We start from the raw sequence: 60,948 nt of genomic DNA, 5'->3' as shown, positions 1-60,948 counted from the left end.
CATGCACATTTATTGAGATTTTTTAATTGGTTTTGTATTATTCTCATGCGTGTGGCTGATACGTATGATGTGTTTTTTTTTTTTTTTTTTTTTTTTAAATAAATCACTTTGATTGAAGCAAAAGGGAACATTTATTTGACTTGAAATTTGAAAACATATTAGAGTAATATATTTAATAGATTTTAGTAGCTTGATACAAGAATATTATTAAACATACGAACTTTCTGTATATAAAAGAAAGAACAGCGAAACTCTTGAAAAGTTTTTTTGATATCCTAATATATTATCTTTTTAATAATGTTGTTGTGTTATCTTGTTTTAATCAGAAAGATTAAGTGAAGATTAGTTAAATATTATGTGAGCTCTTAAACTGTTAAGCGTGTTTTGGATGAAAAAAGAATATATCATAATTATGATATACTTTAACGGTGGATTGATATTTATTTACTAGCTGATAGTATGAAAATAATTCCTCAACAAGAGGGCTAAAATGACATAATATTATGATGAGTGACATTTTGAGAGCTTACAAAAAGAATCAATACATGAAACCTAAAGTAATTAGGTCACTCAACATTTCTTTGTTTTCCTTGCAATAAAATCCTTAACAAAGATGGGCATATGATACAAGATTGCCATGATGGATGAATATTGACCAGATGAGAACCAAGCCGGCGGGTTTTTCTTCATCACAGCCGCCACAGTATCCTTCGCAAACACTTCTGTAGGGGTCGTTTTCGACGTTTTCCATAAATTTGTTCTCTCTTTGATAGCTTCTTCAAATGGCTTGTAGAGCTTCAATTCAGGCATTTGGTTGTAGTTGGAAATGGCAGAATTTCCTATGTTGGATGTTATATCCCCAGGGACAATGTTAATTACATCAATTCCAAAATGACGGAGTTCCAATCTGCATTAGATATCAGTATTTTGAGAATAGAAGAAAAATGAATAACTCAATAAAAAATCACTTTAATCTCAAAGTAGTGGTAACTTGTTGCGCAGTTTTGGATTGCTGTAGCTTTCATACTAATGATTTATGAACGTTTCTACGACAGAAATGATCAACTATATAATAAAAAGCTATAGCTTGTTTAGTGAAGTTTATTATTCAAATTGTTTGTGACATATCTACAAACCTCAAGGTATCGGTGAGTGAATGAATAGCACATTTAGATGCAGCATAAACACCAGCCCATGGTGCAGGGAGATTTGTGATAACACTTCCAACATTTGCAATCTTTCCCTTTTTCCTAGCTGCCATGTGGGGAACAACAGCTTGAACCATCCTCATGGGACCTAATTGTGAGGGAACATGGAATTGCATAATTGGAATACGAAATCGAAGTATCAATCTTTCTTGCAAACAATCTGATTTTCTTAAAATTTGGACGTAGACTCTTTGCTAGCAAGAGTTCAAGTCCATATTTCAGGATGCGCTCAAGAATTGTTTGTGTCATCATCATATTAAACAAAAAGAGAAAGTTAACTATACTTACCATAAGTATTGGTGTTGAAAGTTTTCTCCATAGCTGATAATGGAAGTCAGCAAGAGGTCCAACACAGTGGACTCCAGCATTGTTGACCAAGACATCAATTCTTCCGAACTTCAATAACATTTTCAACACAATTCTTCACACTTTCATCTGAAAAAACACAAGTTCATGCAGAAAGAACCTTGGATCATTTTCCAGATCTTTTATGGTTTTCTTTGACCTACTTGTGGCCAAACATGGCACCCTTTGAAGCAAACTCAAGTGCCAATGCATGGCCTATTCCTCCCTGAGAGCAGCTCGTGATTAGTACAACTGTTTTGATCTTGAAGCTCCATTGAAATAGGTTTGTTTGAGAGAGAGATGAGTGATGAGATTTTGTGTTGAAAGGAGAATGAAGGTCGAATTTATAGAAAGAACTAGAATCTTCTTTGATTTGAGCTCTTTCACAATAATGCTTTAAATTATAATTATCAAGTTACACATTTCACATCTTAAAAATCTGTATTAAAATTGAAGGTATTTTTGATATTCGAAAATGGAACTGACACTTATTTCAAAAAAATTTGTACTTTCACGCGTATTGGTCGATACGATGTTTATAAATAACAAAAATACTTTAGTTTGACTTGAAGAAAATTTATGAACATTTTTATTGATTTTTTTCATGGCGATCATATTAATCATATATGTGGATGAAACCAGATAGGTGGTATATGGTGCCAGATAAGGTGTGGTGTGATTGTTACCTAGTCTCCCCCAAAAATTAGTGAGGTACAGTAAACTAGCACGGCCACCTTGGTAAAGAAAAAAAAAAAAATAATAATATAATAATAAATGAGTTTACAAAATAATATCATAGAATTAGGTGGAATTAGTAGGTTGTAAAAATGGATCAGATTGATGAAGCCCAATATGCCAGACGAAAGGCCAATACAAGCCCAATCAAGGTTGATCAAATTCTCAATTCTGTATGTAGCACAGACTTTTTTTTTTTTCTAAAAGCAAAATTAAGGTCTTTGGTCTAAGTGGTAATTTGATCTTTTAAGGGGAAAAAAAAAAGTGTATGCGTATTTGTTGTATATACAACTAATTAATGAGATAGAGAATGCAGATAAACATGTCATATGTACCATCAACCAATATCGAAACTTCAAATTTATAATATTTTAGATCATTTTAAATTCATAAACGAACTACGGCTTAATCATTTCAAGATTCATAAAATACTAAAAATAAAAATGGATTGGTGGGTCATGTGGTCATATTAGTAGCTATATAATTTTTTTTTTTATTAACTTGAAGGTACATAGTAATTATTTATTTAATAAATAGATGAAAATTTACTTATTTTGGTGTTCTGTAACTTTAAGAATTAGGCAAGCTTCAATGTGGATGTGGATAATTCAAATCAGTGTTTTGAAAATTAGATCGGACCAGAACCAGCGTCCTCTCTGGTCCGTTTGTTCCCTAAAACCAGAAATTGCAGTCAAGCCAGATTGACCCGCGGTTGAACCGTAGAATAGTGTCAAACCGTGATCCAACTGTGAGTCAATCCTGCCGAATTTTGGCATCATTTGATAGGGGTGGGCAAAATTTTAGGGTAGAACCGGAACTGACGGGCCCGGGTGTTGGTTCCGGTTCCTACCCGGAACCGGCCGTAACAGAGTAGGTTCCAGTTCCAAAAAATTGGAATCGATACTGTGCGGTTCGGTTTCAGTTCCAAAGCAAAAGAATTAGAACCAGAACTGAGAATAAGGACTAAATTGATATAATATTAAAGAATATGGGTTTTTTTATAGTTTGCATATGGGGTTTTTTGATATTTTACATATCATATAAATATATAAGAAAATTTTGATTTTTTTATCTTACTATCAAAAATCTTATTAATTTTCATTAAAATATCAGTTTTTTAAGCTATTCTTATTAATATTTAAGTTTCACTTATTACTTGATTAAGAAATTAATATACATTAATACATTTATGTTAAATAATAGCGTTTAAATGTTTATTATCGGTGAAAACAAACAATTAAATATTATAATCAAGCATCAAACATCATGTAAATATAAACAAATATATTATTTAATGTTTTGCACTTAACTGTTAGGGAATAATTGTAATTTTATAAGGGTTTATTTGTCATTTTAAAAAAATAGGGGGTAATTGATATTTTTCAGGGTACTCGGAACCGGAACCTGTGTTACAGCTTTCGGTTCCAAGTTTTTAGGAATCGGAACCGACGGCTCCGATTCTGATTCCGGTTTCGATTCCTTTGATTTTAGGTGGGTACCCGGACTCGCCCATCCCTATCTTTCGAGGGAGATAGTACCACCATAAGACTTGTCGGCATCTCCATAGCAAAATATCCATTTTCAGTGGTCACAATCCTATCGTTAGTTGCTCATCGTCCACCTATTGTTCGCACAATCGACGACCTTCCTTCTTGATTTCGACAGATTCGGACGCCGTTCGAACTCCCTGACACTACCATAACAGTCGCCAAAATCTCTACATCAAAAGCCCAAGCATTTTGAACTCCAATTGGTCATCGATAGTTGTTGTCGCCACCAGTCTCTTCGCGTGACTGCCCAGATCATAGGGTTGTTTTTGCTATATTTCAAACTTACAAGGATGCATAAAAATTTTGTAGGGGTGTTTTTGTTGGATTTCAAATCTATAAGGATTAATGCAAGATTAATGATGTCAAGATCTGACCGGTCGGTTGGACCGGGCATCCCAAGAATCGGGCCCTTGACTAGGTCAATGCCTGGTCCGGCTTTTAGAACATTGCCTCAGATACCTTAAAAAAAAATTTTACTTATTTTGTAACACATCATATATACCTATTATTACTTACATAAGAACATATAAAAGCTTAAGAGCTGCCATTGAATAAAATATGTCTCTCGCACTATCACTCTAGACAACCTAGAAGTACTCAACACTTGGTCATTTTTTTCGCAACAAAATCTTTAACAAAAAGGGGCATATGGTACATGATGGCCACGAAGGTGGAGTAAGGACCGGAGGAGAACCAAGCCGGAGGGTTGTTCTTCATCACCACTACCACGGTATCCTTCGTAAACACCTCTGCAAGGATCGATTTTAGGGTATTCATAGAGTCTGTTCTCTCTTTGATAAGTTCTTCAAATGGCTTGTATAGCTTCCATTCAGGCATCTAGTTGTAGTTGGACCCTATGTTGGAAGTTATGGCCTCAGGGACAACGTTGATGACATCAATTCTGAAATGCCTCAATTCCAATCTATACACTAGAGATAAAAAATATGACAATAATTTCATGAGAAAAGTGATCAGGCTCTATGGGAAGACCGAGTAGAATCGTTTCTTGGTGATCTATCTAAAGGTATCTTTTTGACGGTTAAGAAGACCGGAAAAGTTTTGGTCAAATCTTTTCTACTGTGAAAAGTGTTAGGGCCAAAAATCGTCTTGGGCTTGACGAGGCCCAATAACGAAATAAACATGTCACGGCCCAAGGCCTCAACCCAATCTCGATTGGGCATACGCTTAAAATCACCTTGCGACTTACCCACTCTATGAGTTGGGCTATCCTAGAAGTTAAACTAAACTGGGTTTCAGCCCATTAGCCTGCAACAGTCTATAAATAGGAAATCGGAATCCCATTCTATTTCCTCTTCTACTAAGATTTCAAATCTTACTCAAACTATTAAACTTAATCTGATAAGGTCAAGAAATCATATCTCTTTCATGATAGGGATTATCTCCCAAAATAGGACTTAGTGTCCTACTAAGATTCCAAATCTTATTTAAACTATTAAACTTAATCTGATAAGGTCAAGAAATCATATCTCTTTCATGATAGGGATTATCTCCCAAAATAGGACTTAGTGTCCTACTAAGATTCCAACTCTTATTTAAACTATTAAACTTAATCTGATAAGGTGAAGAAATCATATCTCTTTTATGATAGGGATTATCTCCCAAAAGAGCACTCAATGTCCTACTAGGATTCCAACCCCTTGGGTTCATTATAAAAACAGAGGCTCGCCCTCTCATTAAAAAAAATCTCACATAGTCAATCTACACTACTCAAAACCATCTATTTGCTCCTAAGTTCCTGCTCCCAAGAACCCGATGCCTCCGCCGTAGTCCTAGCCTCCGACAAGACTCCTGGTAATTCTTCTTCTCCTTAATTCTTATTACATCTCTTTCAGCCTTGTTGACTTGAGCGTCGGAGTGCCTACGACAAATACCACCTCGGTGTTTTCCGGAAGCTTCACGCTTGCCCTTTCATGTGTGCAGGTCTAATGGATTGTCAGTGACCTCAACCTCACGGGATCACACCCTATTTTCATGATGGTAGATTTTTTGCATCTACAAAAAGATAGTGTGATTGATTTAAATAAGAATGAAGTGATTATTTCTTAAGCTTTGCGATTACTTCAAATATACAAACCTTAAGGTATCAGAGAGTGAATAAAGAGCACATTTAGTTGCGGCATAAACACCAGCCCAAGGTGCAGGGAGGAATGCGTTAATACTTCTGTTGAGTGAAGCTTCAAACGGTATCGTGTTGGAGTAAGCAATACGCTGTCCTTTTTTGAAGTTTTTTTTTTTTTTTTTTTTAGTTAACTTTTCAAATAAATAATTAACGATTTATAAATGAATAAATATAATTTTTTTTAATTAAGTGACAGATCTTAGCCTTTGGTTTCAGTCTAATCCAACAGTGCAAATGAAGCCTTGAGGTCAACCTATTTAAAGCCGAAGTTACACAAAAACGAACAGTAGCTTTCATCCACTCTATCGTGTTTTTCCATCTCTATTAGGGTTTCATTCTTAGTTTGGTTAATCTTCAATTTGTGTAATTTGTTGCAATTTATCAGGTAAATTGTGGGTAGAAGAAGTGTTAGGTTCTTCTGGTTGAGACGCTTGTAATAGTTGTCTTTGAGAGTAGATTACGGGTGATTGAAGGTTGGGTAATTGTGAGATTTGAGTGGCTGTTCTTGATTGAGTTGTAATCTGTAATTGGATTGATCCTTATAGTGCAGTAGCCTCCATTTTACTTGGAGCTCAACGTGGATATAGTTTATTTTTTAGGATAAACGAACCACGGTAAAAATTGGCTATGTTCTTATTTCTTGATTCATTATTGTTTGTGTTGTTTCTTGAGTGTTTGCTGGTTGCGTTTGTTAGAGGAACATGTTAGGTTGAGTTTGATTGATTCTTAATAACTTCCAATATTTACAATCTTCCCCATTTTCATAGATGCCGTATGAGGAACGACAGCTTAAGCCAACCTCATGGGACCTATTAATAAAATTGAATTGTATGATCAAACAAAATTAAGTATCATTGTATGAAAATACAACAAAAACCCCAAACTTGTTAAAAAAATAGAACTAAATATAATAAACCATTCTCGATTACTCTCTCGATTGATTATCTGAATTTTACATCAACATCTGAGAATTTTCGTGAAATTAATTATCAAAAACATATTACCAAGCATCAGATCCAAAGAAACAAAATAATAAAATTATACGTACCATAAACATTGGTATTGAAAGTTCGCTCCATAGTTGATAATGGAAGCTCAGCAAGAGGGCTAACACATGGAACTCCAGCATTGTTAATCAAAATATCGATTCTTCCTAACTTTTCGATAACATTCGCTACACAATTTTTCACGTTTTCATCTGAAACAACATCAAGTTCTTGCATAAAGAACCTGGAATCATTTTCCAGATCTCTCATGGTTCTTTTTGACCTTCTTGTGGCCACAACATGACACCCTTTTGAAGCAAACTCACATGCCAATGCGTGCCCTATTCCTCCCTGAGAATACCCTGTGATTAACACAACTGGCTTCTGATCTTGAACCTCCATTACAATGGGTTATGAGTTTTGTGTTGAAATTATAAAGTTGAAGTTTGGATATAAAGAAAGTGCATGGACTAGTAGTTTCAAGTGTCAGCTTTGAACTGTCAAATTATATATATAGTAAAACCTCTCTGTAGTCATAATAGTGAATCAAATAATTTTATTACTATGAGGAGGTTATAACTTAATAAATGTATAGTTACAAAAATTATTATTTTGATTTCTTATTTTATAATTTATGTTTTAGTAGTACAATATTAGGATTTTAATTCAATACTTCAATTGTCTACTTTTCAAACAAATAGAAAATCATGTCTTGGAACAGGCAAAGATAAATGTACTTGATGAAATTGTAAATATAGTTGTTACATGACCAATTGATATGAAGCCATACAATTGCCAATGTTTTAAGCACGGCAAAATTATGATCCCTGATGTCGATGAATTGCAAGTTATAAATGAAGTGGATGAGGGGAATCAAAGAGTCATTACAAAATTGAGTGATGAGATTGGACAACTTCACTATATTAATTGAATGTATATTAATGTCTTCCTCAATCATTTAAATGAGTAATAAATCATGTATGCTTTAACTTAAAAAGAAATCATTGCTACAATTAGATAAGAAGAGAAATAAAATAGTCTTAAGGATGATAGTATGAAAATACAAAAAGTTTTGCACCAAAAAGCTCTAAACATGCTTGAAAAGTTAGCAATATTTTGGCTGCAACAAGAAAGTTTTCATGTTAGCGAGTTATTATGTACTTACAAGTTAAAAGATGTCACAAACAACTTTAAAGTATAAATCATTGTCCCAAACAACTTTAGATAAATATTTTATTTTATTTGAAACCTTTAATGTAATATATATAGCATATATTTTTTTGTTTTTTACAATATACAAATAATTATTATTATGTAGAGACAACTTTCCTTAAAACGGGAATTAGAAACATTATAACTTATTACAATAGAGAGTTTATTCTTATTTATAACTAATTAACTATCCCAAATTGGGACTATAATTTTTTATGACTATGTAGAATTTATTCCTATATAGAATATCACTATAGAGAGGTTTTACTATATATATATAAGCACAGCTCGAAAAAATCAGAGAAATTATCAGTTTTGATTGGTAACGTGTATTTGAATGTTATTCTATTGATTTATCTTCCAATTTTCAATATACAAATCCCTCACATTTAGGTTAGATTGGATCTTGTTTTCAGATCATTTCTAAATAAATTATACTGGATATCTAAATTGTGTATACCAAAGTGATGTATCCTTGAATGATACAATATATTATATTCATATTAAGAGGCACTCATTGATGTCAATAAATATTACTTAATAATTCTTTAAAAATATAATTATCAAGTTACACGTTAAACATTTAAAAAATCTATCTTGAATCTTGAAGAATTTTTATATATTAGATTATGGAGCATGCACAGTTATTGAGTTTTTGTATTATTCTCATGCATGTGGCTGATACGTACGATGTGTTTTTTTTTTTTACATAAATAGCTAAATAAATCACTTTGATTGAAGCAAAAGACAACATTTATTTGACTTGAAAACATATTAGAGTAATATATGTAATAGATTTTAGTAGCTCCTTACAAGAATATTATTAAACATTCGAACTTTCTGTATATAAAAGCAAGAACAGCGAGACTCTTGAAAAGTTTTTCTGAGATCCTAATATAGTATCATCTTAATAATGTTGTTGTGACATATCGTATTAATTAGAAAGATTAAGTGAAGGTTAGTTAAATATTATGTAAGCTTTTAAGCTGTGAAGACGTGTTTTGGATAAAAAAAAATTATATCATAATTACGATATACTTTAATGGTGGATCAATATTTATTTATTAGTTAATAGCATGATAATAATTCCTCAACAAGAGGACCAAAGTGACATAATATTATGATGAGTGACATTTTGAGAGCTTACAAAAAGAATCAATACATGAAACCTAAAGTAATTAGGTCACTCAACATTTCTTTGTTTTCCTTGCAATAAAATCCTTAACAAAGATGGGCATATGATACAAGATTGCCATGATGGATGAATATCGACCAGATGAGAACCAAGCCGGGGGGTTTTTCTTCATCACAGCCGCCACAGTATCCTTCGCAAACACTTCTGTAGGGGTCGTTTTCGATGTTTTCCATAAATTTGTTCTCTCTTTGATAGCTTCTTCAAATGGCTTGTAGAGCTTCAATTCAGGCATTTGGTTGTAGTTGGAAATGGCAGAATTTCCTATGTTGGATGTTATATCCCCAGGGACAATGTTAATTACATCAATTCCAAAATGACGGAGTTCCAATCTGCATTAGATATCAGTATTTTGAGAATAGAAGAAAAATGAATAACTCAATAAAAAATCACTTTAATCTCAAAGTAGTGGTAACTTGTTGCGCAGTTTTGGATTGCTGTAGCTTTCATACTAATGATTTATGAACGTCTCTACGACAAAAATGATCAACCATATAATAAAAAGCTATAGCTTGTTTAGTAAAGTTTATTATTCAAACTGTTTGTGACATATATACAAACCTCAAGGTATCGGTGAGTGAATGAATAGCACATTTAGATGCAGCATAAACACCAGCCCATGGTGCAGGGAGATTTGTGATTACACTTCCAACATTTGCAATCTTTCCCTTTTTCCTAGCTGCCATGTGGGGAACAACAGCTTGAACCATCCTCATGGGACCTGTAATTGTGAAGCGACATGGAATTGCATAATTGGAATACGAAATCGAAGTATCAATCTTTTTGCAAACAATCAGTATCAATCTTTCTTGCAAACATCTGATTTTCTAAAATTTGGACGTAGACTCTTGCTAGCAAGAGTTTAAGTCCAGATTCAGGTCCGCCTTAGAATTTTTTGTGTAATCATCACATTAAAGTATTAAACAAAGAAGAAATAACTATACTTACCATAAATATTGGTGTTGAAAGTTTTCTCCATAGCGTGTATGGAAGGCTCGGCAAGAGGTCCAACACAGTGGACTCCAGCATTGTTAACCAAGACATCAATTCTTCCACTTTTCAATAACATTTTCCACACAATTCTTCACACTTTCATCTGAAACACATCAAGTTCTTGTAGAAAGAACCTTGAATCATTTCCAGATCTTTCATGGTTTCTTTGACTACTTGTGGCTACAACATGGCACCCTTTTGAAGCAAACTCCAAGTGCCATGCATGTCCTATTCCTCCTGAGAGCAGCCAGTGATTAGCACAACTGGTTTTTGATCTTGAAGCTCATTGAAATGGGTTTTTTTTTAGAGAGGAGAGTGATGAGTTTTGTGGTTGAAGGAAAGGTTAAAGGTTGACTTAAAGAAAGTGCATGAAGAGTTGCTAAGGTGTCAAACTGTGAATTGTCCAAAATATTTTCTAAGCAACCTTTATTTGAATATCAATTATTTTTAATGATTCATCTTCAGTTTTCAATGCAAATCCCTCACCTTTAGGTCTGTTTTATAGATTTTCTTCATGTGATTGGAGCTTTCATTTGGTCCTGTTATATCTAGCTTCTGTGCTTATCAGCCTGATCACTTTTCAGCCTATCAATTTTTGGCTGATTTTTGTCTTTTATCGGTAACACCACTGTCATGATCGATAGATTATGCCAATTAGTTTATAATTATACATAAACATCATTGATGTTCAGTGTTTTCTAATATGGTGATACACAGGATATTTCAGTAACTGTGTAATGTTTTAAGTAACATTTTGTGATGGATGAAACAGACAATCCAGACAATGTAGAACTCAGCCTTTCATTGGCTTTCTGACAATAAAATCTTTAACAAAAGTGGCAATATGGTTACAATTGCCAGTGGTGGAGTATCGACCGAGGAGAACCCAAGCCTGGGGGGTTGTTCTTCATCACTGCCGCTACAGTATCCTTTGCAAACACTTCTGCAGGGTCGACTTTGATGTCTGCGAAAAGTATGCTCTCTCTCTGATATTCTTACAATGGCTTGTATAGTTCCATTCAGGATCCGGTTGTAGTTGGAACGGCAGTCTTTCCTATGTTGGATGTTATAGCCCAGGGCGACATTGATGACGTCAATCCCAAAATGTCTTAGTTCCAGTCTGCATTAGACATCAGAATTGTGAAGATATAATTTCAAGAGAGTTTATGAAGAACACAAAGTGATCAGCATCCTATTGAAATCAATCTTTTCGTGGAATATATCTACACCAAAAATCAATTTAATCTAAGGTATATTCATTCGGCAACAGATTGAACATGGAAAGTAACAGATTCACATACTAAAAAAACAAAAAAGGTCATGTTGTAATCTTACAGATAATTTTCATGACGTTTGGGTTATTAGAGCACAAGATTGGCGAAAATCAGAATGGTATCTGTGATATACAACCGTCAAAGTATCAGTCAGTGAATGAAGAGCACTTTAGTTGCTGTGTAAACACCAGCCCACGGTGCAGGAAGGTATGCACTAACACTTCCGACATTTACAATCTTTCCCTTTTTCCTTGATGCCATGTGGGGAACAACCTGCTTGAACCTCCTCAGAGACCTAACAGAATAGTAATCAGTCATGAGGGGAGATGATCTTGGAGCACTAAATGTATTGCACAGACAAATAAGGAGTGATTCCATCAGACAGAGAACATACAAACCCAGTCATAGCAAATGCTACTAGGACTAAGCGCATGAGATGAGCTGCTTTCAGAATGCAATATACCACACATGAAACTTTAAATCTACCAAGTTCTAAGTACACAGATAACACGCTCTCAGACATCAGCAGTATTTTCTACAATCCAGTAAAACCATTCTCAATTGATTAACTTACCTAGTTCAGTTAGAATAGTACGATTGACCTCAAAACCATCGCAAGGATCTTGTTTTCTCCATAAAAATCTCAATGATTATCTTACCTAGTTCAGATTAAATGCAGTGAGTTCCATATATTATACAGCAAAGTGCAGAAGCATTTTTCTTTACCGTCATGCAAATCTCAGTGAGAACTACTTTATACAAAGTTCAAATGACAAAGTTGGTAGAAAGGTGGACAAAATCAGCTCAAACTATCTTTTTTTCTCCCCTACTCTTACGGTAATAGTTCATTAAAATGTTATCAACAAAATGATAAAACTATGACCTCATCGGAAATACATTGAAAATCCATTACTTATGCATATCAAGTGAAAACATAGATTTATTTAAGATACTAGTTTCCCTGAAGGCAAATCGACCACATAATAAAATTTTCACTTGGCATGAAAGAAAGAGGACATTCAATAAGCAGCTGGCGAGAAGGCTCTACAAAGCTCAAGAGTAAGAATAATCACTATTAGTAAATCAGGCAAAAATATATATTAGTTCAAGTACGACCAAATGAAATTTGTAAAAGAAAAAGTTGTAAGTTCTGTTTTCCTTGACAGAGTTTCCTGGTACAACATGTTACTTTCCCTTTTCACTACTGATATATTTTTTCTCGTTGTAGTTGCATGTATCGTGCAGAACCATTGACTTCTTTATTCTTCATAATCACTCACAATATATATGCAATGATTCTCCATTGTCAGTTCCAGACCTTACACCACACATATATCACAAATTCAGTAAACACTCCAATTACGTAATTTTTTTTTTTTGGTACCCAAAAACCGTCCATCTATCTCACGAGATCAACAAGTTCTAACCTGATGCACTGCTAGAACCTATGACCTGGTGCTGATCATAATAACTAATTGGATAGCCATCGGATATAATATCTCAAGTACATCAACTCAGGGATACACAATCTGACAAAATCACTGCTTAAGTTTCAAATTACACATCACAGCCGTTCAATATCTATCAGTATAATCTAAACACCCAAACACAAAACCTAAACACAAAACTCATCTGGGCAGCCATCATTTTCAACATCCAAGCTATTGATCAGAATAATACAATTATATTTAATAGCACCAAATTTAAAATCACAGCTTAATCTTTTAATTACCCTTAATAGTTTTTCAAGTTAAAATCTTTAAGTAGCAATCTAAACCTATAAAACAAACATAAAGATTAAAAAAAAAAAAAAAAAAACCCACAGATCATATGACCACCCAATCCAAGAAACAACCACAAATATAATCAAACAAATTATAATGAGCACCAAATTCAAACTTCGCATAATAGCTATTCTAAATTTAATCCATTTAATAGCAATCTAAACATATAAATTCCAAAAAAAGAAACACTTAAAGGCAATGAAAAATCTCAAAGTTCAATTTTACAGCCAATTCCAAATCAATTAAAATAATTAAAATTTACATTACAGCATAAACATTGGTGTTGAAAGTTTGCTCCATGGCTGACAATGGAAGCTCAGCAAGCGGGCCAACACATTGAACTCCAGCATTATTAACCAAAACATCAATTTTTCCGAACTTTTCAACAACATTTGACACAACACTATTCACACTTTCATCCGAAACAACATCAAGTTCTTTGAGGAAGAACCTGGGGTCTTGTTCGAGGTCAGACATGGCTGTCGTGGACCTGCTGGTAGCCACCACCCGGCACCCTTTTGCAGCGAACTCACGTGCCAGCGCGTGGCCTATTCCCCCCTGAGAACAGCCCGTGATTAGCACCACCGGATGCTGCTGATCTTGAGGCTCCATTAAAATGGTGTGAAAAGTGGGGGAAGTTTCAAAGTTTCAGGCTTTGTCGTTGAATTCGAGGAGAGGAGAGATGAAGTTTCCGCGTACAAAGGAGGAAGATTCAGATTCAGTTGAAGATGACCATTTCAGACTTTCAATTACGGGGACGATTGTGGGCCGAATTGGGCCGGGTTATTATGTGTCATTGTTATATTTTACTCGGATCCGGATCTTTGTAACTTGTTTATTTTAGGGGATAATATCTAGCCCCCACATATTTTATTAAGTAATACTACAGTCATCGAAGTAGCGCACCGAATTCATACACTAAATGACGTAATAAAATCCTGACCATTGATTAATTTTAACTTAATATTAATCGACCGTCAGAATTTTATCATGTCATTTGGTGCATGAATTCAGTGTATAACCTTCAGTGGTTGTATCTTCTCCGTATTTTATTTTTAAACCTCACCTACAAGTTAGATAAGGGTAAAATTACTGTTTTTGTTTTTTATCTATATTTTACCGATTTTTGTAATTTTTTTTTGTGGGGATGGGTCCTCGCTTGTCCCCACCGTATTCGGGGAGGAATTCAAGCTAAATTTTCGAGGACGGAGGGAGTGGGGATGGGGATGAAAACTCATTCCCGAATTGATTTTGGGAAGGGGTGGTGATTGCCATCTCTGCCCCACCCCATCCCATCCCCAAACACTAAAATTTATTAATAATTATTAAATATTTAAAAAAGAATATTAGTATTTATAACAAATAATATATATATATATATAACCTCTCTATAGTCATATCGGTGAGACAAACTAATTTTATTAACAATTGAACATTTTAAATTTGATTGTGTTTAGAAATTTGAGTTTAGTGAAACTTTAATTTTAATAGAAGTACATTAATGGGTATTTAATTTTTCATTAATCTTTAATGTAATTATTAATTTTTTTTTTTTTTGTACAATTAAAAGATAAAGCTTTTAAATATGTATGTTAATATAATTAGTAACGGTTGAATGTAAATCAATTTTTAAATGACTTGGATAGAACAATATACTTATATATATACCTAAAATTTAACATTTTGCAAAAAGGTCATTAAAAATTATAAAAATAAAAAATAATTTATTTTTAANATAACACTTCCAACATTTGCAATCTTTCCCTTTTTCCTAGCTGCCATGTGGGGAACAACAGCTTGAACCATCCTCATGGGACCTAATTGTGAGCGAACATGGAATTGCATAATTGGAATACGAAATCGAAGTATCAATCTTTCTTGCAAACAATCAGTATCAATCTTTCTTGCAAACAATCTGATTTTCTTAAAATTTGGACGTAGACTCTTTGCTAGCAAGAGTTTAAGTCCAGATTTCAGGTCCGCACTTAAGAATTTTTTGTGTAATCATCACATTAAAGTATTAAACAAAAGAAGAAATTTAACTATACTTACCATAAATATTGGTGTTGAAAGTTTTCTCCATAGCTGATAATGGAAGCTCGGCAAGAGGTCCAACACAGTGGACTCCAGCATTGTTAACCAAGACATCAATTCTTCCAAACTTTTCAATAACATTTTCCACACAATTCTTCACACTTTCATCTGAAACAACATCAAGTTCTTGTAGAAAGAACCTTGAATCATTTTCCAGATCTTTCATGGTTTTCTTTGACCTACTTGTGGCCACAACATGGCACCCTTTTGAAGCAAACTCAAGTGCCAATGCATGGCCTATTCCTCCCTGAGAGCAGCCTGTGATTAGCACAACTGGTTTTTGATCTTGAAGCTCCATTGAAATGGGTTTTTTTTAGAGAGGAGAGTGATGAGTTTTTTGTGTTGAAGGAAGAGGTTAAAGGTTGGACTTAAAGAAAGTGCATGAAGAGTTGCTTAAGGTGTCAAACTGTGAATTGTCAAAATATTTATCTAAGCAACCTTTATTTGAATATCAATTATTTTTAATGATTCAATCTTCATGTTTTCAATGCAAATCCCTCACATTTAGGCTGTTTTATAGATTTTCTTCATGTGATTGAGCTTTCATTTGGTCCTGTTATATCTAGCATTCTGTGCTTATCAGCCTGATCAACTTTTCAGCCTATCAATTTTTTGGCTGATTTTTGTCTTTTATCGGTAACCACCACTGTCATGATCGATAGATTATCAGCAATTAGTTTATAATTATCATAAACATCATTGATGTTCAGTGTTTTCTCAATATGGTGATACACAAGGATATTTCAGTAACTGTATAATGTTTAAGTGACATTTTGAGATGGATAAAACAGACAAGTCCAGACAATGCAGAACTCAGCCTTTCATTGCTTTTCTGACAATAAAATCTTTAACAAAAGTGGGCATATGGTATACAATTGCCATGATGGTGGAGTATCGACCGGAGGAGAACCAAGCTGGGGGGTTGTTCTTCATCACTGCCGCTACAGTATCCTTTGCAAACACTTCTGCAGGGGTCGACTTTGATGTCTGTGAAAAGTATGCTCTCTCTCTGATAATTTCTTCAAATGGCTTGTATAGCTTCCATTCAGGCATCCGGTTGTAGTTGGAAACGGCAGTCTTTCCTATGTTGGATGTTATAGCCCCAGGGACGATGTTGATGACATCAATCCCGAAATGTCTTAGTTCCAGTCTGCATTAGACATCAGAATTGTGAAGATATAATTTCAAGAGAGTTTATGAAGAACACAAAAGTGATCAGCCCTATTGAAATCACATCTTTTCGTGGAATATATCTACACCAAAAAATCAATTTAATCTAAGGGTACATTCATTCGGCAACGGATGAAACATGGAAAGTAACAGATTCACATTCTAAAACAAAAGAAAGGTTATGCTATAGTCTTACAGATAATTTTCATGGCATTTGTGATTATTAGAGCTACAAGATTGGCGAAAATCAGAATCGGTATCTGTCATATACAAACCTCAAAGTGTCAGTCAGTGAATGAAGAGCACATTTAGTTGCTGTATAAACACCAGCCCACGGTGCAGGAAGGTATGCACTAACACTTCCGACATTTACAATCTTTCCCTTTTTCCTTGATGCCATGTGGGGAACAACTGCTTGAACCATCCTCATAGAACCTAACAGAATAGTAATCAGTCATGAGGGGGAAGATGATCATGGAGCACAAAATGTATTACACAGACAAATAAGGAGAATAATTCCATCAGACAGAGAACATAAAGAACACCATTCAATAGCAAATGCTACTAGGACTAAGCGCATGAGATGAGCGGCTTTCAGAATGCAATATATTACCAACACATGAAACTTTAAATCTACCAAGTTCTAAGTACACAGATAACACGGCTCTCAGACATCAGCAGTATTTTCTACGATCCAGTAAAACCTTTCTCAATTGATTAACTTACCTAGTTTAATCACGACCGCAAATAAAATTTTCACTTGGCATGAAAGAAGAGGACATTCAATAAGCAGCTGGGAGAAGAGGCTCTACAAAGCTCAAGAGAAGGAATAATCACCAGTTGTAGTAAAATCAAGGCAAAAAATATATATTAGTTCAAGTACGACCAAAATAAAATTTGTAAAAGAAAAGTTGAAAGTTCTGTTTTTCCTGACAGAGTTTGGTAAACAATGTTACTTTCCTTTTCAACTATGATACATTTTTTGTCATATGCATGTCTCATACAGACCATTGACTTCTTATTTCTTCTAATCACACAATATATAGCAATGATTCTCTGTCAGTTCCAGACCTTAAAAACACACATATATCACCATTTACAGAAACACTCCAATTACGTAATTTTTCTTCTTTTGGTACCACGAAAAACCATCCAATCTATCCCACGAGATCACACGAGTTCAAACTGATGCACTGCTAAACCTATGACCTTGGTAGCTAGATAACTGATTGGATAGCTAATCGATATAATATCTCAAGTACATCAACTCGAGGGATACACAATCTGCCAAAATCACTGCTTAAGTTTCAAATTAATCATCACAGCCGTCAATATCTACTCAGTAGTAATCTAAACACACAAAGAACAAAACTAAACACAAACTCATCCGGGCACGCCATCTTTTTCAAATCCAAACTATAATCAGAAAAAAAATCATCATATTATAATTAGCACCAAATTTAAAAACAGCTAATCTTTTAATTACCCTTATATGCCATTCAAGTTAAAATCTTTTAAGTAGCAATCTCTTACTATAAACACAAATAAAAACATTAAAAAATTAAGAAAAAAAACCCACATGATAATGAACACCAAATCCAAAGAAACAACCACAAATATAATCAAACAAATTATAATGAGCACCAAATTCAAACTTCGCATAATAGCTATTCTAAATTTAATCCATTTAATAGCAATCTAAACATATAAATTCCAAAAAAAGAAACACTTGCAAAGGCAATGAAAAATCTCAAAGTTCAATTTTTACAGCCAAATCCAAATCCAATTAAATAATAAACTTAAAATTACCATAAACATTGGTGTTGAAAGTTTGCTCCATGGCTGACAATGGAAGCTCAGCAAGCGGGCCAACACATTGAACTCCAGCATTATTAACCAAAACATCAATTTTTCCGAACTTTTCAACAACATTTGACACAACACTATTCACACTTTCATCCGAAACAACATCAAGTTCTTTGAGGAAGAACCTGGGGTCTTGTTCGAGGTCAGACATGGCTGTCGTGGACCTGCTGGTGGCCACCACCCGGCACCCTTTTGCAGCAAACTCACGTGCCAGCGCGTGGCCTATTCCCCCCTGAGAACAGCCGGTGATTAGCACCACCGGATGCTGCTGATCTTGAGGCTCCATTAAAATGGTGTGAAAAGTGAGGGGGAAGTTTCAAAGTTTCAGGCTTTGTCGTTGAATTCGAGGAGAGGAGAGTTGAAGTTTCCGCTTACAAAGGAGGAAAATTCAGATTTCAGTTGAAAAGGACCATTTCAGACTTTCAGTTACGGGGACGATTGGGCCGGGTTATTCTGCGTCATTATTATATTTAATTCGGATCCGGATTTTAGGGGACAATATCTAGCCCCCAAATATTTTAATTTTAAACCTCACCTACAAGTTAGATGAGGGTAAAATTTAGGGGTGTTCAAAAGAACCGGTTGGAATCGGAACCGGCAAGTACTCGGGGTTTGGTTCCGGTTCCTATCCAGAACCGACCATCAACGGGTGGGTTCCGGTTCCAAATTTTTAGAACCGTTACTGTGCGGTTCCAGTTCCGATTCCTATAGTTAGGAACCGGAACCAGGAGTCAAGAACCAAAAACCGAGACTAATATAAAATAAAATTAAAGATTAGGGGGGTTAATAAAAACTTTTGTAGAAAAAGTAAAGTAAATACATTTATATTTATATTTATATTTCATAACATTTAAAGTAAGTTAGTTTGACTTTTGAGAATCTACCTTTATAAAGTAATGGAGTTTGTAATTTTGAATTTATAATTTGTAATTTTATTTTTGTTAACAAGTGCCAGTAGGGGGGTATTTGTAAGTTTTTAAGGATTTTTTTGCCATCTTAAAAACTTTTGGGGGGTCATGAATTTTACAGGGTACCCAGAACCAGAACCGGAACTGTTGTTACGGGCTCTGGTTCTGGGTACCTAGGAACGGGAACTGTTGTTACGGGTTCTGGTTCTGGATACCTAGGAACCGGAACCGTCGGTTCCGATTATGGTTTCAAATTTCAAGGAACTGTTGTTACAGGTTCTAGTTCTAGGTACCTAGAAACCGTTGGTTCCTATTCTGGTTCTAAATTTCAAGGAACCGTTAGTTCCGATTCCTTAAAAAAATACAGGGTACCCGGAACCGAACACCCCTTGTAAAATTACTATTTTTGTTTTTTATCTATATTTTACCGATTTTTAATTTTATTTTTTTTGTGGGGATGGGTCCCCGCTTGTCCCCACCCTATTCGGGGAGGAATTTAAGCTAAATTTTCGAGGACGGAGGGAGTGGGGATGGGGATGAAAACTCATTCCCGAATTGATTTTGGGGAGGGGTGGTGATTGCCATTCTGCCCCACCCCATCCCATCCCCAAACACTAAAATTTATTAATAATTATTAAATATTTAAAAAAGAATATTAGTATCTATAACAAAGTAACATATATATATATATAGTTTGTCTATAGTCATATCGGTGAGACAAACTAATTTTATTAACAATGGAACATTTTAAATTTGATTGTGTTTATAAATTTGAGTTTAGTGAAACTTTAATTTTAATAGAAGTATATTAATGGGTATTTAATTTTTCATTAATCTTTAATGTAATTATTAATTTTTTTTTTTTTTTTGTACAATTAAAAGATAAAGCTTTTAAATATGTATGTTAATATAATTAATAACGATTGAATGTAAATCAATTTTTAGTTCTCATATATGACTTGGATAGAACAATATATATAATTTAACATTTTGTAAAAAGGTCATTAAAAATTATAAAAATAAAAAATAATTTATTTTTAAATTTGGCGATTGAGTCCACGTGGAGATACTCGATCCCCATTTGGGGATCCCGCCTCATTGCCTCATTGTCCAATCCGAGGATGGGGACACGGATGGAGATACTATTTTATTTTTGGGATAGGATGGGGATGACGATCCACAGCCCAACCCGTCCCATTTACCATTCCTAATTGTAAACTACCGTAACTATAGTACTTTTGAAATCCTCGGCAAGAAACACTATCTTGAGGGTGAAGATCCCATTAAAGATGAAATCTCTCTCTTTTTTTTTTTGTTGTTTTTTTTTATCTATAATATATAATAGTTTCTTAAGACTCAATTAACTAACAAATTTCAAAAAAAAAAAAAAAAAATTATAGATTTGAACAATAATTTCTTTCATTAATCTTCAATTTCAGAACCAAGAATCTCTTGGATAATATATTGAACTTAAATATTTCTTCTGAATTTCATTATATCAGAATTTTAAAAAGTAACATTATATATATATATATATTATATGAGCAATAATGATTCACAACAAATTACATGAGTCATCTACAAAGGATAGATTTGGGTGGCATTGGCAATGTTTTCCGCTAGTATAAAGCTCAACTGTTATTCAAATGTTGAGTAAAACACAGTTTTGTGTCCATGAATTTCCTGGTCTAGGCAAGGACGTAACTAGGATTTTTAGTGGTGGGTTTAAAATAATTAAATTTATAAATTATAATAAAATTTTATGGGGTCAATATGAATTTAAATGATGTCAAATTGTAATATATAAAAATAAAACTTTTTTTTTTTATTTTTTCAAGTTTGGTGGTTCAATAGAATTAAGTGATATCAAATTGTAAATATATAAAATATAAGCCTTTTTATTTTTTTCAAAGTTTAAGTGGTTCAATTGAACATATGTTATAGTGTGGCTAGTCCCACACTAGGGAAACCGATGGTCATGAAAAAGAGATCTAGGTTAATGGTTTTTTGTGCAACTCTTGATTTTTTTTTTTTTTTTTTTCAATTCATGTTTTAAAGGGGGCTAATAGTCATAAGTCGGGTGTAAAGATCACTACTCTTTAGTGGCTACATCCTACTGACTAGGGGAAACATGGTCATGAAAAAGAGATCTGCTAATGGTTTCTGGCAACTCTTTATTTTGTTATTTTTTTTTTTCAATTTTATGTTTAAACGGGGACTAATAGTCAATAAGTGGGGTGTAAAGATCCACCTTTTAGTGTGGCTACGTCCTTGCTACTAGGGGAACCAATAATGGTCATGAAAAAGAGATCTGGGTAAATGGTTTTGTGCAACTCTTTTATTTTTGTTATTTTTTTCAATTATGTTTTAAATGGGGACTAATAGTCAATAAGTGGGTGTAAATCACTACTCTTTAGTGTGGTACTCCCTACTACTAGGGGAAACGATGGTCATGAAAAGAGTCTGGGTAAATGGTTTTTGTGCAACTCTTTTATTTGTTATTTTTTCAATTTTTGTTTTAAATGGGACTAATAGTAATAAGTGGGGTGTAAAGATCACTACCTTTAGCGTGGTTACGTCCTACTACAAGGGAAACATGATGGTCATGAAAAAGAGATTGGGTAAATGGTTTTTTGTGTACTCTTTATTTTTGTTATTTTTTTAATTTTATATTTTAAATGTGACTAATAGTCAATAAGTGGGTGTTAAGATACACCCTTTAGTGTCGCTCCGTCCCTACTACTAGGAGAAACGATGGTCATGAAAAAGAGATTGGGTGGTAAGGGTTTTTTGTGCAACTCTTTTATTTTTTTTCAATTATGTTTTAAATGGGACTAATAGTCAATAAATGAGGTGTAAAGATCATTACCTTTTAGTGTGGCTACGTCCTACACTAGGGAAACCGATGGTCATGAAAAGAGATCTGGGTAAACGGTTTTTTGTCAACTCTTTTACTTTTGTTTTATTTATTATTTTTTTTTCAATTTCATGTTTTAAATGGGGATAATAGTCAATGAGTGGGGTGTAAAGATCACTACCCTTTAGTTAGGCAGTAGTTTAGCCCACGCGAACCCCCATCTCCCCATCCCTCCTCCCACCCCACGCACCGCGCCCACACCACCCCCCCCCCCCCCCCCCCCCCCCCCCCCCCCACCCCCCCACCCCTAAGCCCCTGTCTTCTATCTTAGATAGGGTACGTATATATTATTAACCATGGTTTTTAAACATTTAAAAGTTTTAGGAAGAATTTATAAACATATTCATTATTTTACTCAAGATTTTTAATCTTTTAATGTCTCCTATTTTTATAAAGTTATCAATTGTAAAAGCACTTAAAAAAACGTCTTGTTTGATTTAAGTTTTAGTAATTTCCTAGTTACATAATTGTTTTTATATTTAAAATGTGATTCATAAAAGTTTTCCAAATACAAAACTTGAAAAGAAAACAAAAAAAGAAGATTAATAAGAAGAAGAAAAGGAAGAAAGAAACTAACAAAGAACTCTCCAAAAGAAGATCAAATGGTAATTGTATTTGCTTTAGGTTGAGATATCAAGTAATTTTGATAGCTACCATGGGCTTTAATCTACTTTTGAGATTATGCATTTTGATTTACCTAAATTTCTTTAAATTTTTTGGTAATTGCATCTCTTTGAAATAAAAGTATAGACGAAGGATATTTTTTCTTTCTTTGACAACTATATCCTTAGTTAAAGTAGAAGATGAGGGTTAAAGAAAAAAAATGGTGAGGGCAAAAAATCATTTCCCTTTATTTATGAGCCGAACTATTGAACCCGCTAGTGGACTAAAGAAGTCTCAATTCTTAAAATACCCTTCATTCCATTTTTATTAATTAATCATTCCATTTTTTTCTTCATAGAGACCTACTTGAATTGATATTAATTCAGTAATAGAGTTTGGTGGAAAATCAATTGAATTCTTTCTTACCACCCAAGAAATTATTAATTAACTTAACTACCTTTGGGTGGTCGAACGGTTCGATAAAGATTCTTGAGTATATTATATAAGAGATCATGAGTTTGAATCTCTCATTGGGTGCTAATAGGGGTAGCCATTTAAACTCTTATCTGGTCGGTAATTTCAAGGTCCCAAAAGATTAGTTTAGGTGCGTATAAACTAGCTCGGACACCCCAAGTCATTAAAAAAAAATATATTAACTAACTTTAATTAGAGTTTGGTAGGAAATTTGTATCTTAGTTAAAAAGTTATAGAACATTATTAAAATATCATTTTTTTTCTTTGAATTTTCGGGTCAATTTTTTAGCTGACCACTGAATAAGATCGAAAACTGAGCAAATTGCATTGACTCTAACCTCCTCAAAACTTGATTAATTTTCTCAAGAAAATTCAATTTTTCCGGTAAAAAAAAACAATAAAAGACATGTCACCTTCTAGACTGTAATTGGAGATTGGAGATGTTCAGTTGTTGCTGGATAAAATTGGAATCCATACAGTTGAACTTTAAGCTACTTGATGGAACTGAAATTGGACCCTTTAGTTACTTTCTTGAAGACACTGTGGCTCATCTCAAATCTTCTCTAGTTTCTCATTAGCTAAAGGCTGCTCTGAATAGTTGTTAATGCTATGTAATTTTGTTGTCTGTGCATTGTTTAATTTCCTATTTCTGCATACTTTTTCAGTGTATTATTTATGGGTAATGAAGACTATGGTTAACTGTGAATTCTGCAGCTTTGACATACTAAAAGATTAATAGACATCCCTCATAAAGTATTGATTTATTGATATTTCACATATGTAAAACATACAGGTTTCATATGCGAATTCATAGAAAAAAAAAAAAAAATCGTTTAAACTTGTACAAATTTCAGATAAAAAAAGATGAACTCGATAATGTCATTTATCCTTTCATCATTCTCCTTGCAAGAAAGTCTTTAACAAAATTTGGCATATAGGAATATATTTCCACGAGAGTAGAGTACTTACCGAAAGAAAACCAAGCTGGGGGCTTGTCCTTGAACAAAACAGCCACAGTCTTCCTTGCAAATATTTCTGTAGGGGTTGCATTTGATGGTTCTTTGAAATATGCTCTCTCCTTGATAATATTTTCAAATGGCTTGTATAGCTTCAATTCAGGCATCCGACTATAGTTGCCGGCCGCGACATTTGCTATGTTAGACTTAATAGCTCCTGGGGCGACGAGGGTGACATGAATCCCAAGAGGATGGAGTTCCAATCTGCATTATTAGACATCAATATGATTAACTCATGAGAAAGACTCCGTGACAACAGATTCTATCCTGAAACCTTTTGTATAACGCTAAGAGATATTCGACGTGTTGAATTGACTAATAACTGTAATTAAGAATAGTAAACAGATTACTTTTTTATCGATTTCGAGACAATAGAGGAGATATATATACATACCTCAAGGTATCAGTGAGTGAATGAAGAGAAGATTTAGATGCACAGTAAACAGAGGTCCACGGTGCAGGGCTAACAGCACCAATACTTCCAATGTTTACAATCTTCCCCTTTTTCCTAGCCGCCATGTGGGGAACAACAGCTTGAATCATTCTCATGGCACCTATATATTTCATCAGTGAACTTCAAATTAATATCAGATGGGGAACACCAAATGCTAAACAAAGCAACAGTAAAAAAAAAATAATTAAAATTTGGTTGAAGCCACTACTAAAACAAACGTATTAATGCAACTATGGGTTCCTCATTTTTACCATAAATTAACCATAGAGAATATATATCCATTCATATGGTTTATAATATTATAAACCATATGAATGGTTTAGGGGATGACCTGAATCCTGATCATGGTGTCAATTATAAACCTAGACACATTTTCCTGTGGGTTTGATTCTCTATCATATGATGAATCCTCGTTATAATAAATATAATTATAGTGATTGATTTTCAACATATGAACTCTAGAAACACATTAAATAAATAAAAACCAATTTTAGAGATGAGTTCTATGGAACGTGATCTTAACAATAATAACAAAAAAATTTAGATAATGAACACAAAATTCAGAGAAATCATATTTTAGGCACCGAAAACATTGACGTCGAATGCATTCTGGATAGCTGATAACGGAAGCTCGGCAAGAGGGCCAATGCAAAGGACTCCAGCGTTGTTTACCAAAATATCAATTCTTCCGAACTTTTCAATAACATTTGCCACAACATTCTCCACACTTTCATCTGAAACAACATCAAGTTCTTGCACGAAGAACCTGGAATCATTTTCAAGATCAGCCATGGTTCTTTTGGACCTACTTGAGGCCACAACAATGCAGCCTTTAGAAGCAAACTCATGAGCCAATGCATGGCCGATTCCTCCCTGAGAACAGCCTGTGATCAACACAATTTGCTTCTGATCTTCCATTAAAATGAGATTTCTCTTTATATTTAAAAAATGATTGATGAGATTTGAGTTTCGAGTTGTTGAAGATAACAGCAGCTTACGCTGTAAAAAAAGAAAGAAGAAGAAAATGAGTTAACGTGTTCCAAGTTCCAAGTCCTTTAGTTCTCAGAAGAAGGAACGGCAGCGTGTTTCAGCAAAATATTATCTGCAAATTGAGAAATAAATGAATTGCCAACTCAAAGTTCCCAATACCTTGTAAGTAATCATTCGAGAATTCTTATCAACCACCCAAACGTAGTTTATTATCTTTTATCTTAAATCTTTGTTATTTTTAATTTAATTATCTGTATAAAAATGATTTCACAACTAAACTATCAAAACCTACCAAACATAATTTTGTGTTTTTTGGAAAAGTTTTTTAAAAAAAGTTAAAAAAAAGTTGAATTGGGCTGGTATTACGATATAGGATTTACAAATTCATAAAATATCCCTTATGTTTATTTTTTTACAAAATACCCCCTATAATAAAACATTAAAAGTTAACAAAACACCCCCAATCCACCCTTAAATACGGACAGCCGGTCACCACCGCCGGAGGATGGCCGGAGTCGCCGTATCGGCGCATGACTGGCTGGATCTTGCCGGTCGTGCGCCGATATGTCCTTTTTCGGCCAGATCCACGGTGGATCTGGCCGGCAAAGGCCAAATCTATGGCTGCCGTAATTGCTATTCAATGACGGCCAACAAACGGTCATCATTGATGGTCAACGACGATCGTTTGTTGGCCGTTGTTACCGACTGGTTACGGCTAAAGATCTGGCCTTTTCTGGTCAGATCCACTGTGAATCTGGCCGAAAAAGGCTAGATCGACGCACTACCGACCAGATTCATCCCGTAGTGTGCCATCCTACCAGATTCTGGCCATTTTTCGGCAGTGGTGGCCAGAATATGGTAAATGTGGATTGTTGAGGTGTTTTTACAATTTTTTAAAAAATATTTAGGGGTATTTAATTAAATTAACAAATTTAAAAGGTTTAAAAAAAGTTGAATAATATTGTGAGTTTTTGGGTATTTTACTGTTTAACTTTTTTGGAAATACTAAAAGTAGTATTCTCAAAATGCAACCAAACGAAGCCAATGACTTCAATTTTTATGATAATGAATTGGGTCACCAAAAATATCTCCCAAATAATTGAAGACAACGAAAATAGATGATAAATCTGTGCATCCTTTGACATTTTGAGAGGAGTTAGGTACATATGTTGGAAAGATCTTTTAGTACTATATATCAAAAGTAATTTTTATAACCTCCCTACTATTTAAAAAAATGACAAACTTACCTATAAAAATTACAAGGCACCCCCAAAATTAAAATTACTTATATGTTTTTCTCTTCCCGCACCACTCGCAAGTTTGATTTTGGTAGCTTGGTAGGATGCAATCTGAAGCTGCAAATTAATGGAGCTCTCAAGTGGAGTGTGGAGAGAATGGAACAATAGAAAGAGTAAAGACCTCAAAAGTAGACAGAAGGAAAAAAGCGAAACACATTCCTCCTCAAGTCAATACTCAATGTAACTGCGAGTAAAAGCAAAATTACAACATGTGATTATTGTGGAGGTGAAGCTATAAGCCCAATATCTTTTAACTACTCTCTTTACGTGTAAGTAATCATTGGTCTCTAAAAATTTACTATTTACTCACATGTTGCAGACGCGGAGGTATAGTCAAATCAGTTGTTGAAATTGAAGAAAATTGTTTGTTTTTCAAAATTTACCAAAATTTTATTTTTTCTTTTATTTCTTGACTATTAATTAGCATTCATATTTATAGTCGAGCAGGTAGCGGGTAGAACCGAAACCGGAATCGAAACCCACCCGGAATCGGCACTGTCGAGTAGTTCCGGTTCTATTTTATTGGAACCGACACTGTGCTATTCCGATTCGGTTCTTGTGTAAGAACCAGAACCAAAACCTAGAAAAAAAACCTAAAACTGGTACCCGGTTTGGAACCTGCTTGGAACTTGTGGTTCTATGGAGTAGGAACCAGAACCGAAACCTAGAAAAAAAACTTGAAACTGGTACCTGGTTTGGAACCTGCTTGAACCTGTAGCGGGTATCTAGTTTAGAACCTATTTGGAATGATTTTTTGGAACCTGTTTTGGAACCTAGGCTACAATGAAAATTTGTGAATAATGGGGGGTTTCATTATTTTACATATAAAAAAAATTAAAATAGAAAAAGTTAAGTTTTTAGTAACCTAATCAAATAAATATACAATTATACTTATTACATTAAACTACACCATATTAAAAACTTTAATATATATATTAAAGTTTTGATTAATTAAGTGTATAATTGAAATTAGGATCCAATTAAAAGTGTTTTAATGTTATTAAAAGAATTATTTTTGAATAAATAGTATATTTGATTGAATAATAATTATTTAGTTTATTTACTTCAATTATCGAGTTCTAAATATTCTATGTAAATTAGCAATTAATTAATTATTATGATAAGTGATAAACATTAATAAATTTAATTACTAGTTAAATATCATACTTAATCAATTATAACATTATATATAGTTAAATGATTACTTAATTAATTTATTTTATAACGTTACTTAATTGATTTATACTATAATTAATTATAGCTTTACATTTGATTACTACTTAATTAATTGACTTATAATTTAGTATATTACTTAATTAAATAATAGAAATTTAATTAATTATAACATACATTAATAATTTAGTATAATTACTTAATCAATTATAACATTTCATTATAAACATTAGTATAATACTTAATTAATGATTAAAAATTAATTAATTATAATATTACATAAAGATTTATAGTATGTTACTTATTCACTATAACATTACATTATATCACATAATTAATTATAACATTACATATTAATGATTACTTTTAATTATGACATTATATTATAAATATAGTAATATTATTTACTTAAACATTAGCACAATACTTAATTAAATAATTAGAAATTTAATTAATTATAACTTACATTATAAATTTATAGTACGATTACTTAATTAATTGTAACATTACATTATATTAATGATTACTTATTAATTATATATTATTTAAAGATTTTATATATGTTACTTAATTCATTATAATATTTCATTATAGTTTGATATCATAATTATTAACATTATATAATGAGATGTATGACATTATATTATAAATTATTATACATTACATTATAACAATGATTACTTAATTAATGATTAAAATTTAATTAATTAAGTATTACTTTGTATTTAAATATTACTTAATTAAATTATACCATTATTGCATTACATTATAATATATTATAATCACTTAATTTTATAGCATTACATAGTTAAATGATTATTTAATTAGTTTAAATTTAAACATTACATTATAAACATAGTAATTTACTACATTATTATATTACTTAATTAAATGATTAAATTTTATTAATTAAAACATCTCATTATAGATTTATAGTATGATTACTTAATCAATTATAACATTCTATTATAAACTTAGTATATTAATTAAATGATTATAAATTTAATTATACAATATTAATTATGATTTATTGTATAATTACTTAATCAATTATAACATTACATTATAGTATGATCACATAATTAATTATAACATTACATAATTAAATGATTCTTAATTGATTAGACTTATATTTAAACATTAGTAATTTACTATATAAACATTAGTACATACTTAATTAAATATTATAATTTATTAATTATAATATATTAACATTACATTAAATTTATAATACGATTACTTAATTAATTGTAACATTACATTAGAAACAAATGATTACTTAATTAAATTATTACATATAATTATAGTATTATACTTACATTATATTATATCATTAATTAATTAATTATAGTATTACATAGTTAATGTTATTTAATTAGGTATAAATTTAAACATTACATTATAAACATTACATTACTACATTATTATATTACTTAATTAATGATTAAAATTTAATTAATTATAACATTACATTATAACATTAACATTTTACTCTATTATATTACTTAATTAAATGATTAAAAATTTAATTAATATACATTACTTATAGATTATAGTATGATTACTTAATCAATTATAACATTCAAATATAACATTAGTACACTAATTAATGATAGAAATTTAATTAATTACAATATTAAATTATAGATTTATAGTATGTTACTTAATCAATTATAATATTCCAATATAACATTAGTACATTAATTAATGATTAGAAATTTAATTAATTACAATATTAAATTATAGTTTATAATGATTACTTAATTTATTATAATATTATTTATCGTATGATCATAATTAATTATAAACATTACATATTAATTATACTTAATTGATATAATATTGTATTATAAACTGTAATTTACCATACTTAATTAAATGATTAGAATTTTAATTAATTATAACATACATTTAAATTTATAGTATGATTACTTAATTAATTATAACATTCTATTATAAACATTAGTACATACTATATTAATTATTAGAAATTTAATTAATTATAATATTATTATAGTTAATAGCATATTATTTAATATTATCCATTACATAATTAAATATTACTTAATTAATTATGACATTATATTATAAATATTAATAAACATTAGTAATTAATTAAATGATTAGAAATTTAATTGTTATAACATTACATTATTGTTAAATAATTACTTAATTAATTATAACATCATTATAAACATTAGTACAATATTTAATTAAATAATTAGAAATTATTAATTATAACATTATATTATAAATGTATAGTATGATTACTTAATTAATTATACATTACATTAATTAAATAATTATTTAATTAATTACACATTACTATTACATTATAAACATTAATAATTTATAACATTAAATTTACTACATTAGTATTTAGTAGTGGCAGAATCAAAGAAGTTGGTGACAGTTTCTAACTTTCTATATTGTTGTTTGTTTGAATGATTTGGTGAAGTTATTTGATAGGAATTGTGTGAATAATTGTTTTGTTTTGGTTTGTTGAGGAATTTTATGTGAATTGTGATGAATTGATGAATTCAGTGTTGCTTAGAGATTAGAGGATTTAGAGTTACATTGGACACAAATGAATAGTAACCAAAATTTGTTAGGGTGTATTTGTAAACTTTTAAGGTATTTTTGTCATTTTTTTAAACTAATAGGGGGTAATTATTTTTTACGGGTACCCGGAAAGGAATCGAAACCTGCATTTTAGGTCCGTTCCTTGAATTAAGAACCTGCACTGTGCGGTTCCAGTTCCGGTTCCCCTGAAAATGCGGGTACTTGGGAACCGCTCACCGTACATATTTAATTTTTTGAATGAATTGCTTTAATTTACAAATGCTTTAGCTCTTTACCATCTTATCCAAACATGTACCATCCCTTACGTTTACCTCACCACCACCACCGTCTCAACACACCTCCAACGTTTCCTCCTCATTCTCTGTCTCCTTAAACACCTGATCATCCGACTCCTCTCTCTTCACTTTGCCTTTTCCCTGATTAAATTACATAAATACTTTTATTTCTCAGGTTGTATGGTTGATTTTGCTGGTTTGGGTGTATTTGGGTGCATATGTTTGCAAGTTGATTTTGCTGGTTTGAATGTCTTTGGTGTATTTCTCTGCAGGTTGATTTACAGGTTGTATGCTTGATTTGATTTTTTTTTTTCTTTTTGATTTGGTTCGTGATTAAGAGATCTAGATTTTTGGTACTGTGATTGTGATTTGGTTTGCGATGTTTGATTTCATTTTCGGTCAATCTTTCATGCTTGGTCCCGGTGGTGCTTTCTTTTCCGTCTTTTCTTCTTCTCTTTGTTTCGTTTCCGATTCCCTCCTCGTTCCTACATGGATGAAACCAGAACCGGAAGTGGATAGTGTTGGTTCCAAGTTTTTTGAACCGGAACCGACCCTATGGCAGTTGGTTCCGTATAGGAACCAAAACCGAAACCCGGGTACTCATCGGTTCCAATTCTATCCTATTATTTGTGCCTACTCCTAATTAAATTATTAGACAGTCTCATTGTGTTACAAAACGACTGTCATATTTCTCAATCATCTTTAATTAGTACATGGATGGACGAGACAATTATCACATCCAATGAAAAAAACCCTCCTAATTACCCGATCCAGCAAACGTGGAAGCAGGGCATAAATCTTTCAACATCTACTGCTGGGTATTCAACAATTTTCTCCTCAAAGTTAGAGGAAAATACAAACACATCCAAGAATTTTGGATAATACCAAGTGCACCCAAAAAGTTGAATAAAAAGTTTGGGTGCATTTTTTTTATCCAAAATCATTGGTTGTGTTTGTTTTCTTCAAACCTTGATCAACACTTCAAAAGGAGTGACAAATCAGAAGAACTCACCACATAATCTGATGATGTCGATCAAAAAAGCGTAAATTCCATGAATCTTCATGGAATTTCTATATTTTATACTAAATTTCATTAGGTTTATTATTATTTCTCTTCGCTTTGGTTGTGAAATGCATGTAATTGGAAGTTTTATTATTGCAGGGCGAAACGTCAGCTTTGAGTAAAATTAGCATAACTTAGTTCTAAAACTCAATGACCTAATTATAGAAGCTATGGAAAGCTAAGAAGCATTACACACTTTTATTTTGGCTCTTAGCCTAATTCTAAACGACCACAGCGCAAGACTTATCTTCGCCGCAGCGTGCGTAAATTTATGATTGGAAATTTCTGCCAGAACATCTTCACTAAAATGGCTGTAACCTGAGCTATACAATCCGATTAACCTATTCTTGGCGTTTGAAAGATCAGTGACAGAATACAATTTTCATGTTTTGGGTCGCGATCCAATTCAACTTAGAAAATGGTTAAAAATTGACCAAAAGCTACGTCAGTGCATGGAACAAAACAAATTATTATCATGTGTTTTAATTGAAGTGTCTTTTACCATAATACCCTCATGACTTTACTACTAAAAATAGAGGTCCTTAGCAGATTAGGAGGCTAGGGTTTGGAAAACACACCAGGGAGAAGAAGAGATAAAAAGAAGGTTTGGGCACCATTCACTAGAGAGAAGTTGGCATGGATTCTTCAGAGATCAACCCTCCAGGAGACGAAGTCTTCAAGAGTCTAGTTTCGGTTTTCCATACCTAGTTTTCTTTTTTTATTTTAGTCTGGAATTTTTGTAATGATGATTTCAAAACTGATTTGGATTGTGTTACTTTGAGTATGGAGTAGTTTTATTTTAGTAGGCATGGCATAATCCCTGCCATGTCGAGGACCTGGCTTGGCCTGACCTACATGGAGCAAAGTTTTCCCGAATTGTTTAGGGTTTGGGTCGGCCTGAGCTAAAAATCAGTCCCCGAATTCAGGCAGGCTAAGGACAGGATTGGTCTCACCCTTCCTCGGCCCCGAATTGTCCCCGCCCCGGCCAACTCGTATATATATATATATATATATATATATCATATATATATATCTCTGTGTGTTGTGTGTGTTGTTGTGTGTGTAAATATTTGTAGTAAGTTTGATTTTAACCATTTAATCTTATATTAATTTGAATAGTTGAAAATCAATCAATGAAGTCAAAATTATATTAGAACAAATTAATATTGTGTGAGTATTTATGAACCATATACGAATGGGTAATAATATATATATAATAGATTAAATATAATAAATAATTATAAATTTTGTAATACATAATATATATGTTATATGTATAATGTATTATTTTATATACATACATATATATATATGATATATATATATATATATATATATATAAATTATATTATAATATATATTATATATATATAATATATATATATATATATATATATATATATATATATATATCTATATATATATAGTATATATATATAATATCTTTAATATGTACATTATAAATTTAATTCTTTTTGGATGATATACATTATAATTTAGAGAAAATTAAGGTCAGCTCAAGGATGCGAAACCCCCAAACAGGGATTTCGGAGATTCCTCGAATTCCCTATTTTTATAAATTTAATTTCTTTTTGGATGATATACATTATTTTTAGAAAAAATGATAATCAGCTCAAGGATGCAAACCCCCAACAGGGATTTCTGAGATCCTTGAATTCCCTGTTTTGGGGATAGGGCCTAATTCGGGGATTCCTTTTCGGGCTTGGGGTCGGGACCGAGGAATCCCCTTGGGTTTTTAGCCGAGGCTGGACAGGGGTCCCCGACCCATGCCCATCTTATGTTAGGGTAGATTCTACCGAACCATGTTGACTTGATTTTCAATGTTATAAAAGTATTCAAAAAAAAAAATTCATTCTATAAGATTTCTGTGTTACTTCTTTAATGCTTTGGATTTGATGTGTCTTTAATTAATTAGCATTCTTTTTGATGATTAACTAGGCAGTGAAGTTTGATTGATATTCTATTAATTAGGGTCTCATTGTGATTCAATTGATTTGTTGAAGTGATGATGAACCGGGAGTGAAGTCTAATTAGAGCTTTACAATAGCATAGATCATAATTGAATAGGATACTTGAGAGAGTCTTATGAATTTATGTGGCTAGTTTAGGTTTTAAGTGGGAGTGAACTTAACCGTTACGAATTTCTCATTTGGATTAATTGAGAGTATGTAGCCATCTTTAGATCAAACATTTTCTGAATTTGATTTTATGTTCCCTTGTCAACATCGATTTTGGTAGAATTGAACCCTTCATATTGTCATTGCATAGTGATCTTTGTTTGAGTAATTAGTTGTTTTTATTTTTAGCATTTTCTATTTTTTAATTACAATTCATATCACCAGTTTCGTTATCTCAAAAATAATTGAGATTCGTCATTATATTTGTTTGTTTAAATTCATCAGTCCTTATGGGATAATACTTCACTCACCGTTTTGATTACTTGTCAACTATGTGTTAGTGTATGCCCTCGGAACCAATCGTGTTGTCGGTTTCAGGACATTATTCTTGTAATGTTTATGAATAAAGAAAGTGTTCTTATTTCACATGTTGATTTTCTGCTTTATTTATATTATATTTATTTAATATTACATGTGAAATGTCCGAATGACCACGGATCTTCAGAAGATCAAATCATCAAAGAATTCCCTACACAATTATGTTAATTGGGCAATAACATTGCATAGTAGGCATGCTAAATATCTCATTGAATATCATGTGATGGTATTGGTGTGGGTAATTATAAGAGGTTTGTCACTAAGGCATTAGCATGGATAAACGGTTAGTGAACTGTTTATCGAATACGATCGATTACGATGAATCACATGGTATGTTCAATGTGCATCTTAGGATCGTGCTAGTGTACCACTGATCCTTAGACTTGAGATACACGGTTGATTCAACATAGGATGCATATGGTTCATATGGTGTATAAGCACGAGACTAGTCATGTCTTGTGTAATAAGCCAGTTTTGGTCATATGTTATTCATGTGCGAGGACAAGTGATGGTCAGATGGATCCGTTAACTCAAAATAGTCAAATCTCGAGTTCCTAAACGAATGTTAATAACATTGGAAAGGGGAAATCTCTAGTCAGTATAACAAATGTCAGATGAAAAGTAGTTTCATGTTGACGAGTTCCATTGTATCGATTGACATTTCGATTAAAGATTGTTAAATTTTTTGACATACCATGAACCATCTTAATCAGGATTAGATAACGGAGGTTTGGCTACACGGTACGTACGATCAGAATAAGTTCATTAGTTTACACTTTATTGTGATTTATGGGTTATAGAACATTGTTCAGACATCTACCATATCATGGGAGTTTCGATTATAAGAATTATAACGAATATCAAAATCCATATTGGCCCACGGCTGATCATAATAAACCAAAATGGTCACAACTAAACCAAGCTCAAGGAGAGAGGGTAATACATATCATTAATCAGATTAATGATGCTCGGACGTAAACGGTTACATCCGAATTAATGTATTGGTGAAAATGATTATCCATGGATAGCTGCACTAACCAAGGGTAATAAGGATTTATTAAATTATTATTGAATTGGATTCAATGATAGGGGCAAAAATGCATTGGTTTATTCTAAGGTTAGATATTTATAGAATTAAAATTTGGTCTAATTATGAATTAACCATAAAACCAAAGACTTGACATAAATGTTTATTCTCAAGTTAATTTTAAATTGTTTGAGGCCTTCCCAAACAATTTAAAATTACACTTTGTGCCCATGGTATATAAATTAAGTTTATACCATTTTAATTCAATTGAGCAATCTCTCACTTTCTCTCTCACTCTCTTGGCACTCTCATTTTTTGTTGGGTGGACTTCATTTTGAGTTTCTCCATTTCTCTTTTGAAGAATCTAGACTCCAAATTTCAACTCAAGCTTTTAATAGCAAAAGAAGTTGGTAATTTTCTATCATTTTCTTACATTAATATGTTAATGTTATAATGGTTTGCTTTCTACCTTATGTCCATCATCTTGATCATTTTTCTCTCCATTTTCATATCTAAAATGCATGAATCCAACATAGTGCACGTGCCGGCATACGAAAAAGTCCCAACAAGTTTTTGGCGCCGTTGCCGGGGGATTGAAAAATTAGACATACATTTAAATTGATTTTTTTTGTTATTTTGAGAATTTTATTTTTTGTTTATTCCTATATTTTAGTTTTTTCTTCCATAGTGCATGACCGCTCCTGCACAAAGAAACTTGAAAATTTTGATCCTAAGATTAAGTGCATGTTACACACCGTTGTGGAGACTGAGAAGAACACAAGTTAAAGCAATGAAAGAGATTCAACATGAGGGGAGGAAATAATGTAGCACAACCAACATAAAAGTGGCAGACCATTTAGAGAATATGCTATGCCATCTTTAAATAGGAAATAATTAGTAGCAACCACACACCATGGATATGGCCGAAAAAGGCCAGATCTACGACCAAATCTAGCCATTGATAACCAATCTGCCACATCTTATTGTCAACAAACGACCATATCTTGGTCGTCATGACGACCAGATGTGGTCGTAGATCTAGCATTTTCAATCAGCCAGATCTAGCGGTAGTGTCTATTATGCTAGATTCCGACCACCTTCTGATGGTGGTGGCGAATCTGGCAAATGTTGGTGGGCGGAAGTGTTTTTGTCAATTTATAAACCTTTTTTTTTGGGGGGCTATTTAGTTAAATTAACAAACTTAGGGGGTTTAACAGTGTTGAATAGAAAGATTGGATTTTAAGAATAGAGAAATAAATATGTATTTTGGTAGGATAGACTAAGGGTTTCAAAAGAACCGTTAGAACCAGAACTGGCGGTGTACTTGGGTTTGTTCCAGTTCCTACCCAGAACCAATCTGTCAATGGTTGGTTTTCGGTTAACCATTCATATCCGTTAAGAACCAGAATCGAACTAGGAACCAGGAACCAGACTAATATAAATAAATTAAATATAGGGGGGTTAATAAAACTTTTGTAAAAAAAGCAATGTGAATACATTTATATTTATATTTCATAACATTTAAAGTAAGTTGGTTTGACTTTTGAGAATCTACCTTTACAAAGTAATGGAGTTTGTAATTTATAATTTATAATTTATAATTTTATTTTTGTTAACAAGTGCAGTTTGGGGGGGGGGGGGGGGGGGTGGGGGGGGGAGGGGGGGGGGGGGGGGGGGGGGGGGTGGGGGGGAAGGGGGGGCTGGTGTGGTATTTGTAAGTTTTTAAGGGTTTTTTTGTCATTTTAAAAACTTTTGGGGGTCATGATTTTATGGTACCCAAACCGGACCGTTGTTACAGGTTCTGGTTCTGGGTACCTAGGAACCGGAACTGTCGGTTCCGATTCTAGTTCCAAATTTCAAGGAACCGTCGTTCCGATCCAGTTCCGGTTCCTTCAGAAAGTGTAGGGTACTCGGAAACCGAACACCCCTAGAAGTAACAAAAATAATATGTATTTTGTATCTATATTTTACCCATTTTTTGTAATTTTTTTTCCATGGGGATTGGTCCCCTGCTTGTCCCCACCTTGTTCGAGGAGGGAATTTAACTAAATTTTCGAGGACCTCCCTTAGCAATCGGTTTCCAAGGAGAGTTATACCTAAGCCCACAAAGGCCACTAGCCAACTTAATTGTTTGAGTGTTTGATGAGTTTTTATCAAATGGTATATATATATATATATATATTATTATATATATATAATATATATATATATATATTATGATATAACTTGTCTATAATTATATTAGTGGACTAAACTAATTTTATTAACCATTGACCTTTTTGAAATTTGATTTTGTTTAGAACTTGAGTTTAGTGAACTTTAATTTTAATAGAATAGTATATGTCAACTTCTATGCACTGTGTGCATGCAAATTTTATATAAATGTGTTGCATGTGATTATGAATGGTATTAATTTTTCATTAATCTTTATTAATTATTATTTTTTTTTTTTTTTGTTACAATTAAAATATAAAACTTTTAAATATGGTATGTTATATAGTATATTATAATTAGTGACGATTGAGTGTATCAATTTTTATTTCTATATATGACTTGGATAAAAAAAAAAATTAAAATTTTTACCATTTTGTAAAAAAGTCATTAAAATTATAAAACAAAAATAATTTATTTTTTAAATTTGGGGATTGAGTCCATGTGGATATCAAATCCCCAATTGGGGAATCCCGTCTCATCCCCGAATTGTCCAATCGAGGATGGGGACGTGGATGAGATGCTATTTTATTTTTGGGGATAGGATGGGGATGACGATCCATGCCTCAACCGTCCGTTTACCATCCCTAATTGTAAACTAGTACTTATAATACTTTTGAAATCCTTGGCAAGAAACACTACCTTGAGGGTGAAGACCCCATTAAAGATGAAACTTTTTCCTTTTCCTTTTTTTTTTTCTTTTTTTTTTTTCGGTAAAATATTATTATTTTCTTATAGACTTAAATATTTCATCAACTCAATTAATTAACAAAATTTCAAAAAAAAAAAAAAAAAAAACTATAGGTTCGAATCTATATTTGCTTTCATTAATCTTCAATTTCAGAACCAAGAATCTCTTAGATTAATATTCAAACTTAAAATATTCTACTTGAATTTGCATTATATCAGAATTTTTAAAAACTTATCATATATCTAATAACAAGTTATGTATTTACCAACAATTACATGATTCATCTACAAATAGATAGATTTGGGGTGGCATTGGCATGTTTTCCGTTAGTATAAAGCTCACTGCTTATTCAAATGTTTGAGTAAAACACAGTTTCTGTGGCCATGAATTTCCTGGCTTCTAGGCAGGACGTAGTAGGATTTTAGATGAGTGGGTTTAAAACAATTAAATTGATAAATTTACAATAAAAATTTTATGGGTTCAATATGAATTTAATGAGTCAAAATTGAAAATATTATAAAATATAAAACATTTTTTTGATTTTTTTTCAAAGTTTAAGTGGGTTCAATTGAACCCATATGTTATAGTGTGGTACATCCCTGCTACTAGGGAAACTGGTTGTCATGAAAAGAGATCTGGGTAATGGTTTTTTGTGCACTGTTTTATTTTTGTTTATTTTTTTTTCAATTTTATGTTTTAAAGGGGGACTAATAGTCATAATTGGGGTGTAAAGATCCCTACTCTTTAGTGTTGGCTACGTCCCTACTACTAGGGGAAACCGATGTTCATGAAAAAGAATTGGATAAATGGTTTTTTTCAGAACTCTTTTATTTTTGTTATTTTTTTTCAATTTTATGTTTTAAATGGGGACTAATAGTCAATAAGTGGGTGTAAAGAACACTCACTCTTTAGTGTGGCTACGTCCTACTACTAGGGGAATCGTGGTCATTAAAAAGAGATCTGAAGTGAAATTTATTTGCAACTCTTTTATTTTTGTTATTTTTTTTTCAATTTTATGTTTAAATGGGGACTAATAGTCAATAAGTGGGTGTAAAGATCACTACTCTTTAGTGTGGCTACGTCCCTACTACTAGGGAACGATGGTCATGAAAAGAGATTGGTAAATGTTTTTTGTGCAACTCTTTATTTTTTGTTATTTTTTTTCAATTTTATGTTTTAATGGGACTATAGTCAATAAGTGGGGTGTAAAGATCATACCCTTTAGTGTGGGCTACGTTGCTACTACTGGGGAAACGGGTCATAAAAAGAGATCTGGGTAAATGATTTTTTGTGCAACTCTTTTATTTTTGTTATTTTTTTTCATTTTGATGTTTTAAATGGGACTAATAGTCAATAAACTGGGTGTAAAGATCACTACTTTTTAGTTGGCTACGTCCCTACTACAGGGGAAATTAATGTCATGAAAAAGAGACTAGGTAAATATTTTTTTGTGCAACTCTTTTATTTTTGTTATTTTTTTTGCAATTTATGTTTTAAATGGGGACTAATAGTCCAATAAGTGGGGTGTAAAGAAATTACTTTAGTGTGGCTACGTCCTTGCTACTAGGGGAAATCGATGGTCATTAAAAAGTGATTGGGTATATGATTTTTTGTGCAACTCTTTTATTTTTGTTATTTTTTTTTTCAATTTTATGTTTTAAATGGGGACTATTATAGTCAATAAGCTAGGTGTGAGATCACTACTCTTTAATGTGGCTACGTCCTTACTACTAGGGAAATCGATGGTCATGAAAAGAGATCTGGGTAATAGTTTTTTGTGCAACTCTTTATTTTTGTTATTTTTTTTTCAATTTTATGTTTTTAAATGGAACTAATGTCAATAGTGGGGGTGTAAAGATCACTACCCTTTAGTGTGGTTATGTCCCTACTACTAAGGGAAACTGCGGTCACGAAAAGAGATCTAGGTAAATGGTTTTTTGTGCGACTCTTTTATTTTTTGTTTTTTCTTTCATTTTATGTTTTAATGGGACTAATAGTCAATAGTAGGTGCAAAGATCATTACCCTTTAGTATGGCTCCGTCCCTCACTACAGGGAACTGATGGTCATGAAAAAGAGATCTGTGTAAATGGTTTTTTGTGCAACTCTTTTATTTTTTTTCACTCTTATGTTTTAAATGGGGACTAATAGTCAATAAGTAGGGTGTAAAGATCACTACCCTTTAGTGTGGCTACATCCCTGCTACTACGGGAAACCGATGGTCATGAAAAAGAGATATAGGTAATTGGTTTTTTGTGCAACTCTTTTATTTTATTTTTTTATATTTTTTTTTCAATTTCATGTTTTAAATGGAGACTAATAGTCAATAAGTGGGGTGTAAAGATCACTACCCTTTAGTTAGGCAAGTAATGTTTAGCCCAATTTTTTTTTTTTTAAGCCTCCGTCTTTTATCTTAGATAGTATACATATAATAGTATTTAAATATATTATTAACCACGGTTTTTAAACATTTAAAAGTTTTAGGGAGGATTTATAAATGTATTCATTATTTTACACAAGATCTTTAATCTTTTAATGTCTCCTATTTTCATAAAGTTATCAACTGTAAAAACACTTTAAAAAACTAACATAAACACCTTGTTTGATTTAAGTTTTAGTAATTTCTTGGTTATATAATCGTTTTTTCATTTAAACATGTAATTCATAAAAGTTTTCCAAAATACAAAACTTGAAAAGAAAAAAAAAAAAAAAAGAAGATTAATAAGAAGAAGAAAAGGAAGAAAAAAACTAATAAAAAAATCTCCAAAAGAAGATCAAGTAAATTTGATAGCCACCATGGGCTTTAATCTACTTTTGAAATTATGCATTTTGATTTATCTAAATTTCTTTAAATTTTTTGGTAATTGCATCTATAAAGCTTTGAAACAAAAGTATAGACGAAGGATATTTTTTCTTTCTTTGACAACTATATCCTCACTTAAAGTAGAAGATGAGGGTTAAAGAAAAAAATGGTGAGGGCAAAAAATCATTTCCCTTTATTTTTTAGCCGAACTATTGACCCTCCTAATTAAAGAAGTCTCAATCCCTTAAATACCTTAAAAAATTTTTTTTTTTTTTTTCTCACGGCACCCAATAAATTTCATAAATGCCCTTTATTCCATTTTTATTAATTAATCATTCCATTTATTCCTTCATAGGGACCAACTTGAATTGTTATTAATTCAATAATAGAGTTTGGTGGAAAATCAATTGGATTCTTTCTTAGCACCCAAGAAATTATTAATTAACTTAACTACCTTTGGGTGGTAAAAACTGTTTAATACGACTCTGAATGTTTACGCAAGAGGTCTGAGTTCGAATCTCTTACTGGATGTTAATAGGGTAGTCACTGGAGCTCTATTTCGGTCCGTAATTTCAGGATCCCAGGAGATTAGTTTAGGTATGCTAAACTAACTCGGACTCCCCCCGTCATTAAAAAAAATATATTAACTTTAATTAGAGTTTGTAGAAATTCATATCTTGTTAAAAAGTTCTAGAACATTATTTATTTTCATTTTTTTTTCTCACGGCACCCAACAAATTCCATAAATGCCCTTCATTCCATTTTTATTGCTTCATAGGACCAACTTGATTGATATTAATTCAATAATAGAGTTTGGTGGAAAATCAATTGGATTCTTTCTTAGCACCCAGAAATTATTAATTACTTACTACCTTTGGGTGGTCGAGCGATTCGATAGAGACTTTTGAGTGTATTACGCAAGGGTCTTAAGTTCGGTCTCTTTTGAGTCTAATAGGGGTAGTCACGGGAGTTCCTATCGGTCTATTTCAGGGTCCTTGAAGATTAGTTGAAGTGTGCATAAACTTGTTCAAACACCCCTAATCATTAAAAAAAAAAAAAAATATTAACTAACTTTAATTAGAGTTTGGTAGGAATTCGTATCTTAGTTAAAAGTTCTAGAACATTATTTAAATTTCATTTTTTTTCCTTTGAATTTTCAGGTCAATTTTTTAGCTACCATTGAATAAGATCGAAAACTAACCAAATTGCATTGATTCTAACCACCCAAAACTTGATTAATTTTCTCAAGAAAATTCAATTTTTCCGGGAAAAAAACAATAAAAAAAGTCACCTTCTAGACTGAAATTGGAATTGAGATGTTCAGTTGTTGCTGATAAAATTGGACTCCATACAGTTGCAACTTAAGCTACTTGATGGAACTGAAATGGACCCTTTAGTTACTTTCTTGAAGACACTGCGGCTTATCTCAAATCTTCTCTAGTTTCTCATTGGCTAAGGGCTGCTCTGAATACTGGTTAATGCTATGTAATTTTGTTGTCTGTGCATTGTTTAATTTCCTATTTCGGCATACTTTTTCAGTGTATTATTTATGGGTAATGAAAACTATGGTTAACTTTGAATTCTGCAGCTTTGACATACCAAAGATTAATAGACATCCGTTATAAGTTGATTTATTGATATTCACATATGTAAACATACAGGTTTCAATGCGAATTCATAATTTCAGGAAGAAAAAAAAGACATATAGTTTAAACTTGTACAAATTTCACGTAAAAAAAGATGAACTCGATAATGTCATTTATCATTTCATCATTCTCCTTGCAAGAAAGTCTTTAACAAATTTGGCAACAGGAATATATTCACGAGAGTAGAGTACTTACCGGAAGAAAACCAAGTTGGGGGCTTGTCCTTGAACAAAACAGCCAGAGTCTTCCTGCAAATATTTCTGTAGGGGTTGCATTTGGTGTTCTTTAAAATATGCTCTCTCCTGATAATATTTTCAAATGGCTTGTATAGTTTCAATTCAGGCATCCGACTGTGTTTCTTCCCCTTTTTCCTACTGCCATTGGACAACGCTTGAATCATTCTCATGGCACCTATATTTCATCAGTGAACTTCAAATTAATATCAGATGGGGATCACCAAATGCTAAACAAAGCAACAGTAACAAAAATAATTAAAATTGTGTTGAAGCCACTACTAACACAAACGTATTATGCAATATGGGTTCCTCATTTTTACCATAAATTAACCTAGAGAATATATATCCATTATAAACCATATCAATGGTTTAGGGGATGACCTGAATCCTGATCATGGTGTCAATTTAAACCTAGACGCATTTTCCTGTGGGTTTAATTCTCTACATATGATGATCCTCGTTGTAATAAAAATAATTATAGTGATCGTTTTCAACTTATGAACTCTAAACATTAAAAAATAAAAACCAATTTAAAGATGAGTTCTATGAAGTGATCATAACAGTAATAACAAAAATTAATAATGAACACAAATTCAGAGAAATCATATTTTAAGCACCAAATTATTGACGTCGACTGCATTCTGGTAGCTGATAATGGAAGCTCGGCAAAGGCCAATGCAAAGGACTCCAGCGTGTTCACCAAATATCAATTCTTCAAAATTTTCAATACATTTGCCACAACATTCTCCACACTTTCATCTGAAACAACATCAAGTTCTTGCACGAAGAACCTGGAATCATTTTCAAGATCAGCCATGGTTCTTTTGGACCTACTTGAGGCCACAACAAGCAGCCTTTAAACAAACTCATGACCAATGCATGCCGATTCCTCCCTGAGAACAGCCTGTGATCAACACAATTTGCTTCTGATTTCCATTAAATGAGATTTCTCTTTATCTAAGAAATGTGATGAGATTTGAGTTTCGAGTTGTTGAAGATAACGAGCTTACGCTGTCAAAAAAGAAAAGAAAAAATGAGTTAACGTGTTCCAAGTTCCAATCCTTTAGTTCTCAAAGAAGGAACATCAGCGTTTTCGTTTTTCTGTAATTGATAGTTAACGTAGAGGTCTGGTTTTCTGAAAAAAGAAAACAGAGCAACGAAAGTAATAAAGAATTACTCTGAATTTCTTTCTCAAAAGTTGATGTGAAAGGTGTACATGTGGCTTATTATACAAGTGAAAAAAATAATCTTTACATGAGAAAACTGAAAAAATGAATATACATATTGCCCCCAAGCATATGTACTGCTCAACATGTCATGATCAAATCTATTGAGAATTCTGTTGCGAATTTGTTGGGCAGTTAATGGTGTTGCTCTCTCGTTTTGCTCTTTTTGTGTGGCAGCTGACTCATCATTCTCTAATATCCCCCGCAAGATGGAGAATAGATGTTTTCTATTCCCATCTTGGACAGAAGAAAGCCAAGTTGAGTGAGAGGAAGTGCCCTGGTGAAGACATCTGCAAGCTAAAGTGAAGAACGAACATGGGAATGCGTAAAAAACCCAATTGAATTTTGTCGCGAATGAGATGACAATCGATCTCATGTGTTTTGTGCGCTCGTGAAACACTAATTTGCTGCGATATGTAAGGCAGTCTGATTATCGTAATAAGATCAGCTGGAATTGAAACCGAGATGTGCAAGTCCTGTACAATATAGACAGCCATTGAAGTTCACAAGAGTAGTTGCCATGGCTCGATACTCAGCTTCAGGGGAGTGAGAGACCCGATTTGCTTCTTTGATGCCATGAGATCATGAGGATCCAAGGAAGATGCAAAAAACCGTAATGGAGTGGCGAGAATTGGGCAAGAGGCCCAATCCAGTCAGTATAACCTCGAAGATAAAGAGGAGCTGGAGGGAAAAGGAGTCCCTGACCAGTGCATTCTTGATGTAGCAGAGAACTTGGTGAGCTGCATGTTGATGTGAGAAGTAGGAGCATTCATATTGACTTAAAACATGACAGTGTAGCTTTATTGGGGCGAGTAATTGTAAGATAAATTAATCGCCAGAGGCTGACCATCATCCATTCGAAGTTTCAAATTTTGTTCCATTGTACTTGATGGTCGAGTACCAAGAACACCAGCATCAGATAATATATCAAGAGCATACTTCCTTGACAATAGATATACCCTTGGAAGAACAAGCAACTTCAATTCCAAGAAAGTAACGAAGATTATCAAGACATTTAATCCAAAATCTCACTGAGAAATGACTGAAAGCAACAATGGAGTCCATGCTTGAGCTGGCCACATTATGTCGTCAACATAGACGAGAAGTGCTGGAAAGAGCCATTGGGCAGCCGAGTAAAGAGGCTGTGTGCCAGCCTTAGATTTGTTGAAGCCGAAAGTGAATAAGGCTTGGAAAACTTTGAATACCATTGTCGCGAAGCTTGTTTTAAACCATAGAGACTCTTATGTAAGTGCAAACCTGATTGGTGACCCTTTGAAATACCAGGAGGTTTCGCATAAAAACTTCTTCTTCCAAGTCGCCGTGTAGGAAGCATTTTGAACATCAAATTGCCTAAGAAACCACCTTGATAGAGGCAGTTGCTAACAAAGTCTGAACAGTAAAAAGTTTTGCAACTGGGGCAAAGGTTTCATTGTAGTCAAGTCCCTCTTGCTATGTAAATCCTTTGGTGACAAGACGCGCTTTGTAGTGCTCAATGCTCCCATCAGAATTATGCTTGACTTTAAAAATCCATTTGGAGCCAATGGTATGCTTACCAGGTGGTAAATCAACAAGTGACCAAGTGTTATTGAGTTCAAGGGCAGAGATTTCAAAATTCATAGCCTCACACCAATGAGGGTACTTGACAGCTTCTCCATAAGACCGAGGTTCAGGTGTGGCAGACAAAGTAGAAATAAAAGCATGATAAGAGGAAGAAAGTTTATGGAAAGAAATAGAAGAAGAGAGAGGAAATGGTTCACCTGAGTTGCAGGGCCTTGCCGTGGACAAAAATGAGAAGGCAGCATTGTTACCCATCTCTGACAAGGGGTTAAGCTGCATTGTTTGAGAAGGTAGAGGAACCATTGGTGGAGAGTTTAGAAAGTCACTTAAATGAGGGGGACGGCGACGAGAGCGAGTAGACCTACGAACTAAAGGAGGAGGATGGGAGGGGAAACATGATTATTAGGGGCTGGGTGGTGTTGCATGGGTTGAGGGTCTGCTGAGATTGAGTCTAGATCAGGTAATTGGAAATTGGGGAAAAAGGTTGAAGGAGAGGGAGTGAATGACTTAGGAAGTAGGGATGGAGTTCGGAAAGGAAATAAAGTTTCATGAAAGATAACATCCCTTGAAATGAAAATTTGATACGTGTGGAGATCAAGAAGCCGATACCCTTTCACACCAAAAGGATATCCAATAAAGGCACAACGTCGACTACGAGGATCAAATTTGTGACGATGGTTGGAGGTGGTGGAAGCAAATGTAAGACAATCGAAGACACGAAGATGAGAGTAGGAGGGAGGTTTATTGAATAGGACTTCATAAGGAGTCTTGTTTTGAAGAAGAGGGGTGGGAATACAATTAATTAGGTAGGTGGCTGTAAGAACACAAGCAGACCAGAATTCTAATGGTATTCCTGATTGGAAACGTAAGGCACGAGCCACTTGAAGGAGATGGCGATGCTTTCTTTCGACTAACCCATTTTGTTGGGGGGTCTCGACACAGGAGGTTTGATGAATTATGCCGTGTTCAGAATAGAAGTCAGTCATGGAAAATTCTAGGCCATTGTCACTATGTAGGATTTTAATTCTTGTGTCAAATTGAGTGACAACCAGATTACAAAAGGATTTCAAACAAGGACGTGCATCAGATTTATTTTTCAGAATATACACCCAAGTGCAGCGAGAGAAGTCGTCAACAATTGTGAGAAAAAAAACGAGAACCATTGTGGTCTGAAATGTTGTGTGGTCCCCATAAATCACAGTGAACAAGATCAAAGCAATTAGAAGTAGAGTTGGTGCGAGAAGGAAACGGGAGCCTTGTTTGTTTAGCAAAAGGACACGTAAGACAAGGTAAATTTTCATTGATATTCATAAGAGTGGTTACATTGGTATCTTATATGTGTAACATGTGAGAATAGGAAGGGTGACCCAATCGACAGTGCCATAAATAATGCGCACTGTCGAGAGGTTGTACAGAGGCTGAAGTGGGATTTTGAAGAGCAAAATGCTGTGAAAAAGTGTTGACTAAAGCTTGAGGTGAGACATCTTCTGTGTGTAAGTGATAGAGACCATGAAGCAGGCTACCCTTCCCAATCGTTGTCCAGGGAGAAAGGCCCTATAAAAAACAAACATCAGAGAAAAACATGAGACAACAATTCAGTTGTTTGGCAAGTTTAGCTGCAAATAACAAATTAAAATGGAAATTGGGAACACATAAAACGTCATGGAGGAGAAGAGTTGTTGTTACTTGCGCGGTACCAATGTGAGTGATAGTAGCTACTTCTCCATTTGGGAGTCTAACAAAATTAGAAGTGGTGGATGTTATTTTGGTGGAGAGGGAGGGGCTGCAGATCATATGATCTGTAGCTCCCGTGTCAATGATCCAAGGTTGAGAAGAAGAGGAAAAAGAAGACAAAACAAAGAGGTTCCAGCAGCCGATGAAATATGGGGTTGAGTTGGAGGAACAGTTTGGAGTTGGTTTGCAGATGGAGAAGCAGTTGAGTTTGTCTTGTGCAGCAAGGCTATAATTTCTTGATATTGCTCTTTAGTTAACACCAGGTTTGGGTCATTGTTGGTTGCCAAAGAAAGGGTTTCCATGGAGACGACATTGAGCGTGGCTTGTGATACTTGTGTCCAGGGGGATAGCCATGAAGCTTGTAGCAACGCTCGGCAGTGTGGCCAGTCATCTTACAATGAGCACAGAGAGGGGTTATGGCCTTTCCAGATTTAAAGCATTGGGCCAAAGTATAGCCTGTGATTTTACAATGAGAGCAGTACAGCTTGTCTCGCTTGGGAGAAGATTGAGATGGTCGACGAGCAGCCAACGCAATAGTGTCAACTGGAGGGGCAGCGGAGGTGATGAGATGATGCCGTTCTTGTTGTTGAATGTAGGAAAATACCTCGTTGACAGGTGGTAGAGGATCAAGCAACATAATCTGGTCACGAACATTTGTAAACGAGTCATGGAGACCCATCAGAAATTGGATCACACAGTCTCGCTGGTATCGGTCGGAGATGACTTTCGTTGAGTCATAAGAGCAAATGGGTAAGGGGTCATAGATGGAGAGTTCATCCCATATGGATTTAAGTTTGCCATAGTAGGTGCTTACCATATTTGTTTCTTGTGACAGATTGGCAAGGGTTTTCTTCAATTCATAGATACGGGGACCATTTTGAGGGGAAAACCGGTCCTATAAGTCAAGCCACAATACGCGAGCATCATCAACAAATGCAACCGATGGACGAAGAGAAAGGCTGATAGCGTTTTGAAGCCAGGACACAAGCATATCATTGCATCGTTCCCACAATGGGAGAAGTGCAGAGGGAGAGGTGGGTTTGTCGATAGTTCCATCAAGAAATCCGAGTTTATTCTTTGCCCGCAGTGCTCGTTGAATGGATCTAAACCAAGTGGAGTAATTCTCGGTTGTGTGATATTCGGTGACCAGAAAGGTACCAGGATTATCAGAGGTTTCAAGACGGTATGGGTTGTTTGGGTTGCTGAGGTCAGTAAGGTTGAGAGTGGGAGTTTCGACACCTGCTCTGATTCCATGATAGTTAATGTAGAGGTCTGGTTTTCTGGAAGAAAAGAGAAACAGAGCAACGAAAGTAATAAAGAATTACTCTGAAATTTCTTTCTCAAAAAGTTGATGTGAAAGGTGTACAGTGGCTTATTAATACAAGTGAAATAAAATAATCTTTACATGAGAAAACTGAAAAAATGAATATACAATATTGCCCCCAAGCATATGTATAGCTCAACATGTCATGATCAAATCTGTTGAGAATTCTGTTGCGAATTTGTTGGGCATGTAATGGTGTTGCTCTCTTGGTTTTGCTCTTTTTGTGTAGCAGCTGACTCATCATTCTCTAATAAAAATACTCTTTGCACTCTTCCTATTCTCTGCAAATTGAGAAATAAATGGATTGCCAACTCAAAGTTCCAAATACCTCGTAAGTAATCATTGAGAGTCATTTTCCGAGCCACTCAACCACCCAAACGTAGTTTATTATTTTTTATCTTAAATCTTTGTTATTTTTAATTTAATTATCTATATAAAAATGATTTCACAACTAAACTATCAAAACCTACCAAACATATTGACTTCAATTTTTATGATAATGAATTGGGTCACCAAAAATATCTCCCCAATAATTGAAGACAACGAAAATAGATGATAAATCTGTGCATCCTTTGACATTTTGAGAGGAGTTAGGTCTATATGTTGGAAAGATCTTTTAGTACTTTATATCAAAAGTAATCTTAAATACCATGAAAAATGTTTTTATATGCATTTATAATTTATCTTCAAATTAAATAAATAAATAATTAATGATAGTAAATGATGAATGATAAAAACATAAAAGAAAATTTTGATATATATATAGGGGTGGGCGAGTCCGGTTACCTGTTCCAATTTCAAAGGAATCGAAATCAGAACCGACAGTTCTGATTCCTTAATTCCTGAAACCGGAACTTGTGATACCCGAAAATATTATGTAAGCTCCCTACTATTTAAAAAAATGACAAACATACCTGTAACAATTACAATACACCCCCAAAATTAAAATTACGTATAATTGTTTTCTCTCTCCTGCACCACTCGCAAGTTTGATTTTGGTAGCTTGGTAGGTTTCAATCTGAAGCTGCAAATTAATGGAGCTCTCAAGTTCTCAAGTGGAGTGTGGAGAGAATGAGAGCAATAGAAAGAGTAAAGACCTCAAAAGTAGATAGAAGGAGCTAGCCATGAACTGTCTTCCAAATAGATGATGCTTATAATCATAGCAAGAAAAAGCGAAACACATTCCTCCTCAAGTCAATACTCAATAGTAACTGCTAGCAAAAGCAAGAATTACAACATGTGATTAATTAGTGGAGGTGAAGCTATCAACCTAATCTCTTTTTAACTAACTTTTCTTACGTGTAAGTAATCAATTGGTTGGGTTTTGTAAAAATCTGCTATATTTAACTCACACGAAGTTGTTGTAGATAATAGACGCGAAGGTATAGTCAAATCAGTTGTTGAAATTCAAGAAAATTGTTCGTTTTTCAAAATTTACCCAAATTTTATTTTTCTTTTTAATTTCTTGACTATTAATTAGCATTCATATTTAATTTTTGAATGAATTGCTTTAATTTACAAATGCTTTAGCTCTTTACCATCCTTATCCAAACACGTACCATCCCTTACATTTACCTCACCACCAGCACCGTCTCAAACACCTCCAACGCTTCCTCCTCATTCTCTGTCTCCTCAAACACCCAGATTGGTCGGCTACTTCTCTCTTCACTTTGCCTTTTCCCTAAAATTAAAATTACATATAATACTTTTATTTCTCAGGTTGTATGGTTGATTTTGCTGGTTTGAATGTATTTGGGTGCATATGTTGTTAAAGTAGGTACCCTAGAGCCAATCAATTATTGTAGAATTGACTCTTTATAATAATGTTCATTGATCAATAAAAGATATTTTATTATATATCGCGTAAATTGTCATTGTATGTATTGATATATGTCCTTAGAATGGTAGAACTGTGACGAGGGTATCAAGTGTGTCAAATCTTGATAGTGAGAACCCTATGAGCACATATGGTGGCCATTCTAGAAACATTCGTAGCCCAATTATTGTTCTGAAGTAAGGACACAGACAATACGGTAAAGCTGTCATAGTGTTAAACAACCTTGTCGAAAGGCAGTGACTGATCTCACTTGTCAAGGTTGTTTGGTGACAACCTGGTACAACATATGGATGCTTGATGTAGGCAAGTTCACTGGCCTGACCCACCAGAGGACTCCATATGGATGATAACCCTAGTGTCTATGGAACAAATCCTCTAACTAATGGTGGTGTAAGTGATCTTTAGACTTGAAATCACCGAAGCGCTTTGTGCACCGACTGGTGCAGTTTGACACTAGCCCAATGCAGTTCTATTCAGAGCTGTCAATACGGTAGTGATTGACTGCATCAAGGAGTGTATCAAGACTATTGTGAATCGACAGAGGATTCATCACTCCCGGGTACGAGGGGAAGTTATCTCATGATGCAATTCAGTAAATGACAATGACTCTAAAATTGTGACCACAGTGGGATTGAGTTATTGCTTTGTCCAGTTTATAATTTCGGTCATTGGTCTAGTAACTGAATACATACATATCGAGAGTAGCTGAGGTTGACATTATTTCTATGCGTCGGTCTCATTGAGATAACAGATGATGAAAGGATTGGATTGTACGGTAACCATATCGTTGACAAGTAGCTACTTCGCTGAATCCGAATCTATCGGGTGGCCATGACGCTTTGCTAGGGGCCAATCTTGGTCTGTGTGTAGTGAGACGATTAATTGGTGTTAATTGCGATACTACACACTACCGGTATGATAAGGAGCCTATGGGTCACACAAATAGAAGATAATTTAAGAACCAGTTTATAAGAAGGGCATTTTCGTCTTTTTAGGCAAAATGGTATTTTGGTAATCTCACAGTGCAATTAAATTTGCTAAGGTCATAGCCTTTATTTAATTTGATATTAAAATTAAATAAGTGAGATTAAGTTTAAATATGGCTGTTTGGATATAATGGGTGTTTGGGTTGGTGCCTAAGCCTATTCTATGATGCAATAGGGCGAAGTGTACACTATATAAGTGCAACACTTTGTGAATTAAAAAATTAATTAATTCAATCATTAAGATTAAAAATTCCAACCCCTTTTCTATTCTACCCACGCCAGTTTGCCTTTTTGCTTGAATCAAATATTATTTGATTCCTTCTTGGTTCTTAAGGCTAAAGAGGATCTAGCAAATCCCTCTTTAGTTCCTTGGGGTCATCTTCGTGTGGACTACATTGGTTCGATCCTATTCTTGGGTGGGTAGCGAAACATGTTCAGAGACAAGTTGGAGAAGCCTCCAAACATGCGTATGATTTCTTAACTCTAGACTGAATTTTTTGTAAATTCTAATATAATGTATAAACTGTAAACCCCACTTATTGACTATTAGTTCCTATTTTTGTAGATTCTATCAAACATATGTTGTAAATAATTTTTGTTTTCCGCTGCCATGACTTGATCGTTTCTTAACATATGTTTGCAAGTTATTTTGCTGGTTTGAATGTATTTGGGTGTATTTCTCTGTAGGTTGATATTGCAGGTTGTATGTTTGATTTGATTTTTTTTTTTCTTTTTGATTTGGTTCATGATTAAGAGATCTGGATTTTTGGTACTATGATTGTGATTTGGTTTGCGATGTTTGATTTCATTTTCGGTCAATCTTTCATGCCTGGTCCCGGTGGCACTTTCTTTTCCGTCTTTTCTTCTTCTCTTTGTTTCGGTTCCTACATGGATGAAACCAGAACCAGAAGTGGACAATGTTGGTTCCAAGTTTTTGGAACATGAACCAACCCTGTGGCAGTTGGTTCCGTATAGGAACCCAAAACCGGAACCCGGGTACCCGTCAGTTCCAGTTCTATCCTATTTGTTTGCCCACTCCTAAGTAAATTATTAGACAGTCTCATTGTGTTAGAAAACGAGACTCTCGTATTTCTCGATCATCTTTAATTAGCACATGGATGGACGAAGGACAATTATCACATCCAATGAAAACACCACCTCCTAAATTACCTGATCCAGACACGCAGAGGTAGTGGCATAAATCCTTCAACATCTACTGCTGGGTATTCAACAATTTTCTCCTAAAAGTTAGAGGGAAATACAAACACATCCAAGAATTTTGGATAATAACAAGTGCACCCAAAAAGTTGAATAAAAAGTTTGGGTGCATTTTTATTATCCAAAATCTTTGGGTGTGTTTAATTTTCTTCAAACCTTGAGGGGAAAAAATAAAAAGAAAAAAGAAAGCATAGGAGAAGCATCGTTATGGGGTGGCCACGTCGCCATGATTAACTCTTCAAATCTTGATACTCCAGCAAATGAAGGTGGAAGAGATGAATCAATGGAAGCCGAAATCAACACTTCAAAAGGAGTGACAAATCAGAAGAACTCAACACATAATCTGATGATGTCGATCAAAAAAGGTGTAAATTCCATGAATCTTTCATGGAATTCTACTATGATTTTATACTAAATTTCATTAGGATTTATATTAATTTCTCTTCGCTTTGGTTGTGAAATGCATGTAATTGGAAGTTTTATTATTTGTAGGGCGAAACATCAGCTTTGAGTAAAATTAGCATAACTTGAGTTCTAAAACTCGGAATGACCTAATTATAGAAGCTATGGAAAGCTAAGAAACAGATATACAACTTTTATCTTTGTTCTTGGCCTAATTCTGAACGACCACAGCGGCAAGACTTATCTTCGCCGTGGCGTGCGTAAATTTTATGATTGGAAATTTCTGCCAGAACATGCTTCACTAAAATGGCCGTAACCTGAGCTATACAACTCCGATTAACCTGATTCTAATGGCGTTTGAAAGATGAGTGACATGGATACAATTTTCATGTTTCGGTCACGATCCAATTCAACTTGGAAAATGGTTAAAAATTGAGCCGAAAGCTACGTCAGTGCATGGAAGACAAACAGAATTATTATCATGTGTTTTTAATTGAAGTGTCTTTTACCATAATACCCTCATGACTTTACTACTAAAAATAGAGGTCCTTAGCAAGATTGGGGAGGCTAGGTTTTTGGAAAAACACACCAAGGGAGAAGAAGAGATAAAAATAGAAGGTTTTTTAGCACCATTCACTCGAGAGAAGTTGGCATGAAATTCTTCAAGAGATATATATATATAGATAGATAGATAGATATTGTATAATGTATAATGTTAATATGTACATTATAAATTTAATTTCTTTTTCGATGATATACATTATAATTTAGAGAAAATGATAAGGTCGGCTCAAGGATGCGACAGGGGTTTCGGAGATTCCCCAAATTCCTTGTTTGGGGATCGAGCCTAATTCGAGGATTCCCATTTCAGGCTTCAGGTCAGGACTGAGGAATCCCCTTGTGCTTTTGGCCGAGGCCGGAGACAGGGGTCCCCGACCCATGCCCACCCCTATTGTAAAATGGTAGATTCTACTGAACCATGTTGACTTGATTTTCAATGTTATAAAAGCATTCAAAAAAAATTTCGTTCTATAAGATTTTGTGTTATTTCTTTAATGCTTTTGGATTTGATGTGTTTTTAATTAATTAGCATTCTTTTTTAATGATGAACTAGGCAATGAAGTTTGATTAGTATTCTATTAATTAGGGTCTCATTGTGATTCAATTGATTTGTTGAAGTGATGATGAACCGGGAGGTGAAGTCTAATTAGAGCTTTACAATAGCATAGATCATAAATTGAATAGGATACTCGGGAGAGTCTTATGAGATATATGTGGCCAATTTAGGTTTTAAGGGGGAGCGGAACTTAACCGTTAACGAATTTCTCAATTGGATTAAATTGAGGGATGTAGCCATCTTTAGATCAAACAGTTTCTGAATTTGATTTTTATGTTACCTTGTCAACATCGATTTTGGTAGAATTGAACCCTTCATATTGTCATTGCATAAGTGATCTTTGTTTGAGTTAATTAGTTGTTTTTATTTTTAGTAATTTCTATTTTTTTTAATTACAATTTCATATCACCAGTTTCGTTATCTCAAAAAATAATTGAGATTAGTCATTATATTTGTTTGTTTAAATTCATCAGTCCTTATGGGATACAAACTTCACTCAACGTTTTGATTACTTGTCGACTAGTGCATGTGCTAGCATATGGAAAAGCCACAACAAGTTTTTGGCGCCGTTGCCGGGGATTGAAAAATTAGACATACATTTAAATTGATTTTTCTTGTCATTTTGAGAATTTTAACTTTTGTTTATTCCTATATTTCAGGTGTTTCTTCCATAATGCATGACCTGCTCTAGCAAAGAAGAACTTGAAAATTTTGATCCTAAGATTGAGTGCACGTTACACTGGTTGTGGAGACTGAGAAGAACACAAGTTGAAGCAATGAAAGAGATTAACAATGAAGGTGGAGGAAATAATGCAGTAGCAACCAACATAAAAGTGGCGAGACCGCTTAGAGAATATGCTATGCCATCTTTAAATGGAGGAAATAATGTAGTAGCAACCACCATGGATCTAGCCAAAAAAGGCTAGATCTAGCCATTGATAACATCTGGCCACATCTCTTCGTCAACAACAACCATATCTTGGTCGTCATTGATGACGAGATGTGGTCGTAGATCTGGCCGTCAACAACTAGATCTTTGGCCATAGATTTGACATTTTCGATCAGCCAGATTTAGCCGATAGTGTGTCATTACGCAAGATTCCGACCATCTTCCGACGATGGTAGTCAGAATCTAGCAAATGTGGGTGGGTGGAGGTGTTTTTGTCAATTTATAAACTTTTTTGTTGGGGCTGTTTAGTTAAATTAACAAACTTAGGGGGTCTAAAAATAGCTGAATAAAATAGGATTGAATTTTGAGAATAAAAAAACAAATATGTATTTTGGGTAGGATAGGACAAAATATGTATTTTGTATCTGTATTTTACCCATTTTTGTAATTTTTTCCATGGGGATTGGTCCTCGCTTGTCCCCACCCTGTTCGAGGAGGGAATTTAAGCTAAATTTTCGAGGACCGAGGGAGTGGGGATGGGGATGAAAACTCGTACCCAAATTGATTTTGGGGAGGGGTGGTGATTACCATCCCCGCCCTACCCATCGCTAATCACTAAAATTTATTAATAATTAATAACTATATATATATATATATATATAAGTGGGTTATAAAGGGCTTGGACACCCTCTCTTGGTAAGCCGGTTTTTCAAGGAGAGTTCTACCTAAGGCCACAAAGGTCCATTGCCCAACCCAATTGTTTGAGTTGTCAGATAGGTTTCTATCAAATGGTGTATATATATATAACTCGTCTATAATCATATTAGTGGGACTAAACTAATTTTATTAACCATTGACCTTTTTTAAATTTGATTTTGTTTAGAAACTTGATTTTAGTGAAACTTTAATTTTAATAGAAGTATATAAAAAATGTGTGCATGCAAATTTTATATAAAAAATGTGTGTGGATATGATTATGAATGGGTATTTAATTTTTCTTTAATCTTTAATGTAATTATTAATTTCTTTTTTTTGTACAATTAAATTATAAAACTTTTAAATATGTATGTTAGTATATGTATATATATAATTAGTGATGATTGAATGTAAATCAATTTTTATTTCTCATATATGACTTGGATAAAAAAAAAATAATAAAAAAAAATAAAAACTTAAAATTTTACATTTTGTAAAAAAGTCATTAAAAATTATAAAAATAAAAAAATAATTTATTTTTAAATTTGGGGATTGAGTCCATGTGGAGATACTCGATCCCCAATTGGGGATCCCGTCTCATCTCCGAATTGTCCAATTCAAGTATGGGGACGTGGATGGAGATGCTATTTTATTTTGGGGGTAAGATGGGGATGACCATCCAAGCCTCGACCCGTCCTGTTTACGATCCCTAATTGTAAACTATTGTAATTATAATACTTTTGAAATCCTTGGCAAGAAACATTACCTTGAGGGTGAAGCCCCCATTAAAGATGAATTTTTTTTTTTTTTTTTTGTCTATAAATATATTATAGTTTCTTATAGACTTATTAATATTTCATCAACTCAATTAACTAACAAATTTTCAAATAAGAAAAAAAAAACTATAGGTTCAAATGTATATTTGCTTTCATTAATCTTCAATTTCAGAACCAAGAATCTCTTAGATTAATATATCTACTTGAATTTGCATTATATCAGAATTTGCATATATCTAATAACAAGTAATAATGTATTTACCTAATAATTACATGAATTCATCTACAAATAGATAGATTTGGGTGCCATTGGCAATGTTTTCCACTAGTATAAAGCTTCACTGCTTATTCAAATGTTTGAGTAAAACACAGTTTCTCTAGCCATGAATTTCCTGGCTTCTAGGCAGGGAGGTAGTTAGGATTTTTAGTGAGTGGGTTTAAACCAATTAAATTGATAAATTTACCAAAAAAAAAAAAAAAAAAAAAAAAAAAAAAAAAAAAAATTTATGGGGTCAATATGAATTTAAATGGAGTCAAAATTGTAAATATGATTTTTTTCAAAGTTTGTGTGGGTTCAATATGAATTTAAGTGAGGTCCAATTGTAAATACTATAAAATATAAGGCCTTTTTTGATTTTTTTTTCAAAGTTTAAGTGGGTTCAATTGAACCCATATGTTATAGTGTGGTTGCGTCCCTGCTACTAGGGGAAATTGGTGGTCATGAATAAGAGATTTGGGTAAATAGTTTTTTGTGCAACTGTTTTATTTTTGTTATTTTTTTTCAATTTTAAGTTTTAAAGGGGGACTAATAGTCAATAAGTGGGGTGTAAGATCCCTGCTCTTTAGTGTGGCTACGTCCCTACTACTAGGGGAAATCGATAATCATGAAAAAGAGATATGGATAAATGGTTTTTTCTACAACTCTTTTATTTTTGTTATTTTTTTTTCAATTTTATGTTTTAAATGGGGACTAATAGTCAATAAGCTGGGTGTAAAGATCACTACTCTTTAGTGTGGCTACGTCCCTACTACTATGGTAAATTGATGGTCATGAAAAACAGATCTGGGTAAATAGTTTTTTGTGCAACTCTTTTATTTTTGTTATTTTTTTTCAATTTTATGTTTTAAATGAAGACTAATAAGTGGGGTGTAAAGATCACTACCCTTTAGTGTGGCTGCATCCCTACTACTAAGGGAAACCGATGGTCATGAAAAAGAGATCTGGGTAAATGGTTTTTTGTACAACTCTTTTATTTTTGTTGTTTTTTTTTCAATTTTATGTTTTAAATGAAGACTAATAGTCAATAAGTGGGGTGCAAAGATCACTACCATTCATTATTTTACTCAAGATCTTTAATCTTTTAATGTCTCCTATTTTCATAAAGTTATCAACTGTAAAAACACTTAAAAAAAACTAACATAAAAGCCTTGTTTGATTTAAGCTTTAGTAATTTCCTGGTTATATAATTGTTTTTTCATTTAAACATGTAAGTCATAAAAATTTTCCAAAATACAAAACTTGAAAAGAAAAAAAAAAAGATTAATAAGAAGAAGAAAAGGAAGACAGAAACTAATAAAAAAATCTGCAAAAGAAGATCAAATGGTAATTGTATTTGTTTTATGTCGAGATATCAAGTAATTTTGATAGCTACCATGGGCTTTAATCTACTTTTGAAATTATGCATTTTGATTTATCTAAATTTCTTTAAATTTTTTTGGTAATTGCATCTATAAAGCTTTGAAATAAAAGTATAGACGAAGGATATTTCTTCTTTCTTTGACAACTATATCCTCACTTACAGTAGAAGATGATGGTTAAAGAAAAAAATGGTAAGGGCAAAAAATCATTTCCCTTTATTTTTGAGCCGAACTGTTGACCCTGCTAATGAATTAAAGAAGTCTCAATTCCTAAAATACCTTTAAAATTATTATTTTTTTCTCACGGCACCCAATAAATTCCATGAATGCCCTTCATAGGGGCCAGCTTGAATTGATATTAATTCAATAATAGAGTTTGGTGGAAAATCAATTGGATTCTTTCTTAGCACCCAAGAAATTATTAATTAACTTAACTACCTTTGGGTGGTCGAGCGGTTCGATAGAGACTTTTAGGTATATTATACAAGAGGTCTTGAGTTCGGATCTCTTCTTTGGTGTTAATAGAGGTAGTCACTGGAGCTTTCATCCGGTCAGTGATTTCAGGGTTCCAGAGGATTAATTGAGGTGTGAGTAAACTAGTTTGAACACCCCCAATCATTAAAAATAATAATAATAATAAAAAAAATTATTAACTAACTTTAATTAGAGTTTGGTAGGAAAATCGTATCTTAGTTAAAAAGTTCTAGAACATTATTTAAATTCATTTTTTTCCTTTGAATTTTCAGGTCAATTTTTCAGCTGACCATTGAATAAGATCGAAAACTAACCAAATTGCATTGAGCTGACCATTGAATAAGATCGAAAACTAACCAAATTGCATTGGCTCTAACCACCTCAAAACTTGATTAATTTTGCCAAGAAAAATCAATTTTTCCGGAAAAAAAAAAAAACAATAAAAGAAAAGTCACCTTCTAGACTGAAATTGGAGATTGGAGATGTTCAGTTGTTGCTGGATAAAATTGGACTCCATACGGTTGAACTTTAAGCTACTTGATGGAACTGAAATTGGACCCTTTAGTTACTTTCTTGAAGACACTGTGGCTCATCTCAAATCTTCTCTAGTTTCTCATTGGCTAAAGGCTGCTCTGAATGGTGGTTAATGCTATGTAATTTTGTTGTCTGTGCATTGATTTATTTCCTATTTCTGCATACTTTTTCAGTGTATTATTTATGGGTAATGAAAACTGTGGTTAACTGTGAATTCTGCAGCTTTGACATACCAAAAGATTAATAGACATCCNTTTCCGAACATCGATCAATTTACTACTGTAAATGTCATCCAAAGTGTCGTCTACAATCGTGGGTAAACATTATCTTTTCCAAATGAATCTTCTCATTTAAAGAAAAATTTCGTTCGCAGTAATATTTTATTTCTTCTAAATTCTGTCTTTCAGGTCTAACTTAATACGGTTGAATTTTAGGCGTTTTTTCACTGCTGTCTTAGAACACAACGATGAAACCATCTCTATCGCATCCTTAAGGTATACTGATTTTTTTTCTTTTAAATTCTGTCATATATTTCTAATATATTTAGTGTTCAGCTTTTGCAAGTGCAGTATGAATATCCATTTAACTTAGCGAGTGTTGGGTTGATGATGATTTATAGGGTGAATGGAAACAAGCTAGCTAGCTGAGATGTCATTTGTTGGAACCCTAGAAAGCACAGGGGCGAAGGCATGGTGAAGAAACAACTTACTGCCCTCGAATCTGTAAGTCCTTTTTTCTCAGTCAAAATCAAATTTATTAAGCACTTGCTTAATCTTTTTTTCTTATTCCTTCTTCGAACAATTCGTAATGGTAAATTAATTTCCAGGCTTTGTGCTTTCTCAAAGTGGAAAATCTTGTAATTCAATCAGTGCCTGAGCTTGTTCCAATGTGGAAGGAAAAGTATAGTTTTTTACCCATTAACAATAGCTTGATGAAGGATTTAATCTCCACCAACACAATGATGTTTCCAACTGCTGTTAGACTACAGAAATCCTTGGTGCCACAGCCCACAGACCCATGTGATGCAGGTCTTTCTCCATCTTTAAAATCTTTTTATATATGCTCTTATTTATTCATTTATCAATTCACTGACACTTTCTATTTTTGCA

The 60,948-nt window shown here is 33.4% G+C and overlaps 3 protein-coding genes and 3 pseudogenes across 3 annotated transcripts; all 6 read right to left on the bottom strand.

The window, feature by feature from the left end:
• Positions 1-510: 510 nt before the first annotated feature.
• Positions 511-1,828, bottom strand: LOC116115001 (annotated as a pseudogene).
• A 2,607-nt stretch (positions 1,829-4,435) lies between these two features.
• Positions 4,436-7,366, bottom strand: LOC116115003 (annotated as a pseudogene).
• Positions 7,367-9,256: 1,890 nt separating this feature from the next.
• LOC116115062 (short-chain dehydrogenase RED1-like) lies at positions 9,257-16,042 on the bottom strand. Its single transcript, XM_031401192.1, has 3 exons — positions 15,472-16,042; positions 9,930-10,089; positions 9,257-9,700 (listed from the first exon to the last, which is right to left on the bottom strand). Exons 1-3 carry the CDS (start codon positions 15,809-15,811, stop codon positions 9,364-9,366), a joined length of 837 nt encoding a protein of 278 aa, XP_031257052.1. The 5' UTR covers positions 15,812-16,042; the 3' UTR covers positions 9,257-9,363.
• On the bottom strand, positions 11,059-14,175 carry LOC116115063 (annotated as a pseudogene).
• Positions 16,043-16,190: 148 nt separating the features above from the next.
• LOC116115061 (short-chain dehydrogenase RED1-like) lies at positions 16,191-18,850 on the bottom strand. The gene is made up of 3 exons (XM_031401191.1): positions 18,493-18,850; positions 16,959-17,118; positions 16,191-16,663 (listed from the first exon to the last, which is right to left on the bottom strand). Exons 1-3 carry the CDS (start codon positions 18,833-18,835, stop codon positions 16,327-16,329), a joined length of 840 nt encoding a protein of 279 aa, XP_031257051.1. The 5' UTR covers positions 18,836-18,850; the 3' UTR covers positions 16,191-16,326.
• Positions 18,851-24,334: 5,484 nt separating this feature from the next.
• On the bottom strand, positions 24,335-25,949 carry LOC116115075 (short-chain dehydrogenase RED1-like). Its single transcript, XM_031401215.1, has 3 exons — positions 25,506-25,949; positions 24,862-25,021; positions 24,335-24,671 (listed from the first exon to the last, which is right to left on the bottom strand). Exons 1-3 carry the CDS (start codon positions 25,837-25,839, stop codon positions 24,335-24,337), a joined length of 831 nt encoding a protein of 276 aa, XP_031257075.1. The 5' UTR covers positions 25,840-25,949.
• Positions 25,950-60,948: the final 34,999 nt, after the last annotated feature.

Source organism: Pistacia vera, unplaced genomic scaffold, assembly GCF_008641045.1.
Source record: "Pistacia vera cultivar Batoury unplaced genomic scaffold, PisVer_v2 Contig73, whole genome shotgun sequence".
Classification (NCBI taxonomy): Eukaryota; Viridiplantae; Streptophyta; class Magnoliopsida; order Sapindales; family Anacardiaceae; genus Pistacia; species Pistacia vera.
This window is presented reverse-complemented; position numbering and strand designations above follow the sequence as displayed.

Coding starts and splice junctions, on each gene's coding strand:
- LOC116115062 (XM_031401192.1), bottom strand. CDS start 15,811: ATGGAGCTTCAAGATCAAAAACCAGTTGTGCTAATCACAGGCTGCTCT. Junction 10,090..15,471: donor TTTCAACACCAATATTTATG/GTAAGTATAGTT, acceptor TCACAATTACAG/GTCCCATGAGGATGGTTCAA. Junction 9,701..9,929: donor TCACTCACCGATACCTTGAG/GTTTGTATATAT, acceptor TATCTAATGCAG/ATTGGAACTCCGTCATTTTG.
- LOC116115061 (XM_031401191.1), bottom strand. CDS start 18,835: ATGGAGCCTCAAGATCAGCAGCATCCGGTGGTGCTAATCACCGGCTGT. Junction 17,119..18,492: donor TTTCAACACCAATGTTTATG/GTAATTTTAAGT, acceptor CTATTCTGTTAG/GTTCTATGAGGATGGTTCAA. Junction 16,664..16,958: donor TCACTGACTGACACTTTGAG/GTTTGTATATGA, acceptor TGTCTAATGCAG/ACTGGAACTAAGACATTTCG.
- LOC116115075 (XM_031401215.1), bottom strand. CDS start 25,839: ATGGAAGATCAGAAGCAAATTGTGTTGATCACAGGCTGTTCTCAGGGA. Junction 25,022..25,505: donor ATTCGACGTCAATGTTTTCG/GTGCCTAAAATA, acceptor TGAAATATATAG/GTGCCATGAGAATGATTCAA. Junction 24,672..24,861: donor TCACTCACTGATACCTTGAG/GTATGTATATAT, acceptor CTAATAATGCAG/ATTGGAACTCCATCCTCTTG.